The sequence below is a fragment of the Phaethon aethereus genome, assembly GCF_964289735.1.
Source record: "Phaethon aethereus genome assembly, chromosome: 10".
Taxonomy (NCBI): domain Eukaryota; kingdom Metazoa; phylum Chordata; class Aves; order Phaethontiformes; family Phaethontidae; genus Phaethon; species Phaethon aethereus.
Genome location: NC_138586.1, coordinates 17,651,131 through 17,722,329, shown reverse-complemented (window position 1 = coordinate 17,722,329; position 71,199 = coordinate 17,651,131). Strand labels below are relative to the sequence as shown.

General features: G+C 54.3%; 1 protein-coding gene across 2 annotated transcripts; it reads right to left on the bottom strand.

The window, feature by feature from the left end:
* Positions 1 to 15,764: 15,764 nt before the first annotated feature.
* Positions 15,765 to 70,106, bottom strand: PCDH19 (protocadherin 19; the record flags this gene model as incomplete). 2 transcript variants are annotated; one of them, XM_082003963.1, is made up of 5 exons in its annotated part: positions 15,765 to 16,354; positions 38,928 to 39,100; positions 42,507 to 42,565; positions 64,596 to 64,923; positions 67,966 to 70,106. In XM_082003963.1, the coding sequence occupies 5 exons, from the start codon at positions 70,104 to 70,106 to the stop codon at positions 15,765 to 15,767; spliced, it is 3,291 nt and encodes a 1,096-aa protein (XP_081860089.1). The 2 variants fall into 2 exon arrangements, with proteins under 2 accessions (XP_081860089.1, XP_081860090.1); XM_082003964.1 differs by having other exon boundaries at positions 38,928 to 39,097.
* Between the last annotated feature and the right edge of the window lie 1,093 nt (positions 70,107 to 71,199).

Sequence of the window (71,199 nt, the reverse complement as noted above, 5' to 3'; positions counted from 1 at the left end):
AAAGGAATAATAAGAAGAGATGCTGCGAGGACGGATGGGAAAGGAATAGCTAAGCATCCTGCTAGGGAAATAGCATAACTCCTGCTGAGCCCCGGGCCGTTCCCTGCAGGGCAGGTTTAGGGTGCTGCTGCCCACCTCGCCCCAGCCACGTCACCCTGCCCCGGTCCCAGCACCGGTGCTTGGCTGCTGGGGTGATGAGCCGCATCAAGCAGCTGAACCAGCAGAAAAGCTAAACCTGCAAAATACAGCCCCGTGCCGGGGAGGGGGCACGGGGGAGAGCTTACGGCTGGCTGGGCTGCTCCAGAGGCAGCAAACCCCGTCCCCGCGCCGAGCGGCGCAGCGGGCTCCTCCGCAAGGCTGGGAAGTGACGGAGCAGAGCGCTGCCCCGGCTGCCAGGCACGTCCCGGTCCTTTGCAAATCACCATCCAAGCCATGCCAGGATTTTCTCCTGCAGGGAAGTGTTTGCTGCTCTCCAGGGTGCAGCCCAGCCCGGGAAGCATCTGCAGATGTGCCAGTGCCCTGAATGCTACCTCAGAAATGGGCCAGAAGCCGCCAGAAGAGCTGATGCTTTGCTTCACTTGCCCTTTCGTAACAACTCTGAGCACCGGACTTTGGCTGCTCATTAATTAACCCGTTGTGACGAAGCAGCTGCCCTGTCACGTGTCGTGGAAGAGAAGCTGCACGCAGGGGGAAGGCATGGGAGACCAGGGGAGCAGCTCCTCTCAGCAGGAGTGATGGAACGTATGGAGCTTCGGGGATTTCACAGGAAACATTAGCACTGCCAAAGGTCACCCATTTCTGTGAGAGCTCCACAATTCAAACAAGCAACCCTTGCAAGCCAATTAGCAGCAAACGTGACAGATCTGGATTTTATTTATGTAGCATGTAGGCAAACAAAACCAGATTTCAGCCTCTCTAACAGGGACGCAGAGGCTGGCAGGGCCACGCGCGGGGTCACCTCGGCCCCCTCGGTGCGTTCAGCGTGTCCTCGTGGGCGTCGGGCCTTTTACAGCGCTGCAGGCTGTGGCAAAAAGAACACCCTGCAAATTACCAGCAGTGCTACAATGACATTCCCAACCCATCCTTGGGCATCTGAAATTATTAGGTAGTAAATTTAAGCTGGGGGGGAAAAAAAAAGGGAAACCCTTTTCCACACAGAACACAATTACATGGTACAGTTTATTACCACCAGATGTTGCGGTAGCCAAGAGCACAAGCTGCTTCAAAAGAGACCAGACGTACAAACGGGGGAGCAGATTGGCTGGCGACCGAGCCCAGCCGCCTGGCCGCCATCCCTGGCTCGGGGCATCCCCATGCCCTCGCTGCTGGAAGCCGGCAGGCTCTGCCATGGGAAAGCTCAGCCCTTGGTTCTGAGACCTTCTCCCCAGCGTCTGCTGCTGGCCGGCGTTGGAGGCCGAGCACGGAGCCGAGACCCGAGCTGGGCTGGCACAGCCACCCTGCTGCTCTGCTCACGGGTGGGAAGGTGCTAAAGAGCAAACCCGGAGCCAACGGCACCCCGGCGGGAGCCCGCTAGTGATCCAGCTGCGCGCTGCAAGGCAGGCGCTTGAGCGAGGGTTTAGATCCAGCATCAGCCAAGCCCTCCTGGCTGGGGGTAGCTACCTGTCGGGCTTTCTCTTGAGAGCAGTATGATGTGCAACAAGTCAGCCCAGCCTCACGGCTCAGCTGCAGCAGCCCCTGGGGATGAATCCCACATGCCTTGGCCCGACTGGCACCGCTGGGCACCGGGGGCTGAAGCCCCCCTGCAGAAGAGCGCAGGAGCCCGTCCCCGACAGCCCAGGCAGGGCACTCCTCCTTGTGCTGCAGGCAGGAAAGCCTGGTCAGGCATGGGGCTCGCACCAGTGCCCCCCAAAAAACTCCTCCGCACCTGAGGACGAGGAAAACTGCTCCATCGCCTTTGCCACCGATTTAAATCCAGCGTGCTGCTGCTTTGTCCACGCTGCGAGCCGTTCAGCAGCAAAAGCACATGGTGCTGTTGGATTAATCACTGCCACTCACTGGCGCGGTTCGCACACGCATCAGCCCAGCAGGAGCAGTACCGAGCTTTGTCATCGCAGAAGTACTTTTCAAATATACATATAACAAACCTAACATCAAAGATCCTGAAAGAGAAACTTCTTTCAGATGGTATCCCAGGCTCAGCCTCTACAGAGCACAAACAGAAGGGATGAATGATGCTGGAAACAACAAAGAGAAGTAAATTGTCTCCTCTGGATGAACTCAAGCTTGAAATCTAAAAAGGGAACTTGTCTTGCTTTTGTCTCTGCTGAAGATCCACCTCCTGCCTGGACAATACACGGCTGTTCGGGAGGCAAGAGGCAGCCGGAGAGCTGGGCTGAAGCCTGGTCAAGCTCTATTTACAACCCCCCAGCTCACCAGGAAACAATAGAACCTGGGCATTTGCTTTGATCAGCCTACTCAGAACTCCATCGTATTAATGTGCTACGTTAATTAATAGCAATAGGTCGCGCTTTTGAGGTGCCTTTTATTCAGCGATCAAGACGACTCCACCAACGCTCACCCCCCCCCAGCACCGAGGTGCGCGAGGGTCTCGTCTCTCCCTTCGAGACGATTAAGCAGAGGAAGAGGGAACCTGGGCTGCAAAGAGGCCCGGGGACACCAGGCTGAAAGGGGCTTTGCGGGGCGGCCCGCGGACACCTGCGGGTGGCTCCAACAGAGGAACGCGCAGCACGCCTGGCTTCCTGCCATCCCTAGGGTGGCAAACGTGGCGCGGCATCATCGAGGACCGTGTCCCCGGGGCAGCAGGAGAACAGGCAACGCCCCGTTCCGAAAGGCAGCGGCGGGCCAAGGCTGCGAAACGCGGAGCAACACCCAGCCACCGTGTGTCACTTAAGGAGAGGCATCCCCAGCCATTATATAAATTGCTGATTCGCCATTTAACAAGTCAGCATTAATATTTATTGCAGCATGTTCACAATTGTAAAGATCTTCATTTAAAATGTTTTGTGCCTCACACCCTGTCAGCAGGGAAAGCACTATAAGGCAGAAAGCAGGCTTGCAGGCTCTAATGCAAAGTGATGGCTCCAGCTTCAGAAGGGAAGCCTATTTCCAGCAGGAACATCTGCTCTCGGCGTGGAAAGCGGGTACCTAGTCGAGAAGGCTGGGAGCAGATGGAACGGGAAAGTTTCTCCTCCTCGTCGCAGAGCCGCAGCGAGCGAGGTTCACCACCTCGCCAGATTGCCTGCTGGGTGCTGCCGCCATCCCGGGCTGCATCCCCACGCTTTCTTCTCCTCTTGCTCCAGAGCAGGCAGGGAGCGGCGGGGAAAAAGCACTTTAATTGTTGAGTGCAGCAAGAGCAAACCTGATTTAGATCTGGTGCCAGAAGCCGCGCCGCTGGCAGCGACGCAGTTCTCCATCGCTGGCGTGCCTGCGGAGCCGCAGCCGGCCCGGCGAGCAGAGGTTTGCGCGGTCTGCGGCACCGACGTCAGGGAAGGCGAGAACCGTCCGCGCATCGGGAGGAGGAAGGAGGAGAGGTTGAGCTGAACCAGGCAAGGGAAAGGAGAGAGGACTGCAAAGCAAAATAAAGATTAAGGTGGAAAAGTGAGAAGAACTTAATGCTAAGATCTGTTAAACCTCCCTCTTGCAAAGCCTTATGCAGGTGCTTAACTTTGCAGGCTGTGAGTAATCCAATTAAAGTTGTTAAATCCCGCAGAGACTTAAATTCAGGGGAATTAATGGTAGTGCGCAAAGTTAAGCGCACGCTTACTGGGTGAAATAGTGTGAAAAAGACTACTTAGGAGAGAAAGCTTCGTGGCTTGGAACTTTTCAAAGTGGAAAAAAACCACCATCAAATATATCAAGAAATAATCTTACACTGGGTTGGAAGAAACGTTTGATGTGACCTAAAAGTCTCTTCAATCTCCGACTTCTATTAGTTTGTGACAAGACTTAAAAGGTCATCTAGTCCACCCCTTTGCTAATGCAGGATTATTCCCCACAGCACAGTGCCTGTTACTTTGTCCAGTCCAGTTTTAAATAAAAAGCCTTGCAAAATTTCCTCTTCCCAAGGACCATTATCCTCCCAATTCTAATGTGTTTCTTTTTGTCAATAGTTCTGTCAGTATAATGAAATCCTCACTGTGCTAAATTGCTAAAAAAGATCTAAAAGTCGAATCTTCTTCTAATATGACATGAAAGTGCTAGTATAAAAATAGGATTGTATTAGCGATTCTCCACTGTATTGTATTAACATCCTATTTCACTTAAGAGAGGGAGGACTGAATTATCTGCAGATTCTTCCAGCCACTACACTTACAAAGCTGTGTATTTGGGGTTCAGAGCTGCATGACTTCCCATTAAAGTGATACAATAAAATCCTCTGCGGCATGCAAAATGCTGAGGCAGCAGTTTAGGGCACGTGCCAAGCACGCGGCCCGACCCCGTTCTTCCTTGCACCCAGGCGAAGTCCACAGGCTCTGCAGAACTGCCGGGAACGCGGGAAGAGGTGCGGGAAGGCAGGCAGGCAAGACTTGAGGCCCTGGAGGCAGACAAAAAGGACAGGCAAGAGTCTGTGAAAATGCAAAGCGTCCACCGTGGAAGCGCGGCGTGGAGGTGGGATGGGAGCCCTGTGTCTCCGTTCACGGGTCGGGGCTCTGGGCCAGCCCAGGTGAGAAGAGGAAACAGCTGGCGGCAGCGCCTGCGCACCCTCAATACAATCAAAACGGGCATTTTTAGCCAATTTTGAGGGCATGCCAAGAAATTCAGCTGCCAGGAGGAGGACTGATGCTCACAGAACACTTCAAGGAACGAAGCTCCTGGCATCCTCCAGAAGGGATGGGGAGAAGCAGTGGAGGGGTTGGGGACTGGCACCGTGCCGGTGCCTCGGCCAGGAGCTGGGGCCGGCAGTGCCCGAGCAAGCGGAAAGCGGAGGCGATGCCTCCGTTCGCCCGCGGCTTGGTGGCAGGTACAGGGGCTTTCCGACCGCGCCGTGGCGTGGAGCAAGCTTTTCAAGTAGGAACTTTGCACAACTCATCCCTACCAGCATTCAGAGTTTTTGCATTATATTGCAATGAAACCCAGCACTAATATAGCCCGTTTTTTTCCCGAAGAACCAAGTCTGGATGCTTTAAAGGCTTCATTCTGAGCTTCAGTTAAGCTGTCCATAGCATCCACCAGGAATCTGGAAAAAAGTTTCATCTTGTTTCAGCCCCATTCTAGTCGCCATTCCCAGCAAGTTTTCAGCTGTGCCCTCCCTGGGATTTACAGGGGCTTATTTTCCCAACACATGCTCCCTCGTTCTTATTCTTTTTCTTCCTTTTTATTTTTTTTTTTTTACTGCATAGCAGAAAGCTATTGAGTAGAAAGCCAGTGGGAAGCCACAGCTATTGTATCTCTGGTTTCGTTCCTTATCTGCTGAGGGGTCCTTTTGTGATTGTGTTGAGGCAGGACATGCAGACAGCGCCTTTTATCACCAGCACGGCATCTCGGAATGAAAGGAGAGGCAGCGGGGATGCAGATGTGACGTTAAAGTATAAAAATCACCATATGGTAAAGATTGCTTCTGCTACAGTCTGGTCAAGATGTTGACACTTTGGTTATGAAAAGCAATATGTATCTCTCTCTTGGTGGTTTCTGTTCAAATTAAATGTTTTGTATCAGGCAGAGAACTAATAACGAGCCAGGTTTTCCCTCGACAGAAGAGTAGTAACAAATATGGAGTAATGTGAAAGCTGACTTGAAAATTACTATTCCCAAAGATGCAATAAATGTAGAGATAAGATTTGCTTAGAGGACTCGAATGAGATAAATGCTAAAGGTGCTGCTGGTGGGAAGAGAGTCCAAGGGGAACGGGCAAAAGCAAAAAAGTAGCATTTAAAAAACACAGCCTGACCTGTCAACATTTCTGTTAACACCGAATACCTCCCGGACACCAGGCACCGCTTCAGCCTTCTGCAAAACCCGCTCCTTCCCGCAGCGAAGCACAAGCAAAGAGCCAGAAAAAGGGTACGTGGGCGCAGACCGCGGTGCCTGCAAGCCAACGCCGCCAGACGTGCCTTTCGCGGTGCCTCTGGAAGGGAGGAGATGCCCCAACACGTGCGCACGGCGGCCGGGAGTGCTGCCGGGGATGTGCTGCGGGTGGCACGGAACCCAAACTGCAGCAGCACCGAGAGAAATCAAGGCACAAAACCGGCCAAGGTTGTTCCTCCGACCAACTGCACTCTGGAGGCACAGCGATTCCAGCCTGGCTCTGGCTAAAATAAACTTTGCACATCAAATATTTAATACCGCAAAGTCTCTTGCCGAGGTTACGCCCCGCAGCTGCGTCCCCCGTGCAGGCAGGCTCCCGTCCCGACGCGCCGAGCTGCGCACACCTTCCCCGTGCACCCGGCATCTTCCGGTGCTTAATGCGAGTTAACAGCAGCGGCGATTACTTATTTAAGAGCAGATCAAGAAATATCCCAGCTCTCTTTGGAGACTTCAAAAGCAGCTGAATGCTACCGGTATCCTCCTATAAAGACACAGCTTTGCTGTACCGCCTGCCTCAGGGGAACCTCGCTCCACCGGCAGCGGGAAGGGGAGATGCGGCTGCCATGGGGACGTCTCGGCGGGGGGGAACCTGCTGCCGTCCAGCCCCGGCACCGCAGCCGCCAGACCCACTGCAGGCGGAGGGGAGCCGGCAGGACCCTTCCCCTGCCAGGGGCCGCATCCTGCCCACGGCCCTGGTGGGCGCTCAGGCTGCCCAGCCAGCCCCCGTCGCCGGCTGAGGAGGTGGGATGCGGTTGCTATGCCAACAGGAAGCAAAAAACCAAAAATGAGGTTTTTCCCCCCTGGGGAGCACAGCGTGGCCGCGGGTGTCAGCGCTGGGCACCTTCCCTGTGCCACGGGCCAGGGAAGGAGCTGGGGGGATGCAGAGCCATGCCAGGGTTTGGAGGCTGGGACCAGCGATGGGGAAGGGATGGTGCAGCCGGGCAGAGCTCACTCGCGAGCACATCTCCTGCCTCACCCAGCCGGGCCGGCCGTCGCCACGCTACACCTTCACGCCCACGAGCGCCTTCCCGACCGAGGGGCGAGTGAGCGCGGGGAGGGCTGGGGGGTCATCGGCAGGTGGGCTGGGGGCTTTCCACCGAACCCTGAAGCTGGAGACTTCAGCCCCATCACAAGCGCAGGCAGGTGGGGCTGGAGCAGGAGGACAGCAGAAGTGAGGTGCTTTAATAGAGACCTTGGGAACAGCTTGCTGGCCGAGGACAAGAACATCCTCCATCAATAGATGACATTTCCCACTGGGAACTGGGGAACCAAAGCCCCATGGCCAAAATCTCTACCCCAGGCTGAGGTTGATAGGAGATTTGATATTGATTCACTGGGGCCAGGATTTCATCTTCTGATTTAAACCTAACTCCTCCAAAGAGAATAAGATCAATTTTACAGAGAATCAAATAGATAAAGAACAGCCTTTGAGCCGGTGTGCGGCAGAGAGAGGAGTTTAAAAAAAAAAAAAAAAAGGTTCTTTCCTTATCAGGAAAGTTAAAAAAAAAATAGAAAGGAACCTGGAGAACATTGTTTGCTCATTTTTCCTTTTCCAGTCAAAACAACCCCGCCTCTGTCTGCTCTCTGCATGGGCACCCGGGGAGCCGAGCAGCGGAGGGTTTCTGACAGTGGGGCTGCCATGGACCTGCCGGGGTGCCCACCCCGGAGCCCCCCGCCCAGCCCCTGCCCCACATGGCTGCCGTGGTGCTGGCTGAGTGGGTCCAATCTGCTGGGGCTCACGTCTGCAAAGCCTGCGCCAAGCGATGGGAGATGATGGAATACGCTGGTGATACAGCATCCATCCGCGTGGGCAGGAGAGCCACCTGCAAAAGGGGCTGGGGAGTGAGGGAGAGGCGGGGAAGGCAGGGATTTGGGGCTGAAAAGGAGAAACCAGCTCTGCCACCGCAGGGGAGCGGGGCCACGCTAGAGCCCCCAGCCCCAGGGAGCCCCTGCACGTCTCGGGGACATGAGCTCCCACCAAGCAGCCCCCACCCAGCCTGTCCGGGAAGCTGGAAACCCTTGCACTGAGCTTCTCTCTCTTGGAGGTTTTATTACCGTAGTTCCTTTTTATTTTGGCCTTGGAAGACAATTCGTCACCCTCCGGCAGCACAGGCTGGCCCCCGCCAAGGCTCTGCTCCCGCGCCACCTCCCCCTGCAGCACCAGGCCAACTTTGAGTTTCTCCTGTCCTAAAGCCTCGCGCGGGATCAGCCGCGCGTTCGTCTTTGGCCCCCCGCTGCCATGCCAGCCGCCTTCCCTCGCCCCGGGCGGGAGCGCCTGCAAGCGGCACGGGACCCGCGGCAGCGGTCGCCCTGCCCGCTGTGTAACTGCGATCCGGAGACAGTTGTTCTCGGGGAAAGCTTTTAAGCTTGATCAGTGACGGGGTTAATACTGTTTGCTATATGTCTCAATTTTTTAGCTGTATTAACGGGAAAGTGCCACGGCAGGGGTTTGCTACGGCAGTACTACAGTGGTGCTTTGTTGGAGGTTGGATTTTTTTTTTTTTAACACTGGGTTGCAATGACCGATCCCGCTGCAGCGCAGCAGCTCCCGACCACGTCCCCGCAGAAGCCGCCCAGACACCCCCGCCAACGGCATGATGTCTACCCTAAAGCCCAGAACTTGTCCCCAAAGAGCCATCCTTCCTGCCGCAGCCCCTTCCCGTCACCGCGGCCGGGAGCCGCGCAGGGAGCTGCGCGGCGGCAGCAGAGATGAGCTCTATAATTGTACACCTGCCTGTGTTTGTTCTCCGATGGCTCTTTGGGGATGCTCAGTTACATCACGTTCAAAAGAAAAGGACAACACCACAAAACAAAAACCAGATGCAAGTTAAGCAAGTGGAAGGCCCGCTGGGGCTGCCGGTGAAGTTGGACTCTGGTTTCTGCCCGAGCGACGGCAGGCAGCCGCACGGCAGGCAGCCGGTCCCACGCCTTTCTCCACCGGCACCGCCACGTGGGAGCAGAGCCCGGATCCAGGAGCAACAGAAACGCAGGTCGGGGACCTTCACTCCCCCTTCCCGGCCCTGCCCGCGATGCTCTGTTTGCGGAGCCCTGCTTCACGCAGAAATATATTATATATATTTTTGCTCTGTGCTTTCGGGCCTTTGATCCCTCCAATTTATTTGTGCTTGTCTTCGTGAGCTTAACAGTCAAAGAGTATGATAATTCATTGCTTGTTAATCCAATTTGTCTCTATTTAGATATTCCAGTTTAACATCAAATATAATATAAAATAATGTCCAAAGAAACAGAAATGAGGTCTGTGTCTATGAACCAGCTCTGAACCTTGCCCGGTGAGGGGCTGGCTGCTTTCTGTGCTAATTTATTCTCCCTGGCTTCACCGAGCCCGTCTTTGCAGCCGAGCCGGTCTTTGCGGCCGGAGCAGGGTGCTCCGCACCTCGGGGCGCGGCACAGCACCCCTGGGAGCTCTCTCCTAGGGACAGCCAGCCGCTGGCACAGCCCCGGGGAGCCTCTCCTAGGGATGCTGGGGAGCCCCGGGGACCCCAGCTCTGGGGGGGTGCAGCAGCTCCCCGGGCAGTCCAGCCCAGCCGCAGCACCCAGCCCCCCATTACCGACTGCTCCTCTTCGTCGGCGGCGCGTGGCACAGGCCAAAGCCTGCAGCCCAGCCGCGCCGGGGAGAGACCTGCATGGCCAAAGCCAGCCCAGCCCTCTCTTGCTTCAGCTCCGGATCTGGCCCCCAGCGCCAGGAATCCCGCCGGGCGGCGAGAGTCGGCACACCCCTGCGGGCCCGCAGCGCTTCCAGGCCGGCTCGCTTGAAAAAAGCATCCCTTTCCTCCCCGGCACGCTCCCTCCCGCCGCCCGCCTCGGCCCTTCCCGGCACCGTTATTTATGCAAACTCCAGCGCCGCGGTTGCCGCTGCCGTCGCAGCGGAGGGGAGGCTGCAGCTCTTCGGGGCGCGCCGGCGGGGACGGAGGATGGCGGCAGCTGGCCAGGGGCACGGTGGGGACATGTCACCAACCTGCCATCTCCGAGCCCCCAGCTCGCCGCGCACGGGAGCCCGCAGCCAGCACGACGAGCCGACTGGCTTTGGAGGTTTATTAAGTCAGGAGAGAGCCCAGCGCCCGTGGGGTCCCGCCAGGTTCTGCCGGCGAGAGCTAGTCTGGGAGTCCTCCCTCCGGGGAGGTTTCAGCCCCATTTTGGCGCTCAGCCTGCGGCCAGCCCACGCCTGGCCCCCGGGCCGGGGCTCTGCATTACCCCACTGCCAGCCCCCCAGTGAGCCCCACTGCAGCCCGGGCAGCCCCACAGCCGCCGCCTTCCCTCCTCCGCCTCCCACCGCTGCTGCTCAAGGGCAGCTCACCGGAGCCGTCCCGCTGCAAAGGGGGTCAGGTCCTACCTGGGAGAGGAGCCCGCGGTGCTGGCGGAGCTCCGGCGCTGGGTCCCTGGCGCAGGCGGGGAGCACGGCTCGGGGACGCTGCGACACAGCCCACAGCCTCTTCAGGCGGGCACAGGTCTGCAGCCGCAGCACTGCTCCGCAGACAGGCTGCGACCCAGCCCAGAGAGAGCGAGGGTAGGAAGCCCAGACCACCACCAGCCTCCCCTCCACAGCCTGGCTTTATCTCCTTAACCCCACCTGCCAAACGACTCCCTAACGAGGGTGTAACCAGGCCCCGGGTCCTGGCGCTGCGCTGGCTGCAAACCATCGCCCGGCTGCCCAAGCCGACACGTCCGTGCCGGGGCTCATCCCGGGGCTGCGTCGATGGAGCCTTCACCACGGGGTTACAGCGGCGGGGGGCCCATCCAGGTGTGGTTAACCCTGGCTGCCCCCCGCTCGCCGTGTGCCCCGGCGATGCGGGGCGATGCGGGGCGATGCTCAGGCGTCATCCCGCGCCGTGTCACTGCTCTCATTCCAGTCCCACCTTGGCATCACCTTGGCCGAGCCACCGAACGAGCAGCAGTGGCCAGGGGAGGGCAGTTACCCCGGCCGGCCACAACGAGCAGCCCGTGAACGGACCGTTCACTCAGAGGCAGCTCCTCAGCATCTCCCCGCGCCTGCAATGTGCCCCGCGGAAAACCCCGGGGAAACACGTCTTCTCTACCACACCGCGGTGGAGAAGCGTGTGCTGGAGGTGTTCCGACCCGTGCCTGCCCCGCGCCGCGCTGCGTCTCCCCCGAAGGTGTGGGGATGGCGGTGCGGAGGACCAGCACTGTGCCCGGCTCTGTGGGGGCGAGAAGAGGGGCTCAGAGCCCGCCCGCCCCAGTGGGTCACCCACGGGGACAGTGACGACCTCCCCGCGGGGCTGGGAAAGCTCTGCCTGAGGTTTGCAGCCTCTGGGGTGCCAAAGCGGATCCGCCGTGGGAGCAGGGGACGGGGAGAGGGCTGGGGTGGCACCCAGGAGACGCGGCGGGCGCTCAGCCGTGTGCTGGCTTCTGCAGGACCGGCACATGGAGCCCGTCAAAGCAAACCCACTTAGGCGTATTTAACCAAACACTTATTTTTCCTTTTATTCAATAATTGCTTTAATACTAAAATGCATTAGATGCTCAAAGCAGAGTAAAGAAAAGATCACATTTAGGTGGAAAACGAAGTTCTCATCCGATGAAAAAAACCCAATGTGGCAGGTACACCATTTTGAAACAGAACTGTAATAATTTAATAAAGCTGCTTTATCATCTTCATAAAATAGACAGAATGGTGATTCTTTTTTTTTTTCCTTTTTCCATTTTGTTGTTTACAATGATTCAATCACTGTGAAAATGTACATAACATACATATCAGCATATACAACAATTTATTCTTCATATACTCGGCAACGGAGACACCATGACGAGACGTACCGCGCTCAGTCCGGCGGCAGCCCTGCCCGCTGCCGGCAGGCGAGCGGCGTCCCCGCATCGGGAAGACGCCGCCGCTACGGTGCGAGACCCGCGGCTGGGACCTGCCGCCCCGCGAGGCTGCAGGGAGGCACGTGCTGCTGAAAAGCCGTTTGCGTTCGGTGCGTTTGAAGATTATATCCCAGCTTAGATCAGCTGAACATCAGCTGATGCCGATAAAAGTGCCGACTCAGCAGTGCCTGCAGCCGGGTCGGCCGGGCTTCTCCCCGACGGGAACCGCAACTCGCAGGTTGGATCAGAGATTACCCATAGCTGCGAAAGCAGCTGCAGCAACGAGATCACCAATTTTCCCCAATGACAGACAAATGTGGTCCCATTCACAATTAGCTTATTCCCCCCGCCCCCCCAGAATAATTTCAACATATTCAGCAGACTGTGTGTTCTCTACAAAAGCAACTTGTTTCCTATTTGGAAAAAAAAAAAAAAAAAAAAAGGAATTCACTTCTGCACAACGTGTGATCCACAGGCCACCTCTGGTATCACGACAAACCGGGAACGGCAACAACCCCAGCGGGACGGTGCTGGGGGGGGATTTTTCCAGCCATCAGTCGTCGTCCCCGGCCCCCTCGGCGCAGCCCGGCAGCCTCCGGGGTGGGAGAGGCCAGCGGCTCCCCGGGGAGCAGGGAAGGGCCCCGGGGAGCACAGGGTGGGCTCACCCCCTGGGTCCCCAGCCCCGGGGGGGCTGTTCCAGACGGAGTCCTCGTCACGCTCGGGGGAGAATCGTGGGCGGTCGCTGCTCTCCTGGGCAAACTGGGATAAACAGGGGAGCAGAGCAAGTTTGCCTGGAGGAAACCAACCGATGCCAGCGATTTTTCCTAAACCAAATCTGAGGACGGGCTCAAGTTATTAAAAAGCACAATAATTACATCTGGAAGCTCCCCCCAAAAAACCCCCACACCTGCCCTGCAGCTTTGAACGTTTTTGCGTGTCCAGTTTCAATGCAACTAGGAAAAACACCAAGACAGACTGCGCTTTGCCCAGAAGCCCTGAACTCCTCTCAAGTGACACAGAGGGACAGTGACAGGAGAAGCGAAAGATGCAGGAGAGGACCGAGGCGGCGGAGCCGGGGCCGCTCCCCGGCTCTCCCCTCGGCCCCGCGCGGCGAGGACGTGCCCGGGAAGGGCCCCTCGCTCGGCATCCCTGGCTGCAGCCCGGGTCAGCCCCGAAAACTGGTGTTTAAACGATTTTCTTGGAGGCATAAGGGTTTACTGACCTCTTTAATGCCCCCTTTTAATACAGAATTATTTCACATTCCTTCTACGGCTGCGCTTTTATTCAGAGTGGCAAGGAACGTTTCCTCTGGGTAAATTAGAGAAATGTTTCTTTTTTTTTTTTTCTTTCTTCCTTTTCAGTTAGCATCTATTTTTCATCCAAAACACCGGGCTGGCGGTGGCAGCTCCGCAGGCAGAGGGCAACGCTCAGCAGAAATTAGCGGCCGGTGCTTTCCGGGCGGCTGGGGATGATGACGGGGTGCCCAGGGCGGGGGCGACCCGTGCTCCCCACCCTTGTGATGGGGAACGGGGAGAGCTGGGTGCCATCCTGCCAGAGGTGGGGTGGGCGGACGCTGGGGCCACGCGGGACCGTTGACTTGCGAAGCCAAGATGCTCTGGCAGACGGGGCATCGCAGGCTCCGTCGCTCAGCAAGCACATACGAGAAGCTTCCCCCCAAACCCCTTCCAGAGCTGACAGAACCAGGTAACATCAGAATAAACCCAGCCTAACAGTTACAGAAAACCCAGTTACTCCAATAGCCCCAAGCCAGCCCCTTTCTTCTTTGCTTGTATTATAATAATACACACATTTGGGGAAAAAAAAACAGAAATAAACAACAGCAGTAACAGTAAGCAGGCAGGAAACAATGCTGGAACAGAAATAACACATCCCTGAAAAATGGGCTCAAACTCCAGAAGAGGGGGGAAGATCCCCGGTTTGCTTTCTGGAGGGATGCAGGACATCACGGTAACGCGTGGGATGGGAGCTGAATGAGGTAGTCATCACCACCAGCGAGGGAAGCATCACAAATTTTGTCAGACGACCAATTTTTATTGGTTTTTTCCCAATTCCTGGCCCTAGCAAGTGGCAGGGGGAACAGACTGACTGCGGACCTGTCTCGGACCACCTACGACTTCAGGCAGGATCAATTTGCCCTGAAGAAACAAATGGCTGGAGCTTAATTTTATTTTGAGGATAATAATGACTGGAGCTTGTTTTCTTGTTGATGTTTTTAATTTAAATAAATCAAAGTAACAAATATTTCATCATGATATGTAGACCTAGAAAGACTATTTCTCTAGAAACCACTAATTTCAACTTGCTGGTACAGCAAACATTGGCAAGAGCTATATATATTTTCCCTTCCATAATCAATTTTAAATTCTAGGAAACATTATTTGAGTAGGAAAATCTGTCCGGTGAAGGGTTAATAATAATAATAATAATAATAATAATAATAATAATATGCTAACTGAAATCCTCCTACCTTACTCATACCTCACTGAGGAATTATCACTGCAAGAGAGCAGAGAGCTGTGAAACCCCTTCCCTCTCTCCCTTCTACAAAATGGCTATATAAAGTAGCTCGATTTTTTAAATCAATTTTATATGAGTAAATTTGTACCCACACAAAAAAGTCCTTAATTATGAGAAAAAAATAATGAATTGCTTTAATTTTTTCTCCATTAAGAAGGCACATTAATTGAATTAGTAGCGTTGTTACATATCACCTGTCTGCCCCTAAATTAACATCACTATTGCTCATTCCATACTTATTTATGGTGCAGGGATAGAAAGAAATCAGAACAGTCTAAAATCCATGCCATGATGACATACATACACACATATACGTGGCATAATCACGATTGGGAAACGCTGACTTGGAAGTGTGTGTCTAATTGAGAAGATAATTTAGATCTCTTAAATAATTCCATCACTTTGATTTGGAAATGATTGGAGACGGGGAATATCTAAATCTGGGAACTGGAAAAAAAACAAAACAACCAACTTCTGGAATAACTTTCCATGCATTGCCTTGAAATTATGCAAAAGAAACGGATAAGGGAAGAAGTTCAGCACAGTGCATCCGACAATTGCAATCCAGGCAGAATTTTCCCCCAAACGTCTTCCCGTAATGCCCTGTCACTGCCCTGCAAGAGCCGGGGGAGGCTGCAGGCCATGGTGGGGGCTGTAGAAGCGCTTGCTCCACCGGGTCTGAAAACTGCAGGTTCCCCAGGGTTTACGTGAGATGATTGTGATTTTTTTTTTTTTTTTTGTTAAGCTTGAAAGCCTTTTGCCATCACTAGACGTACAGTAATTTGCAATATCAAATACAATAATGGTACAGATAAGCATGTGACAGCAAAAGGATTCATAAACGCAGGGGTGTCCATAGCAAAATAGCAACATCTTAAAATAAAAACAGCCTCGTGTTGGGCGAATATTAAAACTCACCCGACTGTCACTTGGAACAGTCGCACACGAGGAGCGGCCGCTATTTTGTCTAGACTACAAAACCGCCGGGGTGATTACCAAAGGTGTCCGAATAAGGAATTTGCCATTCAATTCTTTCCAGGAACGGAAATTTATCTTCGTTTCAAGCTATAAAAATATATAAACTCCGAGGAGGGGATACCGAGCGCTCCTGAGGACCGGGGAGGGTCTCGCCTCTGCCCCCCACCACCCATCGCCTCCCGGCAAAAGCCAAACACCAGCTACTTTGCTCCGGCTGCACACCCCTGCCGCCTGCTGAGACAAGTGGGATTGTCACATTAACGATAGCTTCATTTATAAACAATACATTTAGGGAAAGCTTTTAAATACAGCAATCTGTGAACCATTGGTAAGCGATAAAAACAATCTGCGCTGGGAGTCGTGCGGTCCCTCCTCCTCCTCCTCCTCTCGCCAGGTGCCGCTCAGAGGACGATGTCTTTTAGTCTCCGGGCGCCGGGCGAGTCCTTTTCCCGGCGCTCCTGCAGGAGCGGGTTGCCCTCCTGCCCGCCGCTCTCGCTGTCCGCCCCCCGGGGCTCTGCCTCCGTCGGCCGGGAAGGGCCACTGTTCCCAAAGGGCTCCCGTTCCCGGTTGCCGGCGCAGTGCCCGGCGCCGTACGGTGCCACCGGCTTGCCGGACAAGGGGCTCTTCAGGTGGAGGGGCGAGGTGACGGGGCTGACGGCCTCGCAGCCGTTGCCCGCCTCGCGGACGGCGCCGCTCACCTTGGGGCTGCCGGCAGCCGGGTCCACCGTTCTTTTGCCTTTGGGGTTGGCGAGCCGCTCGTCGGCGAGGGGCTCGCCGCCCTCCTTGCCGAAGGTGGCGAAGGTCCTTTTTGTGCTGCAGTCTGCGTAAGGCTCCGCGTCCACCGCCGTCGCCTCGATGGAGAGGGAGATGACGTTCCTCCCGTGCTCGGGGGACTTGGCGCGGCTGGGGACGGCGCCGCGGGGCATCCAGCACCTGTCCGAGTGGCCCAGGATGCGGCACTCCTCCCTGCAATGGAATCCTTCGCTCTGATCTGCGTGGAGAAAACACAAGGGACGGTGAAGGGGGAGCCCCGCCGGGGGTGCCCGCCACCCCCCAGCCCGCCGGCTGCGGGGGCCCCCGCCGAGCCGGGCGCTGCCCGTCGCTCCCGCCCAAGCCGCCGTCACCCTGCCCCGAACAGCAACCGTCTGCAAGGCAAAGCTCGGGAGAGGGTTTTTTACTGCCATTTCTCTGCTGCTCCAAAGGCTGGAGCTCGATTTCCAACAGGCTGTGTCGTCTGCCGCCGCCAGACCTGCAACGCGGGGCAAGGAGCTACGGCTGCGAATCCGTCGCAGCGGGTCTGTCCCGCGTGGCGAGCCGCTCCGAATCGGCGCTTTCTGGGTTTAGTAACCAGCGCTAAAAGCCACCATGTTTTAAGCTCGGCTTGACGTGACATTTAAGCTTGACTTTCTGCAGGGGCGGGAAGGGAGCGGAGGGATGAGGGAAGGTTTCTTTTTGGTTTTCGGTGTACACGTGTTTTAATTTTTTGCCTAATCCCCACTGACCTCCCACACAACAGAGGCCTTACGAATCTCCAGGACTGCCCACTCCACTGAAGATTAAACATGTCATTCCCAGCGCCGGGGCTTTATTCGTACCAGAGCAATAAAGATCCCTTCCGTCCCCTTGGGGCTGTCCCGACACCACCTTCGGGGGCTGAAATGCAGAGCGGTGGTTTAACCCTTTCCAGGGACCTTCCCCACCCAGGTCTGAGCGCTCCCAGGCGGGCGCAGACCCTCGTGCCCGGGGCTCGCGCGCGTCCCCACCGCACGGCCTCACCCCCGCGTCGCGGACCGACGAGCCGGGGCCGAGGGAAGCAGCCGGGCTCAGCCGGGCGCACCGCTCAGTACGCCCGGCTTTTGCTGAGCACCCGACCGCGGCTCCAGCCAAACACCGCAGGCTCCCGGCGGCTTTTCAGTCTCGGCTTACGACTTTTCCTTGATTTCCTAAGAACTTGTAATTGCAGCTGGCCCTCATAAAGCACAGCCCTTCCCGAGGCAAAGACGTGGCTCCTTCCTATCGTAACCCATACGCACGCAAAGCAGCCTTAAAGCACTAGTGCCGTTACCCACACAAGCCCGCGCTCGGTTGGTGCCAGTTTGATGGATCGAAGCCTGCGAAGGTGCAGACTCAGCCTGGGTTTGCCTCCCGTCCGTCTGCAGACCGTTCATTTTGATGCTCTGTACATCTGTGTGCATAACCTCCGCTCCTCAGACGCATTGGTATTTCTACCACATTCAAGCACTAGGGCGGCTGATAAAAATTCTCAGCACATAACACAATGCACCAAAATATGAGCAGCTTAACACTTACAGAGAATAAACGAGTAAAAGGCAGACCTCAAAAAAAAGAAAAAAGGCTTTTTTTTTTTTAAAGGAGAAGCTGCCAATTAATTGAAAAAACCTATGGGTAAAACATAAGCTTTTTCTCTACATCAGAGCAGCTACCCGGTGGTGCGGAGCGTGGCGCGGGGTGGCTGTGTAGGAGGTCTGGGTTTTGGCAGCCGCCTTTACAGCAGTTTGAGAGAAGGATGCTCTGAGCCTTACATGCAGAACAACCTGCATCAAGATCTAAAAGCTCATGCTCTCAAACTGTGACTCTCTTACTTTCAAGCACTTGAGCAAAAAAAAAAAAAAAACCCCAAAAAAAGAAAAATTGCCCAGGAAATGTTGCCTGTCTGCCTATTTATCCACAGCTTAACTTCAAAAAGGTGCTACAGATGTACCAAGTTGTGTAGTCTGGCTGCGCTAGCAAAGGACTTGGTGATGGCTGGAGGGGCTACAGAGGTATCTTGGGTTCTCATCCCCGATGAAACACTGATTTATTGTGCTGTGTGACCTTGGGCGCGTTGCTGGAGCGCACATCACTTCAGCCTCTCCGCAAACACGAAAGGCTGGATCTGGGCACGCGCTGGGCTGGCTGGTCCCGTGCGGGCAGCACGGGGGGAGCTGCTGCTCCTCACCGTCCCCGCACAGCATCGCCGCTCGGCTCCACATCCACGGGGCCGCCGCAGCCGAGGCAAACCGCGCTCCGGGCCGAGCATGGGCGGGTTTGTCTTGCCTTGACCCATTTATTCCGAGCTAGCACGTTTTACGGTTAAAAACGAGTCGAGGACGTCAGGAATTACTGAACTTCAAGCAGATGTTCCTCAAACCCTAGAAAGGGACCCGTTTTACGGGCGGTTTTACTGAAGACTGCTGGCACGGCGCCTATCTGCTGGGGAGATGATCCGCATTGGACACCGAGATGCTTGTCAGCAAGTCGCGCCAGCGGCAGCTGAAACGCAGGCAGAAGGGATGAAAAGCATGACATTAAGTTATACCGTTTCAATCTTTTATTTTATGAAGGGAATGTAACAGGTACGAAAGACACCAGGCTGACAGGCAGGGGGGCAGGAGTCACCAGCCACCCACAGACCCAAAGAGAACAGGTAGCTCCATGGCACGTTCTGCCTCCCTGCTCCTGTCCCCACCACGAGCCTCAGCTTTGGTCTGCAGAAACCACATCCCGCAGCCAGAAACCATCCTGCTCTCGGGGACAACACATGTCCAGGCTGCCCAGGCCAGCCTGGACCTGGCAGCAGACCCGGGAACCAAGACGGAGCCCTGAGCAGCAGCTACTTCTCCGTGGCAGAAGGAGGATCTTCAGCTACCCAGGCACCACCACAGGTCTTAACCCTGTAGCTGGCATAAAATACTATTTTTTACGCTACTAGCATGCCCTGTTGATACACACGAACACCCCGGCACCCCTCCGCTATCCCAGGTCTGCAAGCGCAGAGGGCTTCGGGCTCCTCCAGCGGGCTGGCCCCAGGACCGTCACCTTGCATCCTCCTCCCGTGCAGGAGCAGCGGCTGCCCCAAAGCAGAGGCAGGCAGGGAGCTGCCGGGCACCGCTCGCGTCCACGGGCTCTGTGTTGTACTGTTCTGTCTTGGTTTTTTACCACTTTAACAATCGGAAATAGGACAACAGGAGATGGGAGCGTCCATTGCAGACCAGGGCGCAGGCTGCCCGGAGAGGTGCCGAGCAGCTCGCCCGAGCACAGGTGCCATGCACGGGTGACGGCCACGCAGCCCGGCACGTGCGGTGTGCAGGTCCCGCAGCAGCCACGTCCATTTTTCAGCCACTCTGCCTTTACCCAGCACAAATCCCGAATCTCGTTTCAGAGCACCTTAGGGCAGGGTCGCTCTTGGCTGTTCCCCAGGTACAAAACGTCCTGGCAGAAGCCTCGCTGTCAAGAGGTGAACAGTTATCCTGAAGTCAGGCTTGGCAGAAAAAATGTGTCATTGCTAAATGCAAGCTCTCATATCGCAAACACAAAATAAAATACAACCAACAGCCACCTCTGGAATAAATACGCTCCTCAACAAGTACAGCAAAACCCACATTTCAAACCTGCTCTACTTACACCTCGGGGGACCAGCACAAAGGCAACTAATAACGAGCCGCTGCCGACCCCACGCGCTGCCTGCACTGCCTGCGCTGCCTGCGGGTTCTGAGCCAGGCAGCGGGCTGCAGGAAGACCTGGTGGGAGAAACACCACCAGCCACGAGCAGACGCACAGCCCATGTCACTGGTGGGGAACGGGACCCGGGGACAACGGCACAGTGACACAAGAAGCAGGGAGGTGACATGAAACACTGGGGCTGCCCTAATTCCCGGGGCCGAGGCGAGCACAGCACCCATCCAAGGGGCCCGAGCACCCAGCTGCCTGCACCCTCAAACCTTCCCAGTCTCCCCACGAAAGCCCTCGGCCAGAAGAGCAGGGAGATGGGATGGGTGCCCAAGAGCCGGGAGCCAAGAGGAGCCCAGGAGGAGCTGGATCCCCCCTGCACGGGGCCTTTTTTATGTTCAAAGGAAGGATTAACGAAGGTCCAGGCTGTGCCAGTGCTTTCGGTCTCCTGTTCAAAGCCTGCGTGCCCGCGGCAGAGCAAGGCGACGCCGGTGTGCGAGGCGCCCGTTCAGCTCTCAGAGCGATTGAATTATCTCCAGTGGAATCACAGCACTGGCCAAAGAGACAAAGTTAAATCGTAGCAAGGTGCAAGTGCCCGGGAATGTAATATTCCTGATAAATGGCCAGATGACATGTGCTGTTACACAATCTAAGGTGCAATTTGGGCGATGACAATAGTCCCTGGAGTTTCCATTTTCAAACGGCCGCTCAGTTCAATCCAATCCATGTCAGAGCGGCTTTGCCGAGGTGAGTAAGTAGGGCTCGTTTGTGCTATTACATGGGGAGCAAGGAAAAGGAGTGGAGGAGTCGCTTGAAAATGAAAAATAAGAAAAAAAAAGGGCGACTGGAAGAATCACAGCCTGGCTGGGACGCGCACGGGGTGGGGACGCAGGGGCGAGCATTGTGCCGAGCGGCCCCAGCCCCGAGCCGGTGCAGGGCACGCGTGCCCGTAGCTGGGCCGGTACCGCAGGTAGCCTCGTGCGGGAGCCTGGCTTTATCTCCACGTTCCGGTGTTCCTTCAGCAACCGCGTGATTATACTGTAATCACGATGACACTGCTCCTGGGTACAGCAAACAGCACGATCATTAAAAAATTCATTTCAAAATCTTCCTGGAAGCTAATAAATTTTACAGCAGTTTCAATCCTTTCTCATTGCAACAAAGAAAAGCTTAGTTCCAGACAAATTAAAAGTAAATTGATTGCCTTAGGGGAATCTATTCAAATATCACTTTTCCATGTTAGAAATCTCTTCCTGAAACAAGAAGAGGAAAGCCAGGGAAAGCCAGCATGGGAATGATGTGGAAAAGCAAATCATTAAATCTCAGTTCATGAAACTAAGGATGCGGGGGGGGGGGGCGAAGAATCAAACTTAAAATAAAATGCAAATGTCTCACTGGGGCGCAGGCCTAACTTTTGTGATGGAATTTATGAATAATAAATACAAATAAATAGTAAACATGAAGGGATCAAACATTGCTGTTGCTGTTTACTCATGGTTAGTCATCTTTCATGGACAATGCGCAACTGCATTATTTAACACTCCTCTTCCAGCTACTTCGGGGTTTCTTTCCAACGCCGGCACCTTGATTTTCTCGGGAATGTACAGCACAAGGTGCAAGGCATGTCCCCGAGGCGCCGGGAGCAGCCAGCACCCTCAGCACGCCGGCAGAGCCCACCTCCCCTCCGCCCCGCCAGCAGCGATCCACCGCATTACGCTCCAGATAAAATAATACGCTCAAGCAAAATACAGACAGTCCCCAGCCATGGTTCATCATCTGCTTGTAAATTAAGACTCTGCACCTCTCCCTTATCTCCTGTAATAGCGTAATATCAGGAAACAAGAGGTGGGGAATAGTGTATTATATTTTTGACCTGTGGGCTTTTATGGAGCTTTCTTCGCCTTTCCTAATAAGAAATCTCCAGTCTATGCAGAAATGTAATCCCGGCATGGCTTCCCTTGCGCAACGCTTGGAGGATACTAATAACCAAGGACAGTGACAAATGCTCTTTACCGGAACGAGGAACCTTTCTTTTCCTCTCTTTCATCATTGTTCGGGTTTTATGCAAACTAAAAAACGCTGTATTTTTAATCCTGGATCGTCTGTCCCGACACAGGAGGTTAACGTGCTTGGACAAAGTGAATGCCTGCGAGGAATTATTTTAACCAAGCAAGGGATGTGAATGAGATTAATTTATCAGGCACTTGCTGATAAGGACCCATGTCTGAATGCAGTCCCTGGGCAGCGCTTCTGCAACGGTCAACGGAGAGATGCGACGGGGCTCGCTCCCAAGAGCACACTGATTTACGCCAGCCGGAGGGTTGGCCCGTTCACATCTTCCCCTGCTCTGCATTACCATTAATAACACCCTTTCTTCTGCAGAACGGTCCCTATATCGTGAGCGAAGGCTGACACGCCGACACATCGGGGGTGCCTGGCTTACAACACACTGGGAGGGCCAAGGATAGACTTGATGCAAAAGATTTTCCTTGGAAAAACGCCTTCCCGGGCACGTCGAAGCCTTTGGGATGAGAAGGCGGCTGTGGGAAGGAGGGCGATCACTCGACGCGGGAGGAGCTGGCTTCTGGGCACGCCGCGCGCTACAGCAGGGCCAGACCCAGACCCAGAGGGTATCACGGGCTGGGATGCAATTTAATGCCGGCTGCCCCCCTTACCCGGGACCGCAGGCCAATCCCCGCCTCATTCACACTGCAAAATTAATTCCCCTTCGGAGGGCCGGTGGAACACAGCGTTTAAACCCCAATTAATCCTTTTCTGAGGACCCAAGTGGTCCGTAGAGCTCGTGCCGGCCCCTTCTCATGCCTCAGCCGGGGTATTCGAGACGGGGCTCATTATCGTCCTAACCGCGTTGGGATGCAGGGGCCGGTCCTCGGAGAGGAGAGCGCTCCGGGATCCGACAGACCTTTTCCATCTCGAACCATTACGGCTCCGTAATTCATGGGCACAGCTCCCATTAATGCTAATGGCAGTGACTGTGCTGCCTGCACGAGTGCAGAATACAACCCTTTGACTTCATTACTGGAATTCAATTTCATTAACACTGGATACAGAGGGATTGTCCTAAATACACTCTTTCTTATATTTTTTTCATGTTAATGTAACCATTTGAGTATATTATACCCTGCAGAGATGGAAACATTTCTAGTCTGTTTAAACACATTTCGCACAATTGGGAGAAAAACTTTGTCTCTGTTTATGCCTTTGACACCAGCTGCCTTCCATTTAATGGGACTTTAGTCGCTAAAGCAAATTAATCCAAAGGTTACTTTTCTCTGCTATTGTCAAAACCAAACCAGAGAAATTCACATATTCTGTCAGGGTAACGCGAGACCAGCCAGGCAGCCACATTCCAACGGCAGCAATAAATCGAATTATTACACGTCCCGTTCAAAATTAGGCGTTGCTCAGAAATAGCTACTCTATGATTCTGATAAAAATCCAACAAAACAGAAATTACAGTTGAGGGAGACAAGACGCAGTTCCCGGCCCCGCGCCCGCCAGAGCAGCACCCCTGCCCTCGCTGCCGCCGTACACCCCTCGGGGAGCTCATGGTGAACGGGTTACCACAGCCTTCTCCGGCACCTCCCTTGGCCGGGACGAAACGGAACAGCCCATCCTCATCCTCTCCCCGCAGCGGCGCGGAGGGCCAGGGCGCCGGCAGGAGCAGGGATGCAGGCGAGACCCCCCTGCCCCTGCGCATCCGCCCAGCGTGGCTCTCCCACCCCTGCGAGGCTTCTGGTGCTTCCCCACGACAAGTGAGAAATAAAGGAGCCGAGGTTATAAACGCTGATACATAATTTACTCCTATTATCAAGATTAAACACATCTTTGCATGCTTAGCATAAAACAACTGCCTTTCCCCAGATTCTCAAGGACATGCATAAACTTCATTATTATCTAAATAATCAAAAGAGTATTTCAATAGAATATTTAACTGTCTGCCTACTGGAAACTCACAGCCTTAATCTAACACTGATCCTCTGTTGTCCTTCATGTAAATATTGTTGGGACGTCAGCCAAAGCCTAGGGAAGTGAGCTTCATCTTGGTGGATGGGAATCTCTCGTGTCAGATACAGTCAGCCTGACTAATGAGACCTACAGCTTGCCAAAACCTACAGCCTCGCTGTCTGTTCCAGCCATTGAACGCGCTCAGAAACCCAGTGGCACCAGCCCAGCAGTCTACAGATCCCAATCAACTATCAATAGCTTAAGTGTAAGTGATTGTGTATGAAGTACAAGCCAAATGTGTTTCCTTTTTCAGTTTTAGGACCTCCAGTATTGTTATTGCACCAGTAATGCTTGCACGGAATTAATCATAGACGTACCCACAAGGCAAAACATTATGAGAAGCTCTTTGTACTTTTGAAAAGTGTGCAGCTCTGAAGAGCGGAGGGAGCTGGAAGGCTTCCCAGCGCGATGGGGCGATCCCCACAATCAAGAGATAGCTAGGGAATTTTTCCCTTTTTAAAAAAAAGCAAAAGCATTGGTTGCTGGCCATCTCTCATCGTGACATTGAGCTCTTGCTCCTCCACCCTGGAGCCCGGCATTATCCCCTTCCTGGTGCTCTACTTTAACTCTTTTTCAGATGAACCTGGGGCTTTTGCATCCTGGTGGATCCTCTCCTCCGAAGCACACAGATGTCCCACAATGAGATGCTGGCCTAGGGTGGTGGGTGCATCAGAAAATCCTAGGGAACTGGGATGGGCACAGGGACAGGTCTGCAAAAGCTGCTCTATGTTGTCCAGCATCCAACGGCACCCATGGTCTGATCCAGCACCATGACTCACTGCGACACAAGGACACTCCTCTTCCTCTCTGCCCCAGCCACGGATCTACACGCAGGGCTCAAACGAGGCTCCGGCTCCACGCTGACGAGGGATAACGGGGATGCCAGAGGAACGCCAGCCGCAGGTTAGACTGACCCGATGGCCACCAGAAAAGATCACGGCTGTGCCAAAGCCTGGGAATCTGTCCCATTTAGCTCAGCAGAAACTTCATCCTGGCAATTATGTTTACCTTCCTTAATTAAGAGAGTGATCACAGTGTATAAATATAGATGTAAAATTACTATAAGGTCAAGAGTCAAATCTAAAACCTCATCATAAGCCTAGGGAAACTACATTACCTGCGAGCCACGGGCAAGCTCAATTTCCAGCAACGCAGGTGGGGTCCCACCCCACCCCATGCCATCCCACCCCATGCCATCCCACCTCACCCCATCCCATCCCATCCTCTTGGCCCCACAGCTGTGGGGGTGAGATGGAGAACGAGTTCTTGAGCTTGTCCGGGGCTGCAAACTGAAGAGCGGCGGGGAGACGGCTGAGCAACGGGAATGGAAAATAACTGTATTTTCCTGACCTGTGTAAGTACTGCAAGGAAAGCGGTCGCCTCCACGCCTGCAGCCCAGCTGATGCCAACCCACGGGCACCGACGCCGAGCCCGATGCGGGGGGTCTGCACGCCGTCCCGGGGTCCTGCCAGGCGCTCCGGTCCCGTGGCCGCAGCACAGGGAGCAGGAGGCTCCCGCTCCCCGCGGTGGGCTGCTCCGGCGCTGCGGGGGCACGGCAGGCTTCTGGCCCAACCGCTGCCGGCGCAGCTGCCGCCAATTTCGGATTTCTCCGAGGCGCGTTTCTGCAGCGCTGCCCCAAGGTCAGGCTGGATTGTGTTGGCTCCCGGCCCCGGTTCACAGGGCTGTCGGCTAAATTGCACCACGGCATCGTTACTCCCGGTGATGGTGTGACAGGCAAGACAGAGCCCAGCTGGATTTTCAAAACCTAAGCACTTTGCGACACTGACAGGCAAAAAAAAAAAACAAAAACCAAACCCACCAACCCACAACCCTCTTAGTCTGAGCAGGTTTTACCTGGAAATACCCAAATCTAGTAGGTATGAGACCCCACAAAGTCATTCCTCCTGAACCACTTTCCTGGCCAAACCTTTTAACTGTCACTGGGAAATAAAGAGTGATAGGTACCAGCCCCAGCCAGCGTTACCTGATTAGTCTAGTCCCTACCGCATCCTTAACGCGGCCTGTCTTCAAAGGGATGAAGCAAGGCTGAAATGACGGATGTAATTTGGCGCTTTCAGACAGACTTAGCGCGAGAAGAAGAGTCAAGTTCATTACATTGGAGTTCACCACAGAGCTGCGGCAGCCGCGAAGAAGCAGCCGGTGCCGGGGCTGAGCCGCCGGCTGGGCGCCCGCTTCTGCAGCCAGAGCACAAGATGCGCCGCGAGCGGGTAGGTTTAACCCAAACGTGTCCCTCTGCGGTGTGAATCTGCCGGGTTTTCCCCCCCGAGCGCAAGAAGGGGGACGCGATGGGATGCGGTCCTGCAGTAATTCTGCCGGAGCCTCTCTACAGGGATCCACCCTCGCTGTCTGCGGCACGCAGATGTAATGCTGCCTCTTTGCCACTGCACGCTCGCCTCATTTCTAAAACACTTACACATGCAGCATGCATTAGAATTAAAAAACCATTAAACCTCGGAAAGGAAAAACTTTGACAGGATGCATAATATACTAAGTATAATTAATTAAATTGGATGAGGCACTGGGGGACGAGAGAAGAGTGGATGGAGACTGTTCTTGGAAAAGGGATGGTAATGCACTAATGTTCAGTGTGTGCCATTAAGTAAGAAACAGCCCTGGAAGAGGCGAGGATGAGCGACGGGAGCTTCGAGAGACGGCACCAGCCAGTTGGGCACCTCGGATGCATAGCAAAGAAGGTGATCGCACAGAACGTGGCCAATTAGAGCTCTAAAAAAATGATAACGAAAGTGGAAAAGGCACCCGAGAGATGGAAGAGCAAACGCCGGTTGCTAAAGAGCAATGCCCTGCCAGCGACAGCCTCCTCCGGAGAGGCACGGGCACGGGGCGACGGACCACCTTCACCGCCCAGCGCGGGCATCGAGGCGGGCGGGCGGGCGGAGGTGGGTCCTGGAAAGCCCCCGGCTGCCGGCGGGGTTGTTCCCGTGCCGTTTGCGCCGCCAGGCACGCGGCCCTGGCGCGGGTAGCGCCCCGCTGCACCCGCCCCCTCGGCGGGCGCCGGCAGCAGCCCAGCTGGGGTGGGGGCAGCAGCCGGGCCCGGGGGGGCATCAAAGGCAGCCCCAGCCGACACAGCAGGCACGACGCGATGCGACTGCCGCAGTCTGGCTGTTCAGCAGGACGAAGTTTTAACAGGCTTAACAAAAGCATCAGCGCTGATCATTAGGCAATTACAGCTGCTGAAAGTTGACAAAGCACCAGGACCAGATGAATTATCTTTCCAAATCCTGCAGGCAGGAGTATGGAAAAGAGAAAAGTCGTCGTCGGCAGCCTCTGATAGCTCACCGGGTGCAGAAGTGGTAACTGAAAACTAAAGGGCTGCTCGTTTACTTGCTGTTTGGAGACATAAAAGGAAAAGTCCAGGAAACGAGGTCTTCAAAAACACTCTCATCATTTAGGGAGCGGTGGGAGGGAATGTCCTGGAAACACTGAAACAGACAGGATTGCTCAGCCCCTAGGGACGTCCGATTCAGCAAGGAAGGGACTGTGTGTGTTCGGAAAGGGAAGGCAGGTTTTGGCTGGGGGAGCCGACTCCTGAATCATCCCCAGCGTGGTTAACTTGCTCAATTCTGCACATTCCTGCACAGCGCCGGCCAAAAGGACAGTCGTGAGCTTTTCTCCTTGAGGACGTGCCAAAACCCGCTCCTCCAGGGATCTGCAGAGCTTAATCCACATGGGACCACGGCGACTCCCTGCTCTGCTCCCTCGCAAACCATGGGATGCTCGGCTTTGTCACGCCATGCTTCTCAAGCACAGCCCTTCATTTTGAGTGACTAGGCACGCTTTTAGGAAAAACATGCAAATGTGATTTAAAGACTCTAAGTGATACAGAATATATCACATCCCTTGGGAACCTGTTCCAGGGGGTAATTATTCTAATTCCTAAAATCATGCGTCTCATTTGCAGCTAGAATTTTCTGAGGCAAACCTCCATCCCCCAGCAGCGGCTCTGCTTGTTCGCTGAATTAGAGCGATGCTTAGTAGCAGGTATCTTCGCCCTGAGTTCACTTCTGAAGACGGGTTAAGATGACCGATGTCTCAAGCAACGTCCAGAGCACGTCCCCGGAGGATGCCATCTCTCTTGGGTCCTATTTCAAGCCCAGTGGTCTCAGCTGAAAGAGTCCTCCTGGATTCAAGAGGCTTTGAGTCAGATCCTAAATCTCCAGAAACGTGTTAGGAGAACGTGCCTTCATCTATACCCAGAAGCTCCTGATGCAGAACAGTCTCTAGAAAGTCAGGGGACATTTTTGCAGGGACAAAGCATCTCGTCTCCACCTGTCTGCCATAGCTCGGTGGTCCCCGCAAGGCGCGTCTGCCCAGTGAAGGGCTCGCGTGGATTTTACAGTGAATTAATCAGACATATCTACCCAGTAACAATGGAGGAAGACTGACAAAGCAGAGGTCAGGCGATGAGGGAATTGCAGGTGGAATTGTTCATTTTAATTACTTGTCTTCATTAATGTGAGGTTCCTGGATCCTGCAGTGATGACTAGCGGGTCGAAATATTTGCATGAGTGAATATACTTCCACAAAAGGACACGTGGCTAAAGGGTGGAACAGATACAGAATTTTCTTTGGATTTTACAAGGGCGTTTCCACCGCAAGATGAAGTGACTTCCCAGAGCCCAGCGGCGTACCAGAAGGGAGCAACCCTAAATGCAAGATAAACATTTTTATGAGGCCCCGAAGTGCTGAGAAAAAGTACAGCTGAAGGTGGAAACAAGTGATGAACAAAGTAAAACATGGGTTATACTTGAGCTGTTTGTGTCTCCCTGGCACTTGAATGAGCTGGATACAAGCATCACGGCTACCTGTTCTCCTGACAGCACTGAAAGGCAACAAAAGTTTGGAACAAGCCAAACACATTCAATTTGCCTGAATAATTTAGGCTGCTGAGTTATCGTGTGCTTCACGGGCTGTCATTGAGAAAAGCTGTATTGCAGAGGAAAGGTCTGTAAATCAATGCATCTGAGGGACCAAAGCTGATCCGGGCGCGGCTGCAGAAGCACGGCCTGTCAGGGGGGACGCAGGACACGGAAGTCACGTCCTCGCGGGCGCCGCGAGGCCGGTGACAGCCCTGCGCGCCCGGGGGCGGCTTCTCCACAGCTTGCTGCAGGAGCACGGCGAGGCCGGGCAGAGAAGAGCATCGAGAAGACACGGCGCCCATCGAAACGAGCTGGTGAGCGGCTACGTCAGCAGCACGAATAACTCCGCTGGTACACGCAGAGAGTGAAAACCAAATGAAAGTCCGGTATATACGTAGTGCCCACCCAGGGACCCACCTCGGTGTGCCAGGCCCTCCCCAAAGGTATTTACACCCTCCACTGACACACCTACCACCCCCCGTAATGCTCCTGCCTCTCTGACCTTTCCCGAATTATACTCTGCACGGTTTCGACTTCAGATTTCCAGCCGAATTCCTCTTCCCCAACGGGAGATGCCCCCTCGTAACTTCTCGCGGAGCTGCACCAAACCCAGAAGCACGGTTCGCTGGAGCGAGGAAGCCGCTCCTCTCGCAGGGCAAACGCGGAGGCTGCTCGCGCGGCTCCGGGGCGCTTCGCCCGTCAAGCCGGCTGGCCGGCGAAGGCGCCTGGGCAGACTCGGCAGCACCGCTGCTGTACGCGCACCCGTTACCCGCCCGCCGTCTACCTTTGGTGAAGCTGACGCTTCCAGAGCAGCCAGAGGAAATCAAGTGCACGACCTATTTTGGCTTGCAAGCCATGCGGACGCCTACCTTCCGCAGGCTTCTCGCAAAAAATTTCCAGCCAACGCTCTTCGCTCTTTCATTTTTCACATAAACCGGTGCAAGAACCACCACAGAACCCACTCTCTTCAGCACGCGCCCAGCAGAGCAAAGTCTTCTCCCCAGCGAGCGCCAGAAGCTGCCGCAGGACGTGGCACCCCCCTGCCTTGCAGCCAGCCCCCCCCTCGCCGCGGGGAACCTCCCGTGACCGTCCCCACACCTCCACCCGTGTGCCAGGGACGCTTTGCGCCTTACAGCTCTCGAGCGCTTCCGTAAGACGCAAGGTAGCATCTGTGGTGAAGTCTCACCAACGATCCAAGATAGCTTTCTCCAGCTGGGACTGATTGAATATAGCCTGGGCGCCGGATGATGTGGGAAATCAGTCGTAGCCGAGCACAAATTGCATGCATAGAGGTAATTACTGCAGCACAAGGTTGGTAGCACCGCTACCCACATGACAGTGTATCTCAGCAATTTTCATTTCCTATGGCTTCAATTCAGAGAGGGGCTTTTTCATCTTTTTCTTTTTTTTTTTTTTGTGGTTCAATTTTCTCCTTTTCCTCCAGGGACTGACGTTAACCCAGGGTTTCTTCAGGATAAAGCTCCGTTTTCACTACAGCTAGTCATTCCAGAGATCCAGATGTCCTCCCATTTACTACATCCAGACCTTGAGCCTGACCCATCCCGACCCGACTCCACTTCCCTGCCCCAAGTGTGAAGCGAGACGGTGGTGACCGCCGGTCACCCGCTGCCACGTGCTGTCACCCGCAGCCGGCTGTGGATATCGGTAATGAAACCCAACGTGCGAGTCGCTAATGAAGCTGGGTACAAAGAAAGTCACTCTCCATACTTGAAAAAAGGTGAAAATACAGTAAGGAAAACAGAACAAAAAAGGGCTTCTGATGAAAAATAAAAACACTACGAGGGCTAATGCTGAGAGTGGGGAAGCTTATCCTCAGATCCTCAGCAAAAATAGGGCCACATTATGCCCACTGTGATTATACACGTTGTGGCTAGCATAGATCTATAACATACTTGCTAAAAAGAACCTATTTTCCAGACACAGGGGTTAAATGCAGGATGGAAAGGGGAATCGCTGAGCAAAGGCAACACGAGCCCGGCACAGCCCCGCGCTCCTGCTTCCCAGCCCAGCCCGCTCCGCTGCGTACCTGCGTGTCTGCCGGGAGGAAAGGCTGCCAAACTTCTTAATAATTCTGTGACCCATTTAAAAATACCTACTCTCTTACATTCATATATGCTGCATGAGAAATAAAATACAGCACTCGCAAGTTTTGAGTGGCAGCACTTCCCTTAAGACGGATAAAAGCTGCACATTCTCTTTGCTGTTTGGTGCCAATTATTAGAGAGTTTTGACTTATATATTATTACATAGACCGGTTAGTAAAACAACCTACATACAAACCCAGTGGCATGTCTCCTTTCAGCAGTTATCTGCTGGAACCGGAGCAGTTTACACACTCACCCATAGACACCGTGTTTCAGAGATGGGTGGGCTCCTTCCCCCGCACCCAGGGGTGATGCAGTCCCCTGCCCTACAGCTCTCCGCAGCCCACAAGTGTGATTGACAGAGGACCAAATGATTTCTCTTTATTGCACTTACGAAGTTAATCACACCACTTTTTTAGAGGCGAAAAAAAAACCAGGCACCCAACTTGGAGCATCACCTTCAGAGATGCCGGTCCAGCGCGGTACCCAAATCACCCCGGGCTGCCGGGGACATGTTTCGATGCAGCAGGAAGGGATTTAGCCTGACAGCAACCGCCCGTGCCCAGAAGGCTGCCCTGAAAGTCGCCGTGCCGCGCACCCCGCGCCACCGAGGGTCCGCGCGCCGTTTGTGGCGATTATTCCTTTAATAAAGGGCCCTGTATTTTCCAGCGGCTGCAAAATTGATGCAGGTTGCCATGGTAAGCACACACTTCTCCCATTTAGTAGAATAATAGACAGCTTTGTATAATTCACTGATTTCGGATGATTTCTCACCCCAAGAGCAAGTCGCTCAAGTTACATAAGTCACCTGTTGTTTAGTCAATCTGGCAATTTTAATTAGAATAAATTTTTATGATTCCTCTTTGCAACACTTAGAGCTGCTCTGCCACCAGAATGCAGAGATGTCTGTAAGTTATACGGGCTCCAATCACATCTTTTTTTGCTGTTTTAATTACAGTAACATTGCAGCATTAATCATGTAAGCCTCTGTTAAACAAGTAACAGCCATCCTCCATCATAATTAAAAAGAAAGGCCAAGCAAACAGGAGCTTTGGAGTTTACCATATTTCCTCTGAAAATTTGATTTCAACTTCAGATTTTCACAAACTGTAGTTTTATTTGGCTCTAATTAGTGTTGTGAAGGAAACACCGAAAGGTTAATAAGAGATGGTTAGTTTGTAATGCAAGTTTCCCGGTGCCAGCCCCAGCAGTTCAGTCTGTTTTCAGAGTCATTAACGATGTAGATTGATTACAGGAGGAGATCGGCAAGTGTTTGCTTGCTGCGTTAGCAGAAGGTTAGGTTTTATTCATATACCTTCCCTACTGTTAAATATAATGGCCATTACCTTGACCATTTTGCTAGTCTCAACTGCTGTGAGACAGAAAGTGTTAATGGTTTCCTTAGAGGTTACTGGCAAAAGGAAAAAAAAAAAAGTCCACATGAGCCTTTTTTTGGCTTGTTTATAAGGGAAAAGGAAGCTGCAAGCTTGACTAAACTGTTTATTTATCTTAGAAATATTTGAAAATCCAAGTATTGTGTGGTGGTTTTGGAAAAGGATGCTTTGGGAGAGCCAGGGTTAGCACCGCCCCGTCCTTCAGCTGAACCCTGACAAAGATCTTCTCTGCAAACCTTCTGCTTGGGCTGGAGTTTAGGAGCCGTTAACAAAACCCAGCAGATACAGAAGCTGAAACTATCTAATCAGAACTATCACTTTGTCATATCTCCCATAAGTTGCTCTCCAGTCACCCAGCAAAAATATGGGTATGCAATAACTAAATTTGGCAAAATCTCATTAAAAAGTACAAAAAACCACTAGAAACCCTCCAACTTTCTGGGCTGATCATTCATCCATTACAAACCTACACAACGGGGCATGGATCCAAGTTTTAATTTTCCTCTTGAAGTTGCCAAAATGTTCACATCTGGTGAGCGTTTTCTGTGCTTAGATGGAAAGGACTTGAAGATCTAAAGGTTGTAACTCCTGGGACCCTGGACTGAGTAACTTCAGTAATGGAGACATTGCAAGAATTATCTTTGATGGAATAAACCTGAAAACTGAAGAAAGAGGGCCAGGAGTGTGGGATATATGATAATGCTGCTTATGCAAACCAAGGAGGTTACACATCTGTTTGTTATTTAGTTCTGCTGCTGCAGAACGGGTTGCCGTTCCCTTATTGCTATGGGTATGACTTCGGTGTCACCCCTGCCCCACCATCAGTTTCCAGAGAGGACTTCTCCAAGCTGGGCTCAATGCTACAGAGCTATGAACCGAAGGCAGAAGCAACGTGAAGGACCTGACCGTGCCAGCCGCAGTGTCCCTGCATGGATTAAACCTCCTGGAGTGACCGCTGCCCTGCCCTGACGCAACACGGCGGTGAAGGAAGCTGAGCCCGTCGGCCAGGCATGACCCACCGCCCGGCTCTGGCCAGACCACCCCCTGAAGATGGAGCTACGCACCTGGCAACGATAAGGATCAACCTGAAGAGAGGCTTCTTAGGCTGAGTTGCTTGACAGCTTTTTTTCCCAGTTACATTAACTGGTCTAATAAAAGTCGCGGCGTCCCGCTGCGAGCCCGGCTGGGCAACGTTAGCGGGAGCAGGCACTTGGGAGAGATGGCGAGAGCACCTACCGAAGCATCAGCAACCACCATGCAGCCACCCACGAGCTGACTTAGATGCTCAATAGGTAATCGTTTAAAAGCGTAGGAATCGTGAGACAACCACCTCCTCTTCCCAAAGCCCAGCTTAGCCACTCATCATTAAAATCCTGCTCCGGGATTTCAAAGTACTTTGCGAAGCTGCCTGCTCCCTCCAGGCTGGCCGCTGCAGGAGCGCCACGGAGCTCAGGGAGGCTGCTTTACTGAGAGATCCAGGCAATAATACAGAAATCAGAAGAGCTGTAATAATTGACATTGCCCTGTAAAGAAAGCTTACGGTGTTTATCTATCTTAAGGGATGTGCTGTCACTCACATATGAATGTTATACTGTATGTCTTGTGCTGCATACATGAATACAAGAAAGTAGGTGTTTTTATTAATTTGTATAAACTTCCAGAGAAATTTATTCGGAGCTGTATTTCCAGCCTCCAAAGCCCTAGACTATGTCACTTAGGTCTTCATGTACATACAGCTCTACAGAAAGGCTTTTCTGCAGAGTAAAATGGAGTTGCAGGTGGAACGACTGCTGGAAATCAGCTTATAAAATCAACAGTTTCTAATACCTGTGTTTGCCTCCAGTTAATACCATTAGTCATGTTCTCATTCACGCCTGAAATGCACCCGGATACTATGGAGATGAGCATAAGAACCGATTGGAATATTCTAGATAAAACCTGATCCCCTAAATGACAATGTAGCTGAATAATTTGGGATGCGACCAGCAAGAAAAGTTTCAGTGAATACTCTGTGCCTGGCTCTCCTTTTACATTCTATACTGTGCCCCATTTCTATACTGTGCAATAGTATAAATACAACTTAATGTAAGCGTTTAAATATAACCCATTTCTATTCAAAGGACCCTTCGCCTTGCTGGAGTTTATGAGACTCAGACACAATTAAACCACCTATGTGAGCAAAGTTACTCAAATGTGGAAATGTATGCAGGATCAGGTCTTTCCAGATGACATGTCACGCCAACCTTTACTGCTGATCTGGCACCAGAAAAATGGAAGTGATGCTTTTAGAAGCAATTCTCTGAAGAGGCACATTACTGATATTGCTTAAAACCCCTTTCACTTTGATTTTGAAGCTTTTTCACTATTTTGCGGCTGTGATGATTATTTCTAACACTGGCTTTTTTATGATTAGTGTGTGTTTATTATTTTCGTATTTTCTTTTGGATTCTATTTTTATCTTCAACAGCAATTCACTGCTTCATTGGGCCAACACTTTTCCTTCTACAACTGATGGTAAAAATACTGGCCAGCACTGGAAATTAAGATAAGTTTGAAATCTGTTGCTTCTGACATTAAAAACACGTATTTGAAATAGTTCCTTTCCGATTTCTATGCTGGCAAGAGCTCCTGTGACTTACAGAGTACCAGTATGACTCTGGCTCAAGGCAAGATGAAAAAGGTAATAGAAAAGATCGCAGCAGATCTAGGTGCCCGTATACATCCGCACAAAGAAAACAAACCAAACCTGCACAAACACCATGGATGGAAGAGGGCAAAGGGATTTTAAAAAAGAAGTCCCAGTATGAGCAAAACCAAGGGAGGAATAACTACCTGAATCACAAAACAGAGTATCTAGCCTCAAAGATGCTAATTCAGGTCCAGAGGGATCTAATCAACCTCTTTGTTGAAGTAAAGATAAAACTTTTTGACAGCAAATGCTTTCTGATAAAATGGAATTTTCAATTACCCTGTGAAACATCTGGTCCGCGCTGCCATTTCCCGGGAAAAGCACCACCACGTTCTGCAGTGTTGGAAAACACTTCACACTGAGATTTCCCCACTGTTGCTGGGAGCAACAGGCGTCAGGAGCTTCAGACCTGACGGCAAAGCTCCCACAGCTGCCGGCATCACCCACCGCTGTCCACGGAGGCGACGCCGGTGGTGGGTCTCCTGCCCAGCACCACCGCGTGCTTCACACCCTTGCTGCAAATCTCATTGTCCTCCAATGCTGAACTTTGAGTCAAGTTACACCGGGACCTGGAGAAACTCCACTTCATATTGCTGTGAGAGAGGCCAAGATATGACACAGGACCCCAGGATCTACCCCCATCTTCCAACAGACTTCTCCAGTCAACCCAAAATGTCGCTGAGATCCAACAGATGCTTCAAACCCTCCCCTTCTCAAACAAATGCACTTGGAAGTTCAGCTGAGGACACCGTTAGGAGAGGAGTGCACGTAAACTTCTAGCAGCACTTAACACCTCCACAAATAAACAAACAATCAAATGGCAGCGAGGCAATCCTGAAGGGTGGAGGGCACCCGTGCCCTCCTTCCTCAGCATCCCATTTGGTATCAATTAGCAGGGGAAGGAAAACAATTCTGGGTGATAATGAACTCCAAATTGGGTACATATTAGAGCAATTAAAGCCATCTTTTCAACTGATGAATTTATAATCAATAATTAAGAACCTGAGGTAAAGAGGAACTGGGCAGAAGTCCTACTCCCAAAATAAGCAACGTGGCTGAGTTCCAGGCGGTATTTCTGATGACCTGCTCCTCCCCACTAAAGCTCGGCACCCTCCACACTACGGTTCACCATTTTTCTGGAAATCTAGGCCATTTCCAAAGGAAGAGAAAGGGTTCCTGCCAGTGCGACTGGCAGCTGGTGTCACTCCCACCCAAGAGCAGCACCAGGGCAGTGAAGCCCCTTCCAACCTGGAGGGGGTGGAGGGCCCTGAGGCCACCTGAGCATCTGCAGTGGCTCCCTGGGGCTCCCATGGCCAAGTACTCACCACCATCCACTGGTTTAAGAACATTGAAGGAGCTTGGACTCATCCATCCCTACCCATGCCCACCTCTTTCTGCAGGAAATCCAGCATCCCACTAGGTGAAGGCTGGCCAGACAGGTCCACGCTAACCCCCCAGTGCCACCACGGAGGGATCATCCTCTACCACCGATCTGCAAGGATTTCTGCCAACCAGTGTCTTGCCTCAGCAGATCCAGGATTATCCAATGAGCAGATAAAGACTCCTGAATCATCTGATGAAGTCTGAGTTGGCCGCTCATGAAGGACTCGTGGTGTTACAAGCTGAGGTCCAAGCCCAGCAGAGCCTGGCTGTGGGGGCACCTCGCCGGGCTCCCAGGCAGCATCATTAGTGTCCACGAGTGAACCCCGGCAACTCTCCCACCCCGTTTCTCTGGGATTACGTGAGGTTTGGGCAGGGACAGCAAGCAAAGGCAAAGCATGGGGACATGAGCTGCCAGGCTGCCCTTCAGCCACGGACTGTGTGCTCGGGGCAGTGGTCAGCCCACTGGTCCTGCGCATCCTTAGCATTGAACTTGTTATGTTTCGTCCCTGCCCTGCCACGCTGACACAAAATCGTGTAAAAATTACCATGCCAAAACCATTACTTTAATCATACAGGAACCGCTGTTACCACCATCATCTCAGCGTCTTGATTTCCTGATTATTTTCTGCAGTCCCTGCTCGACAAATCAGCTCAGAAAATATTCTCTTTAACCTTTTTTTCCAGCTTCTGTGACAGCAAGTGCTAACTGCCCCGCCTGTGCCGCTCCTCTCATTGCTCCACTAAGACCCCAATAACCTCGCAGGCAAGCACCCCCGCTCCTCCGTGGGTCCCGGGGGACACGAGAGCTGGACACCCAGCACTCCTGCCCGCCCGCAGGTCCAGCGGGATGGCAATGCAGCACTGGCATGCCGGCTTCCTCCCAAAAATAAACCAGAGCCAAGAGCACAACCCCCCTGGCCATCGCGGCACTGGGAGCCAGACATGCAGGTTGCCTTTGGAAGTCGCCTTCTGGAAATACTCTTCATTTTTTGGGGGGTATTTTACATGCAAGAAGGAGCTCTTGTTACAGTGGATTGGACCATATTTATTTCCACCTGACTCCTCCAACGAGCTCTGCCTCCAACTCATCCTCTTTAACTTATTTGCATTGTTATCTGGTGCACAACAGAGCCAGCACGAAGACTTATCAGAAATGTAATCTCTGTAAAACCCTATCTGCAGTCCATTGAGATGGGTTTTTTTGCCAAAGAAATGTGACAAAAAATTAACAGATGTTGCTCAGACCATTCAACAGGATGGGAATCAATTATGAACATTTTTGCTCCTACAGTCATCCCTTACTGCAAATGCATCTTAGGAAACCCTCTCCTGATCAAAATGAAAAAGCATTTCTTTGTAATAGAAGAATAATAAATGATAGCTATCAGCCTGCATTCTCTGACACGGCGCCGGTCCGCGGAGAATTAAACTGCCACTGTACAGTTATATAAATGTTTAATTTTTTTCATCTTTGGCCACAGTAGGGTTGTCTGGAAATACATTATCGCTGCGGATGCCATCCCTCTCCAATTAGCGTGGCTGGCAGCATGGAATGGGTAGGTGACCTCCGCGTCCCCCTCCTCGCGGAGCCTTACAGGGTTAACTACGGCCATTTAACAGACTCTATCGAGAATTAATACAGCGATCAGCTTCTCTCCAGAAAAAAAAAACCCACATTCGACGGCGCAGATGGCAAGAACTCTCTCTCTCCCCGTTTGACTCTTTTATGACAGCAAAACAAAGGCTTTTAATGATGTTTACCATGAATTGAATTAAACAGCTGAAGACCAGTTCATAATCACAGCATTTTGTTTTCATATCCTTAAGTCTTTTAGCAGTGGGGCTTCCAGTTGAGCCTCAGCTACGGCTTATCTCACGACATAGCCAAGCGCCCCGAGGCTCCCCTGCGCCGAGCACCAAACCCCATTCAGGCTTCTTAATTGAAGGGAACAGGATGTTTGCATAGGATGTTTGCATCCCTCAGACATTAAAAGCCACATTCATGCCCAAGTACAAACCACGGCTTGGGCTCAGCTGAACTCTGACTCCTTTCCTCCAGCCAGTACCAGTCTGCTTTCAGAGCAGGACTTCATCCCTGCGCGCGGGGATGCGCAAGAGCCCAAACCCCGCCACCTATTCGGGGGAAAAGACGCAAAACCCTCGCCCGCTGGTCTGAGCTAACCCCTCGTGGGATGCCCGACTAATTGCCCACATGCTCCGCTGACCCTTTGGAAAAGTCACGCGAGCTCCGGAGACGGCAAGCAGAGCGCGCGGGGAAGGGCGCACCGTCTGCGCTCGGGGCAGGAGCGCCGGCAGGGACCAGCCCCCGGCACGGAGCCGGCAGCTCCTGCCCTAATCCCAACTCCGCCGCCCGCTCGCTGCCAGGAGGGTGCTCAGGGCCTTGGGTTTTCCGCCTGTGGAAGAGAGGATAATCCTAACTGCTTGCTTACCTGACAGGCGTGGCGTGAAGATTAATTGATATCTACTCAGCACTCTGACGTACCGTGTTACCCCCAGCAAGCGCTAAGCATCCTCACTGCGCACCCAGCGAGGCAGCACCGGGGCTACCGGCTGGGCGGGTGGTGGGCAGACCCCAGGGCGCACGGCAGTGGCTCACCTTGCTCGGGGCCCTGGGAGCCCATGGAGGGGACGCTGGTGTTCAGCACGTCGTTGACGGCCGTGTCGCAGTAGAGGCCCCGCTGCACGTCGTGCTCGCTGTCCGTCTGGTCGCTCTCCTCGTGCCCGCTGTCCTTCAGACTGTTCCCCTCCAAGTCCTTGAACGTGGAGCTGCTGGGGGAGACGCAGCCGTGACTTATGGGGTGCGACGAGGTGCCCCACACGCCGCGCGGCGCTGCGGCCAGCCCCGCGGCGGTGGCACGGCCGCAGCGCTCAGCCTGCTGCCCCGCAGGGACGGGGAGGTCCCCTGCTGCCCCCAGCACCCCGCGGCGCGGCCGGCACTGCTCCCCCAGCACGGAGAGCTGGGAAAGGGGGCCCGGGGGGGCACCCCCTGCTCGGCACCTCCGCGTCCCAAAACACAGCATCCAGCCCGCGCCGCCTCGCAGGCTGCTTCTGCCCACGGGCACGGGGTGAGCCTGCCGGTCAGGCTGCCACGGGCAGCATGGAAGCTGAGGGTGAGGCAAGATTGGAGAATAAAACCGGAGAATAAAATATATACATTAAACGAGCTGTTTCTATAACTAGGCTCCCTCAAGTCATATTATCTCATATGGAAGTTAGACAGGATCTAAACCCTATTTTTTTTTAGGTTATAGGCCAAATCCTATTTGGTGATTTGCTTAAAATTTGAAAACAAAGGTCTTCCTAGAAATGGGGATTTCTTTTCACTGTGATGATGCCATTCTTACTTTTAAAAACAAGCTGGTGATTCTGGGTCCAAGTTCACACAGCTTTAAGGAGATCTGATACACAGTGGAGCTCCCTGACATCCCCTGCAAGCGCAGCCACTGCTGGTGGGACCCAAGGGCTGAGCTGCCCCAAATTTGCCCTGAGGGCTGAGCAGCTCCATCACCGCACAGCACCCAGCTCCCGACAGTGAGCTCTCCCCCGGGAGCCTCGCGGGCCGGAGGCATGGAAAAGTTTCATTTCTAGCTGCACTGGGGATCCTTCTGCTGCTCCCTGCTGCCCCGCGAGGGGCAATGCCCCACGCCCCACGCCATCTGCAAGGGCGATGCCCCACGCCGTGCGGCTGCAGCGAGGGATGATGCTCCACGCCCCACACCACCCGTGCGGGGTGATGCCCCACGCCCCACGCCACCCACGAGGGGTGATGCCCCATGCCGCGCGGCTGCAGCGAGGGGTGATGCCCCACGCCCCACGCCACCCACGAGGGGTGATGCCCCACGCCGCACGCCACTCATGAGGGGTGATGCCCCATGCCGCGCGGCTGCAGCGAGGGGTGATGCCCCACGCCCCACGCCACCCACGAGGGGTGATGCCCCACGCCGCGCGGCTGCAGCGAGCTGCAGGGACATCTGGAGGTGCGCCTTGCCCCAGGTGGCACGGCCATCGGGGCGTCCCTGGGGCCACCCACCCCACACCTCCTTCCGCAGCCAGCCTTGGCACGGGAAACCTGCACCTACTGGGGGGGTATGCCTGCACCCACGGCCCCAAACTTTCTCGCTGGCTGAGTTGGTGTGAAACATCCGTGGAAGAAGGGGTCTGTGCTTCAAAGCCCCAAAGAGCTGGAGATTTTCATTACTTTGAAAAGCCCTTTTGCGTCTCCACGGAAACCAAGCAGACCACCTACCATCGGATGCTTTGCAAAAGCACGCAAGGGGGGAGCTCTGAAATACATATAAATTGGTAAACCTTCAAACATTACCTTTTAAATAAAGATGTCCCTGTTGAAGCCACTGACTTTGATTCCAGGCGACATCAAAGAATTTTAAGTTAAGAAAGCACCACAAATCTACAATTCATTTGTGTGCGCGTTGATGAGCGAGAGAGGCAGGCAGACAACACAGGAGAAGTACAAATAGATTAATTAAAGTGCTGGATTTGTGGAGATTCACTCACCAAAGATAGAAGAGCTACAACATCTTCATAAAGAAAAAGGATGAAAATGATGCCACAGTACGTTACAGAAAATATTTTTTGTTCTTAGATGTCTGCACAGCGTTCCCGGCACCCGTTGCACTCAAGGTACGAGACAAAGGTAGAAAGCGAGGGGAAACGCTGTCCTACACGGAGCTGCCATTCGTAATGCGCAGGCAACCCGCGTTACAAGGCATTTATCCTCCCCACAGTGAGCCAGACCGTAATGCAGCAGCCACACGACGTGTTTCCGCGGCTGACACTTCTCTGAAGGATGGGCAGGTCTCGGGGAACCGGCACGGCAGCGTCTCCCAAACAATACAGCCTCGGAGCAAGCCCCGCTGCGGCAGGCCGGAGTGCTGCCTGCCTTTATCTTAGGTGTGAGTGGGGAAAGATTAATAGATTTGGGGTTTTTTCAGTACGCCTGCAGACCCTCTGGCGAGGAGCGGCGTGGCACAGGCAAACCATCTCTCTCGCGATCGCATTAGCGTCGTTAAACATCAGGAGCCACGCGGGCAAATATACCTGCCCCTCGCCAGCTGAACCCGAGCTGCTTCAACAATGCGCTCGCAGCTCCCTTACTCCTCGTATTTTTAAGATGTAAACAAATGGGATCTCAGCCAGGCAGATAATTGGATTTTTTTACTGCTCAGATCAGATCTCAACAGTTCAGGGCCGGCTCCTGCTCCCTGTTACACCCCTGCTGCCACGATGGCTTCTGCAGAGCCCCCGACAATGCCGCCGGGCACGGGCACGGCGCCGGCCCCGGCTCACCCACCGCACACCTCGGCCAGTCCCCGGGGAGGAGAGGGGAGGTGGGCAAAGAGCTGCCGGCCACCTCCTGCGCCCGCATCCTGCGCGGGGAGACGGCCCTCCAGCCCTCCGCCGCGGGCTCCTGATGGGTATTGATCGCGCTGCGTCGGTGCCTTCCCTGCCGCGGCAAGAGCCGGGGAGCCGCGGCAGGCCTGGCCGCCCGCCCCACGGGGGGACGCTCACCCCCACTTTAACACAGCCCAGCGGGGTCCAACCGGATAACCCCGGCTTAACCGCCCCGAGTCAGTTCTTCGCCACCGCCGAGCTCTGAGGGTACCAGTACGTTATCCAAAGGGTTAAGTTCCCCCAAGGGTAACTGCCAGCTTGCAACCGAACTGATGGTTTCCCTTTCACCCGTGGAAGAAAAAAGCCTAGCAAAGCGCTGTTTTGCCTCGGTATTCAAACTAAAACAGCGAGCGTGTATCCAACCCAATTACCTGCCCCCAAACGAGATTACTTTTTTTTTTCTTTTCCCCCGCCGCACATGGCAGGGAGATCTCACCGTCCAAATCTATCATTTTATTCCTGTGCATTCAAATAGAATAAACTCTATGAATTTAAAAGTTGCCAGGGTAGCAGCCCTCCACCTAACTCGCTGCAACTTCCCGGTGCGAAGGAGCCAAAGAGAAGAAAAAAAGACCTGCCTTTATTCCAAACCAAGAGCAATGGGACTTAATAGGAAGTAAATACTGTTTTTAAAATCAAATGATCACTCTTGAAATGTTTTGCATATTAAAAAAGCAAGTAATACATAACACAGTAAGGGAGAACATTAAATAATCAGGATTTGGCTGGGCAAACCCGAGCACTTTCAAGCGAGCCTACGTACCTTTTTATTAAATGAGCTCTGCTGTTCACGTAGTTGGAATCGAAGGAGTAGTTTTCAGTCTGGAAGGAAGAAAAGAAAAGGGAGATGGTTACCAGTCTGATTTCCCCACGACTGGGAAGAGCCGGGTTTGCAGAGCCGGGACAAAAGGCACCGGCAAACCCCACGGGACAGAAGGAGCATCCCGGCACGGGACAGACCCCGGCGAGCGGGACGGAGCCGGGCACAGAAAACGCCGGTCCCTGCCGGTCTTTCCACCAGCTTTCACCGAAAAAAAAAAGCCTGGCTGGTGACCACAGAGCGATTTGCAGAGAAGAAACAATGTGACTACGCTCTGTTACAAAACTAATTGCTTTTAATTCCCTGACGGACTTAGTTCTGTGTGTGTCAATTTGACTGAAAGTTCAAAAGGTATTTTTCTTATTAGTGTATAATTAACATGTTAAAATATTTATTGCATAGATATGTAAATGCCAGCAAGGTAATCCCCTGCCAGAGAATTTAATGTGGGCACTTTTCTTTGTTTTACATCATTTCATTTGCAGAGACAGTGGGCTCTGTTATTAATAAAAAGGCAAACAATGGGTGACATGCTTAAAAGTTGGAGGGGAGCAAAAGCAGGGGGAAAGTCAATGGATTTGTCATTTGCAAGCAAAACCCACTAACTCGCTCGGCGCTTGAAATACCGTCTTTTAGCCTCAGATTACAAAGCCCCAGATTTACCTGCTCGGAGCAGGTATGGAACGAAAAAACAGCACCTAGAAGGCGGAGAGCAGGGTGCTACCACCCAGGAGGCCATGGTGGGTGCTGTGTGGTGGGATGTGGTGGGTGCTGTGTGGTGGGAGATGCATGGTGGGACATGGTGGGACACGGTGGGAGCTGCGTGGTGGGACACGGTGGGATCTGCATGGCCTGGCCAGGATCCTTCCTGGGCTTCGGGGACCCAAGAGGATGCAGGTCTCTCTGTACAAGTCAGGCACCCCAGTCCATCTGTCTGTCCACAAAACGCCCCCCCAGACCCGCAGGGACCCCACCTGGGCTCCCCACCAGCATGACCCCTGGCCCGGGGGATGCTCCTTGCCCCTGCCAGGCACCCTGGGCAGCGGAAGGGGCAGACTCTGCTCCGACCCCGTCCTCTGGGCCGACAGCAGCGTCCCCCCAAGACGGGCGCGGGACAGCCCCCTGCCCCAGCAGCCCCATCCTGCCGCCCCTCTGCCGCGGCTCCTCCTCGCCCCGGCCCCGCAGCCGCTCTCCTTCCCAAAGAGCCGCTCTGGGATGCTACGGCCTGTTCTTATGGCAATTATGCACATGGTAAAAATAAATGCATGCATCTTTAATGTCTCAATAAATAAAGGAAAGCAGAGCCTGCTGCTAACGTAATCACAACGGCAGGATGCAGGGAGCGGGGCCGCTGCAGCAGAGCCCAATGTGAAATCCAATCGTACCCTGGCAGAGGTTACACTGCTCTGCCAAGATAATAAAGCAAAGGCAGCACTGGTTAAGTGTGACCTTTTCTGAAATACAGCACAATATCTAATTTACCAAACAGGAGCCTCCCAGAGAGAAACATGCAAGGAGCTGCGAGCCGGGGGAGTTGGCCTAGCGCTCAGCACAGCTCAGTTATTACTTTCAGATAGTAATTACTGCTGGAGAGTCACGCAGGAGATTTACTGCACGAACTACTGGTCCCTGCAGCTCCTGCATCCTCGGTCTTGCAGGACAGCGTCGGTGGTTAGAGCTCGGGAGCAAACGGACACAGGTATTTTTAAAATACGTGACGTCCAAGACTTTAAACACTGCAGAAAAAGCCTGGTCCTGTGTTTTATCCATCAATCCCGGCGCTGCCATCCCAGGGGGAGGAGGCCACCCCACAGCGTCTCGCCCCCCACGGGGTGGGTGGGAGGTCCCAGCCCTGCAAACGCGCTCCAAGGGCAGCCGAGCGATGGAGGGCAGGAGGGTTCGGAGCCGCTTTCGGAGCAATCCCTGCTCCCCTCCATCACCCTGTGCTGGCGGACGTGGGAACAGCTCCGGCAAGCCTGGAGCCTCAGCTGGCTCCGTCCCCGTGTCCCCCGCCCCACCACCGTGCCCGGCAGCAGCATGAGACCCCCTGCACCCACCACCGCCTCCGCCAGCTTCATCCCGCTCTGTGCGTGTGCATCCCAGCCCCAGGAAAACCAGGAGAGGGATGGGTGGGTGGGAGGACCCAAAGAGAAAATTTCAATATATACGCATATATCACAGAGCTTTAAACGCCCAGAGCACGGAGGCCGCATGGCCCAGCCTTCGGGGGCGACGGGATACCCAGGGACATCCGCAGGGAACGCTCGACCGGTGCCGCCGGAACCCCACCACAGGCTGAGGCAACGCCGCGCGTGCTGCCATCACATCTCCTGCCACAGCCCAGACACAGACCTCGCGCTACATCCCCCCCGAGCAACACCACTGCGAGCTTTGCTATTGATTTCTGACCAAAAAAAAACCCCAAAAAAGACCAAATCCTGGCCCAGCCGAAATCATTCACTGATGAGCAAATTCCCCGTGACTTTGAGCCCTGTGCGGACTCCCCGGCCCGCGTGTCCCCCCTGCTCGGGGCACTCAGCACCACGTCACTGATGAAGACACAACCCCGAGTCCACAGGCAAGCGAGCGGGTTCCTGTGGGGTCGGTCACAGCATCCGCTCCCAGGCTGCCAATCCCCCACGCCACCAAAAGCTGCACGACTGATGCTAACTACTTCCAGATTTTGGACAAAACAAGGAGTGATGTGGCCACAAGGATGGGAAATGCGCTTCCCCGGCCCTGGGGGTTTACACGCTCGGCGAGAGCTGCCTGCGCTGCCCGCACCGGCACCAGGGTGGGCTGCCTGCCCTGCCTGCGCTGGCGTGCTCCTGCCGGCGCACGCGGCAGCCCAGCAGTTTACGAGACCTCTCCTCAGCCGTGGGATTATCCGTCAAGGTTATCTCCGTTCAGGCTAGGGGATCAAAACAGAAAAATAAAAAAGAAATGAGATTTTTCATGGAGAAGGGCTGCTTTATAGCTTGCATTATTCAGTCAAAGTTCACTTGATTTAATTCTAGTTCATCCCGCGAAGTGCAATCACTTACAAACAGAGGCAAAATGACAGGGAAGGAGAGCGTCTCCGACATGTCAACATTTTAATTGGGAAAGGATCTGCTCCCTCTCTTAATGAGGCCCAAAGAACAAAGTCGAGGCACAAAAAAGAGCGAAAAGGTAAGGCTGGCTGGCGCCGATGAAAGCGTGCTCTTCACAAAGCGCGTCACCGGGAGGCCAGCCCTCCTCTTCTTCGTTATTTTGGCAGAAGCAAACAAACCGTTACTTTCTCACTGATCGGCCCCGCTCCTGCAGAAATCAAAGGGACGCCCAGCCTCGAGCCCAGCCTCTCTTTCCATGTCCAGAGCCAGGTGCAGCAAGGACCCCCCAAACGGTGCTGCCAACGCTTATCTCCTGCTCACCACAACACCAATGAAGGATGCTGACGCTTGTCAGGATCCACCACCGCCTCGCATGGAGGTCCATCCCTCTGCGCTGTGAATAAACACGACGTTCGAGACTTTGGGAAGCGCCAAATAACACCTCGCATGAAGTCTGTGGTCTCAGCCTGCCTAATTTCTCTTAGAGGAGAGACACTCTGCTGTCCTCCGGGCTCGGGGTTTGCTTTCCCGATGCACACGTGCCGGTGTCAGTGCCATCAGCGAGCGAGCCCTGGCTTGGCACGCAGCTTACCAGTGCCTAATTTGAAAAATGCTTTTAACTGCTGCCTTAGCAACACAAATATAAATATGACAACAGACACACTTGCAATTGAGCAATCAGCAGGGAAATTTTAAACTTTTTTTTTTTCTTCTCCACAGCGGTTGCTTTCAGCTGAGGATTGCCAATTCCATTAAATTAAAAAAAAAAAAAAAGATGTACAAGCATCAGTACAACTCTTCTTGACCTGGACATCGGGGGGGGGGGGGGTGACTTCCCCGTTAGCAAAAGGTCTGTCAGCAACAGGCTGCTGCTCTAACAACTGCTCACTCTCTGCCTTAGAAACAGAAATAAACCCCAGAGGATCCAAAGGCGGTTTAAGGAGAATTAATGCAAGTGCCAGCGGCAAGGTCAGCGGGCTGCGGCGACTCCGAGCACGACCGCCGCTGTGGACTGATGGAGAAATAGAGGATGCTGGCTGGGGTCGGTCCCTGGGGGGGGACACGTCCTGGGCCACGCCAGGAGGCTCGGATCAGCGCAGCCGTGTCCCTGCCAGCCTGCTTGCCTCGGGCAGGTGCCCAGGATCTGGCCCTTTCTCGCTTTTCCCTCTTTTCAGCCATTTCAAGTGTGGTTTGCTTTTTTTTTTCAAACCAAGCTCCGTGGAGGTGAAAAACCAGCTTTCTCCACTGTGTCTGGATCCGGGCTCTTGGTAGAAGGTTTGGCTCCTCGGTCCGCACGTCAGCCCCCAGCAAAGTCCATGGCTGTTCAAAGCTGGATGCGTCTCTCCCGACCCGAAGTGACAGGTATCCGTCCCTCCGCCAGCCTCCGCCTCAGAAGACAACTCTAAGGCATCTCAACGTGGGCTTTTCTGCCCTTCTTCTCACTTCAGGGTGAAAACGTTTCTATCTTTCTACAAATTATTGCAAACCTGCTGCAACCTCCTGCCAAAGCATGTAGGGACCTTTCACAAAATCAGCTTCATAAAAATGACACATTTAGCGCCACTTTTTCAGGGTTATCCCTTGAGCCATTTTTTTTCCCCTATGTGCCTTGTTAATAAAGCTTGCATGTCACCCTTTATTATTAAAAAACAAAGTGGACCTTTCTCCAAGGCTGCAACGTGCATCTCTCCTTTCGCGTTTCAGAAAATCCTCCCAAAACACACAACGGCTCCTCATCCTCTGCATCAAGCTGCGCGTCTTCGGCAGGAGCACTGGTCTCCTGACCTTCCCTCTGTGCTGCAGGCATCGTCAGGGACCACAGCAATGGAAAATCATTCCCAAAAATCCACAGGGCCTCCCCAGTGGGAAGGGCAGGGCTTGTAAGAGCGCTTCTCTTGGTCCTCCTGTATCCTCGGTCCTGTTCTCCGTGGGCCGGTCAATCACAGGCTCCGGCATCTGCAACAAAACTGTTGCTGCCTATTAGGAGATCTCGCCAGCCTTTAATTCTTACGGTGTGAACTATATTGTAACATTCATGCAAATTCAATAAAAACACTCCAGCTGCACTTGGGAAACAGGAAAATTTCAAAGTAGGGGCCAGGTCAAATGAAGTACGGATCAACAATGAGGGAAAGTCACGATCGTTTAGCAAGCTGCTTACTACCCCCTGGGAAATAAATAAGCGGTCTGAGACTCCTTCCCGCCGGGAGCAGGCGCGGTACGAAACCCCACCCAACACCGAAATCTAGCCCCACGGCCTCGAGAGGAACAGCCGGGCTCGTCCCGACGCTCTCGCACCCGGCGAGGCTGCTGGTCTCTCTCCGCGCTCCGGCGGGAGACTCGCCAGATCCAGCTCCGGGCTGGAGCAGATCACAAAGGACATCAGGAGAGATTTTCCCCTGTCGTGTGCGGCGCCATGGAAGTAGCCCCTGCGCGACCAGCTGCCGGCGAGGACGGTCAGAGGCCAGGACCGGTGAATGGAGGCCAGCCCGGCGACTGACCCACTTGAGGAGCTCTCCTCCTCCTTCCCCGCGCTCGCCGCCGGCTCCGCTCAGGCACCGACGGCATCCGCAGTGTCTGCAGCCGCGGGTGAGGGTGCTGAGCGCCACGGCCACAGCCTGGGAAGATGTAAGAGAAGACAGACCTGTATTTCCTGGACCCTCACTCCCCAGCATCGGCACCCCCCAGCATGGTGGGTACCAGAGACGTGAGAGCAGCACCAGCCCAAGGCTTTGGGTTAAACCCCCGTGCAAACTCTACCCAAATAGCCACCGGTGCTTTCGCCGCGGGGAAAGCCAGCAAATGCTGATGGCCGTGGTGGTGCAAGCGACGCCTGCGTCACCCCCAGGAGCCCACCACCACCTCCTCCAACAGCCGAGCCGTGCTGTGGCTCGGAGACCCTCGCGGGGCCAGGGCCTTTGGAAAGGACCCGGCTGGCCACCGGCCCCCGTCGGCAGCGCCGGCGTGCTCCACGGGCGCGGGAGCACGAGCCGCGGGACACACCTCTGCTGTGTCAAAACGTGAAGCGATTCGGCTCTTATTAAGGAGCGTTTAAGAGCCAGTCACCCGGAGGAGTTCAATAAAGGTTAAAAGGATCTGACCTCTGGCATCTCCCTTTGCAGCATCTCTCTCTACCCCAGCCCGCTGCTAAAACGGGAGCTGGCAAACTGTAAACTAGCAATATAGTCTCTCTGAAAAAGTAAGTGCATTTAGCATCTGATATTGATGTTTTATAATTAGACGTAATACAGCAGATCATTTTCCTGCCCTTGATCAATGAAACCAGGGCTGGTTTTGGGGTTGGGCTTTTTTGCAGACACTCTGATTGCTGCCTAAACCAAATGGAGCGGTGCCTCGCTCGGTTCAGCAGGAACGAGCGGAGACGAGGATGTGCAAACACAGCATCCATTTAGATTTACTATCCCCGAAATATAAACAGAATATTTATTTCTGACCTTTTAAGCACTAATTCCAAATTTAATGAGGCACAATGAACATTCCTCAGAGCCAGCCTCCATGGCTGCTTAACACCACCAACCCTCTAATTATTACTGCAGCTTAAATAAAGGGCATTTGGTTCTGATGGACATTATTAAGCACCGAAGGAACTCAGTCCAGCCTCCATTTTCTCTTGATGAAATAAAAAGCACTGCAGAGAAATCACCAGGAGAGTTCATCCTTTAGCATCACCCCGCTCATCAGAATGAGCAGAAGTATCAAACCAGATTGTATTATGGCACAGGCATGCCCACTAATCCGTGCTGAACTCCTGTCCCCTCCCCAAATAAATACAGGCTTTCTCATTTTTTGCCTGAAAATGGATTGGAGGCAGAAGGAAAGGAGCTGCTGTGATGTGATTTTGAAAAAGGGTATAGGATTAGAGACCCAGATTGAATCCCGAGAGCGGCAACACACAATGAAGCCATAATTACACTCCTGAAAGCCACAAATACTGTCACCCGGTTGAATCTGTCAACATATCAGAAATCTACAGTATGGTTATGAAGAGTAAAAATGCAGTAATAAAACACCTGTCTTACATTCCTATGGCACCTATAACCCAAAAGCTCTCTGGCGGCCACAGCACCGGGGTCCCTCCAGCAGCCACCAGCGGGGCTGGCACCCGCTGCCCTCAGCCCACCACTCCCCCAAAATCGATCGAAAAGCAAAATACTGACCCAAAAGTGGGGCATACTTTCTAGGGGAGAGCACACCATGAGCAGCCAGCAGGCTGGCGATGGCCCAGCAGCTGCCCAATGCCCCTCTCGGGGCTGGGACAGGAGGGATTTTGGGGCAGGGGGCAATGCCTCCCTCCCATGTGCCCAGCGATGGGCATGGGGCCGAACTCACCACCCACCCGAGGCTCAGCCTTCTGCGCGGGTGGGCTGCCTCGATACACCAAGGAAAAGTCCCTGCAGGGATATAATAGCTGATAAACCTAAGAAGAAGGTTTTTTCCCCATCGCCGATGCCTAGGACTTTCAGGTGTGTAATGGATCTGTGCGCGCGGCTTCCAGCGTGGACTACACCCCTCCCTAAGTGCGAGAAACAATCTGGATCTAATCAGCAGCCCCAGGGTAATGGGCCATGACTTACAGATTTGTTAAAAAACCTTTCAGAACTGTCCTTTCCCTGCCTCCTGCCATTAGGAATGAAAACAAATGTAACAGAGGAACCTTTTTTTAAATGTTCCCATCGCTAGGACTAAATAAAACTCCTTGTCATTCACCTTCTGGAGTGGCAGGTCAGACCAACGTGTTTTGTAGGGAACAGGAGAAATCACAGATTTGTCACTGCAAGGAAAAGAAAAAAAAAAAAAGAAAAACCAAAAATCATTGCAGATGAGTTAAAAATGGTGAAGGCGTGAGATGCCGCCGCCAGCTCGGCACAGCAGAGCGACGGGATGCCCGGGCGGCCGCCCCGCCAGCTGCATCCCCGAGCGTGCAGAAGCGCCGGGGCGGGCGGGGGGCACGGGGGCATGCCGAAACGGGGCCGGGCACCGAAACGGGCAGCCGGGCTTGGCTGCCGCCCAGCCGCCACGGGGCACCGCGCTCCGCCTCTGCATCCCCGAGGAGACAGGGACACCCCTGAGCAGCCCAGGGCAGTGGGCGAGGGGGCTTGTGGCGGCAGCCGGAGGATTTCCCCACTTTGTGGCTTAGTGGGGAGAAATTCGGATGGGGGCACCAAGACTGGCACCGTCGGCATCCCCAGGAGCAGGCGGGGAGGGCAGGACCTCCAGCCCTCCCCGTGCCTCAGTGCAAGCCCCACTTCTGATTTTGGGGCAAGCAGCGAGCGCCTCCCCTCTCACCTATACCCCCCCCCCAAGACGTTTTCGTCCTACGGCTTCCCCGGAGGCCTGACCCGGTCCCGCGTGTGCCCCTGGCCCGCGGCCATCGCGCCCACACCCAGCTCTGGTGCGAAACCTCCGGAGCAGCAGCTCCTGCCTGGCTCCAGCTAAAATTCCCTGGCAATGGCGGATAACAAAACCGAGGTGCGCGCTGCCCCGCGTGCTCGTCGTGGCATCATTTACATCGTTCATCTGGAATTGCACGGGAAGGCTTGCAGTCAGGACAGCCTCGCCCAGCTCCCGCTGCAAGCCTGGAGGGGACTTTGCGCACAACGAAATCATTGATCAAAACCAGTTTTCCCCTATTTTATTTTTTTCCCCTACTTGGGGAGCAAAACGCAACTCTCCAGCCCACAGAATTACCCTGCGGCCATGAGACTGACTGCAAACCTGAGCGGGACTGGCCTTCCTCCCTGCTGCCATCGCTCTCCTCGGCGGCCACGGCACCACGAGCGGAGCCCGAGTGGGGAGTGGGATACGAAGCCTGGCTCGGCTCGGCTCAGTCCGGCTCAGCTCCCCTCGCCCTAAGGTGCCGCAGTGGCTCCAGCGTCCTTGGGGACACGCCAGCACCCTCCGAAGAGCCCTTCGTCCCCTCTGAGCCGTGCTGCCAGCTCAGGGGCACCGGGAAGCTGGGGAGCTCAGCCCAACAGGAGCCTGTTTTCTCCCAGAACAAACCGCAGGGAAATAAATGTTAATAAAGCGCTTGCCAGGTTAGGGGATCTCTGCTCCGGCACTAACTGGGTGCCCCTCTCCATCCCCACCTGCCCTCTCCCCTGCCCAACAGCCACCCCACGTTATTAACAGCCTGGTAAACACAGCCCGTTGGTTATTACGAAGATGCCAAAACCTTACTACTTCTTGTTCCTTCCAGTTAATGTACCATAGCCGAGGATGAATTGCTATTACAAGGAACTAAAAATAAAAATGTTTCAGAGGCCGTAATTGGCTTGTCTTGTTGGGCTTTTTAAGGAGCCAAAGTACCAGTTCCAGGCTATTAGCCCTAGGGTTGTAGGAGAATGGTGTAAAATATTTCTTCATTAAAACCCTACCTTTTCCATAGAGGTGTTTTTCTTTAGGGTTTTTTTCCCCCCTTTCCTTCTTCATTTTTAAAAAAATTCTTTTCTTTTTAAAAGATGTGCGTTAACAAACAAGCTTTAGTTAAAAGAGGGCTTCGAAAGCCCAGAGGTGATATAAATAGACAGGGCTCGGTGCAGCTGGAGAACCAGCCAGAGCCTTCTCTCATCTATTCAGGTCATTTTTCTACAAAACTTACATAATATTCCTCAGTCGCATCTGTAATCTTGGGCCATTTTTAATAATCAGCACCAAATCTTGCAGGCCCTGGGGAGACGGTGCCCTGTGCCGGCAAGCACCCAGCCCAGCCGTGTGGGACGGGGACCGCCACCAGCGCAGGCTGCGAAGCCCCTGCGAGGCAGCCCGGGGTGCCCAGGGTGCTCCCTGGGGTGGGGACTATGGGGTTTTTTTTCCCTTTTGAGGCCTTTTCGTGCTACTTGGTTGTTAAGAGCTTCAGTTACCACCATTACTCGGTACCGGCAACAACCACCACAAAACTAAAACCATTTCTTGAGCAAAACTCTTCTTTTGAAAGAAGCAGATGTTCTGCTGAGGGAGGACTCGGCGGCTTGGCACCAGCCATCCTGATGAGGATGGTGACGATGGATCAGCAAAATCACAATAATTCACGGTCACATCTTTAAAATTGGCTTTCAATCCTGCCGCTTGTAGAGCCTGACCCGACTGATGGGAGCACCTTGGGGCTGCGCTCGCCACCCCCGCGGAGCCGGGCACAGCAGAGATCCCTCTGCAACTACAGCTCGGAGCAGTGCGGCATTAAAATAAATAAGAATAACAGTATCAATAATGATGATGACCAATCTCTAGATAACACTGCGCAGCAGGGGAAACTCAGCAGAAAAATTACAACAGAGCCCTTTACTCCCTGCTTGTGCGCAAGGAGAAGGATGACACGATGTTTTGTGAAACAACAACCCAACAGGTATTTACTACTTTGATTTTGTGATTGGAAGGTTGCTGCTAGAAAACGACTATTTCTGTTAGGTACAACCGCTATTTTTTTATAGTGTCTAGGCAATACCTTGTTAAAAAGGGCAAAACAACACTTATTAATTACCCTAATTAACCCAATTCATAAGACACATTTGTGTGGCTGTCATGACAACTGCTTCGACTAACTTGCCAAGAATAGCTTAGCTGTCCATTCAAATAAATCCCTGATAATTACTAGTCTAGTTTACTGGGCTTCTGTGATAATAATAATTAGTGCTGCTGTACAAAAGGTCGCGCTAAACAGTTTATGAATGATGCATTTCGCATGGTGATTACATGAGTCACGCAGCACCCAGCAAACGCACGCAGCCACGTTTCCAATGCGGCGAGAAGCGATTAGATGGGAGCCCATGGCTGCTCCGCCTGCGCAGAAGCCATTAACGTTGGAGGAGAAATAACCAAGGAGAAATTGGGTGAAGCTGGGACGGCCACCAACCCTCCTCCTCAACAGCTGGGGTGTCCGTCCATCTGTCCGTCCAGCCAGCCACCACTAGTGGTACTCTACTGCTAATGAAGGCACCGGTAAACACCGAAAAGCTTCCAAACCTGACCTGTCGTGTGTTGGTATCTCACCTCACCACCTCATTTCCCTCCCCGTCAGTGACAGATAACCACAGTTCACCTCTCCGGTTTTGGCGTACTTCCCCATTATTAGGTTTCAGGATGAATGTCAAAGGGGTTGAAGGCAAGGCGAGCCACGGGTGGGCAGCTCCAGCTCTCTCTGTCTCCATCTCTGCAGGAAGCAACGCTCCAACCTGCGCTTTGGGTCTTCCCACGACCAGCGGCAGTTCCAGCGCACCCCACGGGTGCTGCCTGTCCTGCGGGCAGCAGGCATCGCTCAGACCCGCACCGCTGCGGGCAACAGAAGAAAGGGCTACCTCTCCCAGCACCTTCCTGCATCCCTGACGTGGCTATGCTTTCATTCACCTTCACAACGGGAAATCCAGGCCCCTCAAATGCCATTTTCCCGTCGCTGTGGGATTTCCTCTGGCTGCACCTGGGCGGAGGCGAGGCGGGACGGGACTGCAACGTCCCACCGCCGGCACTGCAAAATCCTGCAAAGCCCTGGGCAGACCAGGGCAGCGGGGCAAGGACAGCGGCGGCACGCTCACGTTTAATCAGGGGACAGCTGTCAGCTCCGTGGAAATCTATGAAATCATCCCATTTAGAATAAATTCTGATTAAATACCACATATGGTCCTTATTGTCCGTCCCTTGTTACCTATCACAAGAGGCATCTGCATGCAAACAGGGTCTTAATCTGCAAATATTTGTCTGCTACAGCACCCTCCTCCCTCACCCCCACCTGAACTTGCAATTATGCTTATTCATTGACTTTAAGGGAGCACCACACACATGCCTTGAGCTGCCACGCGCCGAGCAAACAAGGGAGCGACGCCGGGCTCCGCCGTAATCATTACCAGGGCGAGCAATTGCCCTGTCACACATGGCAGGTTATGGCTTCAGACTGGAGGCAGCAAGGCCAGAGGAACGCTTAAAACGTTGTTAGAGTGTGAAAAGCAAGGATGGAGAACTGACACCTCCTTCCTCAACAAATCTGTTCCTGGAGCATCTCCCGGCTCTACGGATGGATGCGAAATTTCATCTTGTTAAGCCTGAAGAGCCAGCACAGCCCTTGGAGGGGGAACATGGGCTCCCATCCTCTTCACATGCCAAAATAAGCTCAGATGAGGACGTCTTCCATCCAGAGGAAGGAGGATTTAAGGTCCCAAGAAGGATTTCAGTGCTGGAGCCTGAGCCCAGGCTCGCCTGCACATCACCCGCAGCCCTGGCCGAAACACGTGCTGGAAGATGAGGTGCTTTTATCAGACGAGTGAGGAGAAATTAGGGAAACCTGATGCTGAGCAGAACCTTCCATGGTTTTCCCAAGTGAAGTTTGCAGCTCAGTTCAATATGTTAGTGCCTAATGAAGGTTTCCCCCATATTCTGCAGGGTATAATCATTCTCCTCCTAATGAGCATGTGTTAATGGCATATTAATGCTGACAACAACTAAGTGCGGAGAACAAGAGATGAACATATTCCAAAATTCATCTTTTTTTTCCAAATAAAGGAATCCATCGCGCGGCTGAGCGAGCCCCAGCCCGGAGGGAGCCCATGGCTCCCATGGCGATGCTGCCGGCTCTGGTCCATGGGCTCGCCATGGGATATAGACCCCTGTGGGCCACGTCTTTGGTCTCTCACTAACCCAGGCCCTGCGACAAACTGACATACGAGGAGGGACCTCACCCCAAGTGCAGTATGTCCCCCCAGACAGGGGACACAGCCGCGGCGGGGCTGAACGAGAAAGCGGAGGAACCGCTCGCAACCACCTGGAAAAGCGTTTCACCGGGCAGGCAGGTTTGGATGCTGTTTCTAAGCCAACAGCCGTGTGGATTTGATTACTAAATGTCGCTGAAGCTGGGTCCCTGCCAGAGCATCCAGATGTGAATCTGAATATGAAAAGTCCAGGAGGGAGCAGGTGACGGGAGTCGCAGGCGCGGGCGCCGAGCCCCCATCCCAGCGCCGGCGTCCCAGCCCATCTGGGTTCGCATGACCGAGTTTACATAAGCTTGCAGGCATGGAAAAGAACACACATAATAATGGCTGGTTTTCCTGGTTTTTCATCTTCGGTTGGGAAGACAGCGCCCCAAAACCCCGACAGCTCCCCAAAAGTAGCACCAATGTGCCCTGTGGGCGTGCTGCCCAGCACCAGGCGCTGCAGGGCGGTGCAGAAGCCTAATTCCCTAATTGTCCAACTCCCAGGTGCTCCCACCAGCACATATATTTAGATTTCCAGATCGATAATCAATGCTAGGATCAATAACAGGGAATTTAGCTACATTATAAAAACGGTAAAATCAGCCAACACTGAGAAATTACTATTGAGTCCTGTGTTTTCTGTACTCAGTCTAATAATAGTGAATGATATTTTCCAAGTACATTATTCAGCAATAAAACCACCGAATTATTTGATCTCTTTCTAACCTTTATGATTCTAAGCACTCTTTTTGACCCAGATTGAATGAGGCAACATCTGCAGAGCCTTTCACAAAATTGTACTCGGCGTGCACTATTGTAGGTCCGCTGCCAAAGATAAATGTTATTATTTTAAAGCCATCATCCTCCTAATAGATGAGCAAACGCACTGCATTAGCATAGCCTCCAGAGCTCGAGCACGGGTGAGGAAAAAGCCAGAGGGTTTTCGCTTAATGGAATTTTACATACCTGACTTAGGATGGGTTAATGCAATCCACCAACACAGGAATTTTAAAACCTGCCCTGTGGCATACACCTGCCATTACAAAAGATGGTATAATCTGACAAGCTCCAGATCCCCAGGAGAACCATGAAGGATTCACGTCCCGATCTCTGGTGGCCGACGGGGCGTTGAGACGAGGACCGCACCTACACGGCTCCGACGCCCACAGACCTACGCTGTTTGTCACAAGCCTACACGCTGTACTGGGCGCAGGGAGGCTGCCTCGGCGCGCTGGGGTGCGTCGGAGGGTGTGTGCAGGGCAGTATGTGATGCACGTCTGTCCGCTGCAGCATTAGCAGTCGCCGCACTCGAGCCTTCGCCAGCCTAACGAGAACTCACGGTAATGCCGTGTTAAACAGGGAGTCACATCGAGGCTAAGTACTAATCACTTGTCCGGCTGACACAGGCCATATTAATTCCTTCCAAATTTAGAGTAGAAACGAGAGGGAGACACTGAAGCGACGATGCTGCGGCCCCTTCTCTGGCAAAGCCTCCAATGGGTGCCATGGGCGAGCTCTGCCCCAGCAGGGACAGCAAAATTGGGAGCCACCAGTGGCCTCAGCGTCCCTTTGCTGAGCCCTGGGCGACGCTCTCCTGGGGAGCAGGGGGGACCCCGGGAGACGCCTGCCCGCAGGCCTGCGAGGGCAGCGCTGCCCGCAGAGCACCCCATCCATCGCCAGTTCGGAGCACGCTCTAATTTACATTATAATTACACTTATAAGCACACAGATTACAACTATTTATGCTACAAATAAGACCATCCTGTATTTTAATTAACAGAAAACGATTGGAACTCAACTGTAGCCTCTACTGGGAACAACATCTAATCATGCACCGAGGCCAGGCCGCGCCCAGCCCCGCAGGCGGTCGGGCGGGGAGGGGGTCCCCCCATCCCAGCCCTCGCCCGAGGGCGGGAGCCGCCGTCAGAGGGGCTGAGAGGAGAGGTCTCCCAGGAGAGGCGGATGGGGAGCCCAAAGCCGGTGCTGGGGAAAAGGCCCCCAGGCAGAGCCCGCGGACGGAGCGGGCAGGGGCGGAAGGACGGGCAGGGCGCTGCCTGTGGCGGCTGACGGGAACCGAGGAAGGGCGCGAGCAGGGCCCGGGGGAGGGCAGGGGCCCGGGGACCTGGGAGGGCAGGAGCTGCTCTGGCTCGAAGCCCTCGGGAAGGAGCTTCAGGAGGCGGCGGCTGGAAAACACAGCGCTCCCGCAGAGCCGGGCACGTGCACGTCGAGGTCACTCGAAGGCGACGCGTGCTTGGCCTTAACTACGCCTGCGGCGCGTGCTTTACGCAACGTAAACGACGGGGACAAACCACAGAGCTCAAATCACCTGATACAACAGGAGCTAATTCGGAAACTACTAGAAGAAAGGCCGCAAGTAGCATGCAAGACCGCCCTTTTGATGTAATTTTAAAAAAAGCTTACTACAAACCTTTCCTAATTTAAGGGAAAATTCTTATCTGCCATGTAAATATAGTTGCAGGAACTTTTTTTATAGACTCGGCAAGCAAGAGATGCATCAGAAATATGCATCAGAAATACAAATTTACTAAAAGAAAAACCAGACGAGCCTCTTTACTGTCAGTGAAAGTGAACCGTAAAACCGAAACCGGTAGCATAAAACCAAATGAGAGATATATATGGTTAGAAGACATATTATATACTTATTTACATAATTAAGTGCAATATGTGATAATCCTATACACACTTTTTATATGCTTATATTTCATGTATAGCTTATAGTATGTAATAGATAATATACGATATATAATATACAGTATGTAATATATAACCATATACCCGTTATATCATTATCTATAGGTCTTGCCATCAAAGTAGAGGGTTTTTACTGTAAATACAGTTTGGCTACAGTCACCACGTGCCACAAACTGGCCCTAACTCCTCCACAGACCCTTACAGCAATCCCCCTTGGTCCCACCCGGCTAGGACCCCACCGCGGGCTGGAAAACCCTTGGAAAACCCAAAGAGGTGCTGGGATGGGACCACAGCCCTGTATCACCCGTCCAAAAGCCACAGTGCGTCGAACTACGGGCTCGCCTAAGACGCGGCGCCGCAGGCGCGGCCACCTGTGCGAGACGTGGTCAGACATCAGTGGGAGCTGGTGTGTTTACCTCCGCTGCAAGGTATTCAAATTAATTTTTCCAAAGGGAGAGCTTGGAGCCATTACATGAGGAGACGTAGAACGTGGGTTTGGCTGACCTCGGAACGGAACAAAAAGCCGGCGATCGCCCCGGTGCCGGCCTCCGGCGCTCGGGGAGGTCGCGGAGGGTGCAGCAGTACCCAAAACACTTGGGGAGCAGTAACTCCGAGGGATTTGCTGGGACCTGCAGTTTCGGGGCAAATTGGGAATGAATAGGGAGAGGACCCGGGGAGGTCTGGGGTTCCCCCCGCAGGCTCTGGTCCCCCGGGCGGTGCGGCACGGTGCGCCCGCCGGCTGCCTGGCGGGGACCGAGGGGGCTTTCCCCAGGGAGGGGACAACGGGTCGTTACCGAAAGCTGAAAGCGTCGCTCCTCATCGGTGGGCTCCGGAGGAGAAGGGCAGCCGTTGGCTCCCCGGCAGCCGCGCAGGGCCACCGCCAGGCAGCGGCACCAGCCAGAGCCGCGACCTGCGCTGGTGCCCACCGCGCTGCGCAGCGCCGGCACAGAAAAGCGCTGAGTTACAGTGACCTCCCAAGGAGAAAACAAGACTGGCAACGCTTGCCGCGAAGTCAGCCTTCCGACTAGCCCAACAGCACCGCTGATAATGCTGTAATTGCTACCTCCGCTGAAAATAAGCCTTATTTCAACAGCCTGGCGTGTCTCAGCGCCGCAAACTTTGGAAAATTATCTCCTTCCCCCCCCGCCCCGCTCTATACACAATATTACTCAGAAGCAAGCCAAATCCCTTCCCATTATGTATCATGACGTTTCCCCGGCGTTAGAGTAAAGCAAGGCCCTTCACTTCTAAATGGCACAGTTTATAACAAATTGTTATACCAGCCAGAAACTGATTTCCTCAAGCCCAGCATATTAAAGTGAGTACATTCATTCTGGTTGTACACACAAAATGCGATTATAACAGACACTTTGGGGGCTTTTTAAGGCTAGCGGAGAAGAGGAGGATAAGCTGGAGGGGAAGAAAGAATTGACAAGTAGAGAAATGACGGAGAAAGAAGAACAGCCACGCTGATTTCATTCCTTACAAAACAAAAATCTTTGTGTGTTGTAGAAATGCGCTTTAGTTAACACCGCCAGATAGCCAGAGCAAAAACTGCCGGTGCTGCCTGAAACGAAAATTGCTCTATTGTGCTTCGAAAACCATTTCCTACAGCGAGCAGAACGCTTTCCAGGTAGTAAAAAGCATATCTGAAACCACCGGGGCCTTATCCTGCCGCTGTTGCTCGCTCAAATAATCCCTGCTGCCACGAGGAGCCCAAACAAAATCAGTGTGAGTGAGGATTACGCCTGAGTGTATCAAGGTTGGGGGATTAGACCAGGATTATCACTAAAACCAGTAATTCCCCATCTTACGGATGGCGGCCACCCGCCCGGGAGGCAGTGGATCACCGCGGCTGTGGCTCCCCCGGCTCCAGACCTGGGTCTGGGCGCTGTCAGGCACACGGCACCCGGCGGACTCGGGTGCCGGTGGATCGGTGGCTGCTCCACCTTGACCTTTCACACCTCCTCGCCCGCACCCGATCCTGCCAGGCACCGGCCACCACTGCAGCCCCTGAAGGGCAGAGCAAGCCCGCCATGCCCCAGGGGTGCTCGCCGCGCCCCCACGGATGCTCGCCGTGCCCCCAGGGATGCTCGCCGTGCCCCCAGGGATGCTCGCCATGCTCCCCAGGATGCTCGCCGCGCCCCCACGGATGCTCGCCATGTCCTCAGGGATGCTCACCGTGCCCCCACAGATGCTCACCGTGCCCCCACAGATGCTCGCCATGCTCCCCGGGATGCTCGCCGTCCCGGGGCAGCACACGACGCTTCGGCGCCATTTCCAAAAGCAGCGCAGATTTTGCACGTAAAACTGTCTCTGAAACACAGATGCTGCCATTATATGCACATTGTTGTCTTTTAAAACCACGAAGTAAAAATCCAGGCATGTAAGTGTTACCCAAGGGTGGCTGCTCTGCATGCAAGTCATGTCCCGGGGATCCGAAAGTCTCGGCATTCAGACCAGTTTCCACGCCACCCCAATGCAACGTGCATTTTTATCAAGGAAGCTGCCTAATGGCTCCTATTAATTTTGACTTTTAATCCCCTGGTACATCTTCCAGTAACATACATGCAAAAACTGACAACAAGCCCTTTTGGTTTCAAAGCTGACTCCTCCTCCAGCTCAGCAGGAAGACAAAAAAAAAAAGCCCTCGGCAGCAGCAAAGCCTCTGACCGGCAATGCCCTCGCAGCTCCAACGTGTCCCGCTCTCCCTCCTGCAAAACAAGGCGAAATACTAAGGGGGGCCAAGCCTCCCGCCGTCAGCCACGCTCACCAGAGCCGCTCGCAAACGCTTTTCGCCATCACTGCCTACAGCCACAAGGATGCTAAAAGGCTGCGGGCAGGAGTCCCCGAGTGGGACCGCAGCACCCAAGGGACCACCGAATCCCGGCGGGGCCAGGACCCCCGCCGGACATCCCCCACTGCCTCCCGATGCTCCCTTGGCAGCCGTGCCCTGGCACAAGCAGAGCCAGCGGCTGAGCCCGGCCCCCACCCGAAGGGAAAAGCTTCTCAAGGGTCGTCTCAAACTTTTTTCCCATCCTCAGAGCGGGGTTGCAGGCCCCACAGACACCGCTGTTTAATCCTTTCTGGATCAGTTGGGAAAGGTGGGAAACACCAACAAACCTGATTACCGCCGGCACGGCGCAACACTGCCGGCCCTGAGACCTGCCGCCGCGCGTACCGCTGCCACGGCGTGGAGGAAACGGCTCCTGAAGCTCCACAAATGACCCGTCCTTGGGGACTTTTATTTCAAGGTTCCTGACTGTTAAAGTAAACGAGCCTCACATTAAAAACCAGCTACACGTCAAGCCAATGCAAACCCACTGCTGCTAGGACAGCGCGCGTCTGCAGAGGCAATCGCTTAACTCCCAGCCATAACCATCATAAGCTAAGCTGCACCGCCAGCGACACGGTTACCTCCGTATTTTATCTTTTATCAACCGATGCTTTGCCTTCCCATCAGGAAAAGTCACTCCCAGGTGGAGCAGCAGCGATATCTCCCCGATGCCGACACCTCATAAAGGCTCCCGGGGGAAACGCTGGCAGCCTCGTCACTGGAGGCACCGTGAACCAGCCCAAAGTCCCGCTGGGTGCACTGCAGGGAACGCTTTGGCTCTAGAAACTCCAGTCTTGGGCAGGAATTGAATTTATGAAGTCATCATCACCTGGAGGTGTACCAGTAGCACACTTATCATCGCACCAATAGCACCTGCTAAGGCAGCAACGGGCCACGGTGGGTGCAAGGCTGCGATGCTCCTCCATGGAAGCATCTTTTACGGAGCCTCTGCGTCACCCCGTGTGCTAGGACAGGGTTGTCACTCCGGTCACTGCTGAGCCTCCTCACCCTCAGGATTTTTAGGAGCCAGCTGAACGCACACTGCCAACGGGATAACTTCACTTGCAACAGCTGGAAGCATTAAACAGAGGCTCTCTGTCCAAAAAAAAGAAAAGTTCCCACCCTAAACCAAACTTGGAAGCAGCTTCCAGTCAGGATTTCTCCTCCCCGTGCCCTGGCCCTGCCCTTTTGTCCAAAAGCATCCCCAGGGAGCGAGCAGACCCCCGCCAGGACACGCTGCTCTCCCCGAGATCACCCACGCCAGAGCTGCTGTCCCTCGGCAGGGCTGGAGAGCCGTCGGCTCCCCCTGCGCGCTGGCGGGGCTGCTGGGGACCACGTTTTAAGCCGGCACTCCATGGCACTCCTCACAAGAGACCAATTTATTTCTCCGGGGGAGGTACCAGCTCTTCACGGTGCATCCTACCTGCACGAGTGATGGGGAAATGGGGAGAGCTGGAGGCACGGGGATAAGCAGCAAGCATCCCAGCTCCCTCACGGGAGGGGGCACAAGGCGGTGGGGGTCTTTGGACAGCCCATCCTGCCGGACCCCAGGCTAACCACTGCTTCGGGGAGGAACGTGAGCAGCACTGCCTTCTGCCTGCAGCTGCCTGTTAACTTTATCAGCTGAGCTATGATGTTCCCAATGGTCCTTCCCTCCTCCCCAGCACCGCAGACCTCCCGCTGCTGCCACACGCTTCTGGCTAACGCTGACGTGTGACGGATTTTACAACTGAATCTTGCCTGTAGCAGTAAATCACAGGCTGACAGGATGCTCCACTGGTGTCCTTAGCAAGGCATCAGCCAGAGATGTGCTCAAGACCCCTCTCCAAAGGACACAGCTCCAGGACGGCAGGAATTCCTCAGGGATCACTGCCCCCAGCATCCCAGCAGCTTTGGTCACCCACAACGCTGGGATGCATTCCCCAGGCAGCTGGGCACCCAGAGCCCCAGCTGGCACTCCGCAAAGAGCACAGGCGAATCTGAGCGTCGACGGAGATCCCCCAGTAGAGGGAAGGGTGGTGTTTCCCGTTCCCAGCCTGCCCAGGCACAGCATGAGGAGCAGGCGGCTTCAGTAGCAGCTCCACTGCCTTACTTGACCAGAGACAGGCTTATCCCGAACTGCTCCCACCCCGGCTCAGATGCAAAGTCCCTGCCTCTCCTCATCGGGGCATTTGGGAGCAGCAGAGCCCGCTCAGCTCTATGGCTGCACACATCCAAGTAGAATATATGAGTGCTTACATCCAGGTCATTCCCATCCAGTTATTGCTAAGAAACTCTATTACAGCTTTGCAAGCAACACCAGAAGTTAAATCGAGCTTTAATTCTCGGGACCGGGGCTTGGTTGCCGCTGCCATACCCTCCCCGACGCGGGCGGGCTCCCGGGCGGCTGCGCTGGGCTGTGCCGGTGCTCCCGTGCCTCCTCGCAGCATCTCACCTTGAAAAGGCGACGCCGTACGGCGAGGAGCCTGCGCACGCCGGGGCAGGAGAGGCTCGGAACGCAGGCTGGGCGAAGGTGGCTAAGTGCCCACGATTTGCCACCGAGACCCCGGCAGCCCCCTCCCGACCATCTGGTCATTGAAAGCTGCACCTCTGCTTTGAGCGACCGGCGTTGGGGCTGGGAGCACCCCAAAACTGGGCCGACACCGGTACGTGACCTCTCGGGAGCTGGTTCGGTAGCCTCAGCGGAGCTTAAACACCAGCAGGGTTCAAGGAGCGTTTCGCCAGCACAAACGCTGCAGGATCAGGCCCGCCGGCACCAGCCCTCTCCAGCAGCCCCGCGGACTCTCGCAGAGGGCCGGGCTCTGCTCTCCGTAGCACAAGTATAAACCTGAAGCAGCTCCACTGTCTTCAGCAGCAGCATTTTGCATTTACACCAGCACACTGAACACAAAACAGAGCAAGCCATAAATATTTTAGCTGCTTTTTCAGCTTTGTTATTCTGTTCCAAGCAGGAAACATGACAAACCTTTGATTGTTTTGCTTAATACCAAACAATAATTCAAAGAGAGACAAACAAGCAACATTAAATGATGCCTGTGATGTACAGGAAAGGCGATGAATTAGAAGAACCCGATGAGGATGGCGTGGATAGGAGCGGCCCCCCTGCGCACCCCTCCCGCGCCAGCCGGCGCGCGCCCATGCTGCTCGGCGAGGGGACAGCACCGGGCCAGGCGCGCGTGCGGCCACGCCGGGGCACCATGTACTGTTTGCATCCCCAGCAAAACCCGCTGCCTCCAGAGCCACAGCCGCCAACACCGCTTCCAACAATCTTTTAAAAACCTCCTGTGAAGGCAACGAGCGTCTCTTCCCTTCAGCATCACCACACTCAAAACCCACCTGCAATGCGGCCACCTCCAGCCCCCCGGCAGCGCGGAGGCGGCCTGGCCTGGCCGGCCACGCCGGCACTCCTCGCCTGGGCACTTCTGGGGGTCTCCACAGTGCCTGGGGGTGAAACACCCACCCACGACCATGTGTCGGGGCTGCCCCAGAGCCCACAAGGTGGGTGCCCGCCGCTCCCCCCGCCGCCCACCCTCCATCGCTCCCTCGCCTCGAGGTATCCGACACAGAGAAAACACTGCTGCCTCTTTGCTCAACACGTCATTTCGTCAGCACTTATGCTGGCAGACCCGCGTGCCGCGGCCCACGTGCAAAGCCGTTACCGACGCCGCAGGGGCGCGGGCTGCCCGCCCGCACTCACCTCTGGCAGCGGCATCCCGTTGATGATGAGGTCGGGCTGCTGGGGACTCTGCCCCGTGAAGGTGTGATGGTAAATGTGGTTGGAGCCGGCGTTCCGGTTGTTCTGGCTCTCCACGTTGAGGAAGGTGCTTTCGGAGCGGCGGCAGCCCAGCGGCAGGGTCTGCTGGTGGTAGTCGAAGTAGTTGAGGGACGAAGTGAGAGAGGAGCAGCTCACAACGTTCATTTTATCCGTCTCCTCCACGTCCCGCGGTACCAGGCGGATATCATTCTTGCTGATTTTCTTCTTCTTGCTTGACTTCTTTTGATGCCCATAGGAGTATTCTGCGATTCTGGGGGACAGAAGGAAAATGACTAGCCAAGAGCATCCCGAACCCTGCCCCGCTAAATACACATGCGGAAGCCCGGAGGGTTTGGCCCCCATCTCCGTGTAGGCTTCTTAGTCATGCACATTACGTCATGTTTTGGGTCTGGTGGCACGACACGGTCTTTAGCTTATTTTCATATGTATAATGCTTTCAGGTCAAATATGAAAAATAATGGAAAGGGAGAATGCCTCTGTTTTTCTCTAGTGTTTATAATTGCTGATATTTAGTTATTAGGAGTAAAGTCCAGCCTGCAGAAGAGAAAAATGGAGATGTTAAAATCCATGAGCTGAAAAGGGTACCTGCAGTCATTTCTATGCATAATAAGGATTTTTAAAGTGATTTAATTTGATCCCTGTAATGAAAATTCAAAATGAATAGCAGGGTTTTTTCCCCGGTTCATTTTCCATAGCAGTAAATAAGGCAGACCCAGAACCAGTCCTAGCTGGCAAGCTCTATTCCCTCACACTCCAAAGGCTGTTTGTTTATTAATGCTTTATCCAAACTGCTGGTATTTTGACTATCTCCTGATAATACCTGGTAACTCGAAATCTTTTCTCCAACCACATTCGATTCCTCCCTCACCCCCCGACACACCCCACCCCTTCTGCTGGGAAATGCTTTCTTCGTCTTCTAGAAATCGGAGAACAACTGTGTTTTGCAAAGAGAAATGATCCTTTTTTGACCTTTTTTTTTTTTTTTTTTACTGCAAGCCTGTTTTTCTCTGCCTTTCCTTCCCTCTTTGCTTCCCACCTGGCAAAAGAATCAACTGATGAAGTGCCCTGAACGCCTGCTGCAAAAACACTGGAGGAAAAAAGTTATCGCAAAACACCACCCGAGCAAATAATGAGAAATACGGTTGCACCTTGCATTAACTGGGTATGCTCGGCTCAGAGTGGTTGTGGCTCCTCTTTCCCTAGGGATGCAACACAGCCCCGGCCAATGCCCCACAGATGAATCTGTGCATGCACAGTGCTGGGCAGCTCGGTATTTCCCAGGGAAGCACATCAAATGCTGCCCACACTCAGAAATACACATTTGAAAGTCGGGACTTTGCTCCTCTTCTTTTTACGATAACAGCATTAAAGAAAAAAAAAAATCCAATAGCTGCAACAGAAATAATGGGGTGAATAAATAATACAGTTTATCTAGAAAGGCAAATATTGGACAAATATTCTTGTTCCAGAAAGCTAACTGCCTGAGCATGAAAATGCCACCAAGTCGATCAGCTCTCACATAACCTTATCTGCCTCATAAATTAACACATTTTAGGAGGACTCTCCAGCTGCTGTGGCGAAGGACCCCTAAACTAAGGCACTGGCAAAACCTAAAGGCATGGACCCAGTGAGGGGAGCGGGTACCCCACGGTCACAGCCGCTGCTGAGCCTACCTGGTGCTTCTCTACCTCTGCAGCTGATTTCTCCTGCTCAGACACACGCTGGTAACAGCCCGTGCGTCCCCCGGAGCGTGCAAATAAATCAGGGGAAGGCTGGGATTTCTGTTGTGCCAACAATCTATATGCTGCTGACTCGTCTAACAATGCTTGATGAAGCTTTAATTGTTTTGTTTACCTAAATGTTTAAGTTTGGCAATGCGAGAGCCCAATTATTTCCTGCAGGCATTCATTTTGCTGTCCTTTCGCTATTGACCAATTATTTAATTAAACTGCACTTCATTAATCCCTAAGCCGTCGCAGTAAACCCAGGGCTTATGCAGATGTGTGAAGCTGTTGGGGGCACCACCATGACGTGATTTTTGTCCGTTTAGGTCCTATTCCCATTCAATGGGCCAAGCTGGCAAGAAATCTGGTATACGAGCTTTCACTTGAAGCTAGGCATTCCATAATACAGCGCAGACCGACCTTTATTTGCAGATGATTTTTTCCCTCATCGAGCAAAAAGGCTTATAAATGCACTTTATGCTGTGAAAACGGGGTGTAAAACCCAAACTCTCCAGCATTATTTCTGCGTAAATAAAACTTTAAAGACTGCACATTCCCCCCCCCGCCGCAGAATTGCCGGGGGCCGGCGCGCATTTCCAAGGTAGAGCAAAATTAATTTCCATCCCTCCCCTCCGAAACGCCTCGGTGCCGAAGGAATGGAGAAGTCATGGCTATTTCACTAGTAACAGGATTAAACCATTTATGAGGCATTGCAGCTGCTCTTTTATGGCATCTGATTGATATTCATGTGTGGTTAGCATTTGTCTCCTAACTTGTGTAACACAGAGAATAGTAAAAGAGAGACAATAATCGCCGGGCTGTTACATATTCAGGGGACTGGATTTCCCCTATCAGCCTTTCAGCGGCTCGGGGCGCGGGGCTGACCTCCCCTCCGGCATTTCGGACCCGCGAGCACGCATTCAGCCAGGGCAAAACAACGCAGTGCTGCAAAAATCCTCCCTCACCCCGTTGCTCCCAGTCCAACCGACCACAGCGGGTGCTGGAGCGGCGTATCGAAGGGAACCGGCTGATTTTCGCCACGATTTTATCCGGTTGGCCCCATCGTCAGCCGTGGCGAGGAGCCGCATCGGGCGCACAATAGCTCTTTTGAACGGCGAGCGAGGGCTCATGGATGCCACCGCGGCCGCTCGCCCCATCCGCTGCGGGGACGTTGCGGTGGGCCGGGGGGGCTTTCCCTCCTCGTGAGCACCGGGGAGCTGCACTGGGGATGGGGGGCTGCCCGCGAGAACCAGCCAAACCGCTGTAAAGCTGCTCTCCCTCCTTCCTGCGACGGAGCGCGTAAAAGCAGGGATGCTGCAACAGATTGTCAAGCCGCACAATTAAGTCGATTCGTTACTCGGCAGGGATTTCTGTTCTCCTCCCAGAGAACGATTTTTTAAAGCTTTGCAGGAAATTTCCTTAGAGGGACGGGAACCTCACTTTTGTTCCTGAAGCCAATCTACCCCCCTCCACAGCCCCCCAAGCACGCAACAACAAATGGAAAAGTAACTGTGATGGCAAAAATCAAAGCAGACCCGGCAGGTGCACAGAAACAAAGGTGTCTTTACCTGCAGTTGTAGGTCCTGATTTCCTTGTTATCCCTTTTGCACTTGACTGCCACAAAGATCATGGTGACAAAAAGAATGGCTGCGATAGACCCCAGGGCAATAATGAAAATCAGGGAGAGGTTAACAGATCCTATGGACTCCTGGGCATCCAGGGCTGGAGACAGGTATATCAAAATCAAAGCAGAAGCCGAGAGAGATGTTTTTCCATGGTCGTGAGCCACCACGATCAGCTCATAGGCTGTCTTCGCGTTCTCCCCAAAGGCTCTGGTGGTCCTTATCTCCCCATTGACCTGGTCTATCTCAAAAAATCCTCTGTCTCCTTCCACCATTTCGTAGGAAAGTCTGCCATTTTCACCCTCGTCATAGTCGTCTGCCTTGACCACCGTCACCAAGTAGCCAACTCCCGCGTTCCTGGGGATGTACACCTCCGCGGTCCCGTTGACCAGCGGCGGGGCCGTGATCACAGGGGTGTTGTCATTGACGTCCAGGACAATCACCCTGACGGTGGCATTGCTCTGTAGAGAGGGATTACCTCCGTCTTTTGCCAAGACCTTGAACTCAAAGGCCTTCGTCTGTTCATGATTGAAGGACCTCAAAGCATAGATATCTCCAGAGTTGGGGTTGATGGAGACGTAGGTGAAGACAGGCATGTCCCTAACTTGGGAGGGCACGATCTGGTAGGAGACGCTGCCATTAAGGCCCAGGTCAGGGTCCCTGGCCGAGACTGAGAGGAGGTAGGCCCCCGGGGTGTTGTTCTCCTGCACGATGACCTGGTAATAGGGCTTGGAAAAGTGGGGATGGTTGTCATTCTCATCAGTGATCTTGACGGTGAACGACTTGGTGGCCTGCAGGGAGGGGACACCATTGTCCTTGGCCTGGATGGTGAGGTTGTATTGGTCCCTCTGCTCCCGGTCGAGCCTCCCGTCCACCAGGATGGTGGAGAAGCTCTCGTACTCCTGGAGCCGGAAAGGCACGTTGCCCAGGAGCTTGCACTGCACCCGCCCGTTGGCCCCAGAGTCACGGTCTGAGACCCGCACCAGAGCGATGACGTACCCCGGCGGGGCGTTCTCGCTCACCTCCACCAGCTCGCTGTTGACGGAGAGCAGGTTGATGAGGGGCGGGTTGTCATTGGCATCCTGGATGCTGATGGTCACTTTGCAATGGGCAGGGATGGAGTTAGGCCCCAAGTCCTTGGCCTGCACGTCCAGCTCATAGACATGACCCTCCTCGTAGTCGATGGCACCACTCACCGTGATGAGGCCGCTCTGGGGGTCAATTTGGAAAAGCTCCCGGGCCCGCTCGGAGACGTAGCTGTGGAAGGAGTAGAGGACCTGGCCATTGGTGCCCTCATCTGGGTCAGAGGCGTTGAGGCGGATGACCGGCGTACCTGGCGGGGCATTTTCAGGCACACTGACAGTGTAGGCCGGCTCCTCAAAGAGCGGGTTGTTGTCATTGGAGTCGATGACGCGGATGCTGAGCTCCACTGTGCCAAAGTTGGGCGGGTCACCACCATCCAGCGCTGTGATCACGTAGCTGTAGTGGGACTGGGTCTCACGGTCCAGGCTCTTCTCCACCACCAGCTCAGCAAAGCGGGACCCATCGCCCCGCGTCTTGGTCTCCAGCCCAAAGAGGTCGTTGGGGGTGATCTCATAGCTCTGCACACCAAAACTGCCTGAGTCCGGGTCGTAGGCACTCTCCAGCGGCACCCGGGTGCCGGGGCTGGCTGTCTCTGAGATTTCCAGCTCGATCTGGTCAGTGGGGAAGCTGGGCGCGTTGTCGTTGAGGTCCTTGATCTCCAGCTTGATCACACAGATCTCCATGGAGCTGGACATCACCTCCAGCGAGATGACACACTTGGGGCTCTGCCGGCACAGCAGGTCCCGGTCGATCTTTTGCTTGGTCACCAGCAGCCCTGACCCGGGGCTGATGTCCACCAGGTGGGGGGCCGAGTTGGAGACCACCCGGAAGGCAGTGGGCTGTCGCGGGTCCAGCACGAAGCCGGCGTCTCGGGCGTCCTTGGCGACGTTGGCGATCACCGTCCCGGCCCGCTGCTCCTCCTCCACCGAGTACTTGAGGTTGACGAGGGCCCCGGCCCCGGCCCACAGCAAGGCGGCCCCCAGCAGCGCCGGGAGAGCCCCCATCGCCGCCACCGCCCCCTCCGGCCGCCGCGCCGCGCCCCGACGGCCGCTGGCCGCCCGCCTCAGCGACAGCGGCCCGCCGCCCTCATGCGGGCAGCGCCCGCCGGGCTGCCCCGGCGGCGGAGGGCGGGCGGCTGCGGGCAGCGGAGCCGCGGTCCCCCGCGCCCACGCCAACGCCGCCTGCTCAGGCGCTCCGAGCCGGCGGCGCCGCGGATGGGCCGGGCATGGCGCGCGGGAGCGGGAGCTGGAGCGGGGCGCCGAGCCGCGCCGAGCCCCGCCGAGCCGAGCCGAGCCGCGCCGAGCCCGCTCCCGCCGGCGCTCGCTGCGGCGGCCGCACGCCACTGCCCGCAGTCCGGAGCGCCGGCGGGCGGCGCGGGGGCGGGCGGCGCGGGGGCGGGCGATGGTGAGCTGCGGCCAATGGACGCTCGGAGGCGGGGCCGGCGCGCCGCGCCGCCGCCAATGGGGCCGCGCCGAGCCGTGCTGCCGGCCGCCGGGGCGGGGCCGGGGCGGGGCCCTCGGAGCGGCGCGGCCGGGAGCGCGAGCGGGGCGCGGAGCGGCGCGGCGCGGAGCGGCTCCGCTGCGCCGGGAGCCTGTTGCACCGCGGCGCCGAGCCCGCCCCGGTGCCCAGGGTCTGCGGGCGCACCGGCGCGTTGGGGCGCCGCGGCAAGCCTCTGCGTGGCCTTGGTCACTGGCCATTCCTTCTTCAGCGCCGCTGGCGCGCACAGGGCGGCGGTGGGCCCCGGCGGGCACCGGGGTGGGCGCCGTGGTGGCCAGGCAGGGAGGGACCCCCGTGTCCGCGCTGAGCGCCTCCAGACCGATTCAGTCGCTGGGAGTGAGCCCGCCCAGCTACGGCTGCACCGCACCCCGCCCCACCGGGTAGGGTCCCCCGGGAGCCGGCGCGGAACCCGGGGCCGCCGGGCTCTCCCGGGCGGCTCCAGCCCCGGCAGCGCTCGCTGGTCTCCGCTGATTATTGAAAAAAGCACCTCGGTACCGTCTTCTCTTAAAAATGCAATAAAACTTCCATTGTCCGTGTGCCGGTGCCTTACCTCGGGTCTCCGCGGGTGGCACGCAAGTTCCCGGGCTGTAATTAAAGGGG